The sequence below is a fragment of the Syzygium oleosum genome, unplaced genomic scaffold (genome assembly GCF_021117445.2).
Source record: "Syzygium oleosum isolate NSW1041296 unplaced genomic scaffold, Sole_v2.1 Sole_v2.01, whole genome shotgun sequence".
NCBI classification, from domain to species: Eukaryota; Viridiplantae; Streptophyta; class Magnoliopsida; order Myrtales; family Myrtaceae; genus Syzygium; species Syzygium oleosum.
Genome location: NW_026607485.1, coordinates 21,566,272 through 21,638,360, shown reverse-complemented (window position 1 = coordinate 21,638,360; position 72,089 = coordinate 21,566,272). Strand labels below are relative to the sequence as shown.

Below are 72,089 nucleotides of genomic sequence, written 5' to 3'. Positions count from 1 at the left end.
ATTTACACTAACACAATATTGACAATATTCAAAATTTGAATTTTGATAGTAAAATCGAGTGTGAGTTGATAACTTATAAAATCAAACTACGCATTAGTAAATTCGATTTAAGTTTGTTCCAACAATGTGAATGCTTTTGTAGGTTCGCTATTCACCGTTTAAAGAACAGCATTTGAATCATGCATTTGTTCCAACAATGTGATGCGGGAGTATCGTCTCGATACATACGGAACCAGATATTCTAAAGATCGGAGACTTGATTACACTAGTCATCTAACTAGTGCCCTTTTAGTACCTAAACTTGATCGCTCACTAACTAATGTACCAGGGCAACCTATCGAGAAGCCTTAAGCTCATCCTAACCATGCTAAAAATGGAAAATAATAACCCATGTATTAAAGGTGCACAACCAAATAATCGGGATGAAAATAAAAACCAACGACCTAGTATTATCTCTAAAAAATAAAAGGCAATCAAAAGCCCTATGGTAAAGCCCTAATGGCTTGTTTAATTTTTTGACACAATTTTCAAAGGTTCTCACATTTTTTCTATTTTTTATACTAAGTCTAGAATGAAGTTCACACTAAAATCTAATGAAATTAACCCAAAAACTAATGTCTAAACCTTTCCTAATTTTTTCTGAATATTTCAGAATTTTTCACAATTTTTTTTAATTTTTTTAATTAATAATAATAAAATGACTCTGGACCGGGTCCTCTGACCCGGTCCGATTCGGCGCTCCTACCCGCCCGATAAGCCTCCTTTTTTTCTAGGGTTAATACCACGAAAAACCCCAAACTATTACACATGTGACAAATTTAACCCGAATTATTTTTTTACCACAAAAAATCTCAAACTGGTACACGTGTGATAATTTTACACCGAACTAATTTTTTTACCACCAAAAATCTTAAATTGGTATACTTGTGACAATTTTACTCAGAACTAAGTTTTTTGACTACCAAAAACCCCAAACCGGTACACCTGTGATAAATTTACCCTCCGTTAGTTTCCGTTAAAATTTACCGTCAAATTGCTAAGTTTGATGACACGTGGTAGTTGACGAGTGTACCAGTTTGGGATTTTACCCCTCTGTATGTCACAAGTTTATAAATTTGTGATTTTTTGTGATATTAATACAATTTAATAGAAGGTAAATTTGTTACAGATGTATCAATTTGGATTTTTGATGGTAAAAAAATTAGTTCGAGGTAAAATTGTCACAGGTATACCAGTTTGGGATTTTTGGCGATCAAAAAAATAGTTCAGGGTAAATTTGTCACATGTATACCAGTTTAGGGTTTTTGTGGTCAAAAAATTAGTTCGGGGTAAAATTGTTACAGGTGTACCAATTTGAGGTTTTTCGTGGTATTAACCTTTTTTTCTATTTCTTTTTTAATTTTTTATTCATTTTTCCTATTTTCCCTCTTTTTTCCTTTTCTATTTTTTCTTCTGGACATCTTCTTCTCCATGGGCTCACCGAGAACTCCTTCTTCACGCCTTTACCGAGACTACGCCAGGAACCTCACCGCCCTCTGAACGCCGGCTTGCGCGACCAATGCCGACAACCGCCATCGATTCTACACCCTCGCAGCTGGCCAACGAACCGTCGACTAACCCCGACCATGAAAATAAGTCGACGAGCAAAAACTCGATTTCCCGGCCCCCAAACTCATAGCCACCAGAGTAACATTAAACCTAAGCAACCAAACATACACGACATGGAATAGAAGATAACGAACTTACGGTGGCGGCCTCGAACCGCAGGCATCACCATTGACGAAAAGCTTTCCGGCGGGTGGGAGGTGCACACATGGCTGACTCGAACCGGAGTTAATATGCCACAAAATCACATGAAAGGAAAAAATAACTTGGAGTCAGTGACAATATTAGAACAAACCATGCATAAATCGAAGCTCTAGAGCATTGGTTTTCATAGTTTACATCCCGGGCCTCTGTTGAGCATTTTGTCAAACAGGTGGTAGGTGAGTTCAAACGAAGACTTTAGGCCGAGATTCAGGGTGTTTTTCGGCTCAAATGCGACGTGCAGAGACTTAATCGATTATATTGAACCACAACCTTGTCTCGATTTGCATTGAAACGACCAAAAAACGCAAGACCAGATTCGAAGTTTTAGGCTCAAAGAGCTTCATTGGAGCATTTCAACAAACAGGTGTGAGGCGCCTAAAAATAGGGGTTTTTAAGCCGATTTCAGCGGGATTCAAAGGTTGTTTCTTGATAAAGATTACTCAAGAACACTTCTTAGAGATGAAAAAACGTTTTCCTCATTTTGTGGTGCCGGGCAAGCACTGAATGGGCTCGGTGTGCCCGGCACCCTAGAGGCAGAGCAAGGGGGGTCAAAACAGAGAATAAAAGAAAGGCCCACCTGGTTCGCGACTAGCCGGGGGCAACGCGGTGGCCGAGGGCTCGTCGACGGCACCTCGGGGTCTCCTTCAGGCGGATGGGACCCTCTACTCTCAGGTTTCTCTCCTAAACTCTCCCGGTCTCTCCTTTGGCAGAGAGTTCCCCCTTTTCCGCGTGGACTGCACAACCCTCCATTTTAGGCCTTGGGGCCGTAAAGCTTTTCTCCATTTGCTTTCTTGTTTTCCCTGTTTTGCTTTCTTTTTGCTTACTCATGAAAACATGCGGACCCCCTTTTCTTGTCCTTTCTCGCCTGTTTCTTTATTTGTGCAAGTGTCGAAGGAGAGAGAAACAGACCCCCTTGTGTTAGTCCGTGGAGAAGAAAGAAAAGGGCTTCATTCATCATTTTTTTTTGTCTTTTTCCTTCCTTCACTCCTCTCATCTTTCTCTGTTTTTCTCCGAATTGTGGCCGAACTGCCTTTTTCTTTTTGTGTGTATAAGGTGTACGAGAGACCCCTTTGTTTGTCTTTTGTGGTCGGTGCATGTGCATGACGCGTGACTTATGTATATATAAGTCCTAAATTCTATTAATGCGGTACAGATGCTAAATGTAATGCAAATTCAAATAATGTGAATGATATTTTTGTTTAGGGGTCACATCAGTCCCTAATTTTTTATGCAACAAATTACTAAATGGGACGCCAAAATTTAGGTGTCAACAACTGCCAATAGGCACGGATAGTGAGAAGTTTGGTAAATGATCTTTAAATTGTGAAGGCTCGTACTTGGTCACGGATATTTTGACTGGCAATGCTTATCGATTGATGGATATTGATGGCAAAGAAATGTCGCAATCAATTAATGGAAAATATTTAAAAAATTATTCTCCGACCATATGGGAAGTCAAAGAAATCGAAAATGATCTATGAAGTGAAATAGATGCTGAGACATCAAAGGAAATTGTTCTATTCACAGGAACCAAAATTACATCAACAGGAAGTTCGACAAAGAAAGGAAGCGCATCAGCTCCACAAAAAATCACATGACAAGCATAACAACACTAGATGGTCACTCCGGACCAATGTGCTACCTAAATCTGACGACAAAGTCAGACAGGCGACCCTCCAAATATATGTTTTCTTCGGTGGCTCGGTGATAAGCGGACGAACCAGCTTGCATTGAGGAATAGCTTTCATCACTTTCCCTCTCAAACTTCAAGAAAGTAGCAAAGTTAGCTTCCACCTGTTCTTCTATGTGTTTCACCAACTCCTTAGAGGATCAGATGTCCTCTTCCATGACGGCCATTAGTTGAAGTATCCCCTCCTTTTCTAGTTCGTCGTCCACCCTATCTCGAGTTGTCTGACTCTTGTTCAAACGCTCGCCTACCAAAGTTAGTTGTGTTGCGAAATTCAAATTGGCATCAGTATAAATATTACAAACAATATAGAACTATAAAGAAACGAAATTGTAATAACAAAGTTGGAATCGATACAAATGAATACCGAGGCCTGTGTTTGACACAGTGTCCTTAAAACAGATTCGTTCCCTCCAATACGTGACCGAGGTTTCGCGAACGTCTGTCTCCCAGGATACAACGGTTGATAGCGAAGAAGAGAGCACGGCACTTCCAAGCTTCCGGCGAACTTGAACAAACTCGAAATGAACACTACCGAAAAACAAGTGCAAATGCGAGAGAGAGTGTTTAACCGTGAGGAAGAATGATTTCGATTAAAAGGAACAGAGGGGAGAGCAATTCGGGAATAATAACGGCCGATTAAATCTGTCGTTACAAAATCAATACGAATAACGGACGATTAAATCTGCCGTTACAAAATCAATACGAATAACGGACAATTAAATCTGCCGTTATAAGATCAATACGAATAACGGCCGATTAAATCTGCCGTTATAAGATCAATACGAATAACGAACGATTAATTCTGTCGCACGTTATGAAATTCGTAACTGTTTGAGTTGAAAGGAAAAATAAATCAGAAGGCAAAATTGGGCTCGTCGCGAGGCCCACTTTTCGGTCCTGCAATCGTGTACGCGGGATGTGCGCTCGCGCCCAAGTTTCAGCTTGTCGGGCGTCGGATTTGCACCCCCCCTGCGCCTGCGCGCGAGGCAGAGAGTTTGTGCTATGATAGTTACCACTTCAAATAAGTGTAACTGTATATAAAGCACTCCATAGCCTTCTTTCTTTTCCGATGTGGGACTAGTGTTTTTCCACATCCCACTTCCAACTCAAGGGTGTTCTTTGAGCATCAATTTCTCATTCATTCACCCATCAATTTATCCCATATTTCCAACAATCCCCCACATGAATGAAAATTGTTTTAGTTTTGACTCTGTGATAGTGTTCAACAATTGAAACCTGCATAAGATAGGTAGGTATTACCCTTTGAACCTTCCCTTGTGAAAGTATATTTACTTTACTAGTTGTCCAAGAGACATGATGTCCTTGAACTGTCCAGCTTTCTTATGTAAATGAACCATACACTTCACACAGGAATCATCTAAACGTTTGTTCAGTTCTCATAGTTATGTTCGTTTTGGCCATGAACATCAACCTGGTTCTGCAAGAGTTTCTAAAGAATTTAGCCCTAATAATTCTCCTTTGAAGCGGCCCCACTTCTCTCTTATATAGGTGATTACTTAATTTTGAGTAATTTGTTTACTCCACTTAAGAATCATTAAAGCAAAAATGCTATCCTTTCCTTTACAATATCACTGTTATTTTATATAGGAATGGTTTTAAGGATAACCCCCACAGTGACATCACTTAGTTTATATAATTAGGTTGTCCCTTTGAACCTAGATCTTGGGATCTCCAGTCAACTAGGTTGGGTTTCCTTTATATCAACTTATTCTTTCATGGGCTTCAGTCCCATTCCTCTTGTCGATTTCTCAACTAACTCTCTGTTTAACCCTTTGGTTAGCGGATCCGCAATATTATCCCTTGACTTTACGTAGTCAATTGAGATAATTCCTGTTGAGAGTAGTTGTCTAATGGTATTATGTCTACGACGTATGTGTCTAGACTTTCCATTATACATATTACTCTGTGCTCTTCCAATCGCAGATTGACTATCACAATGTATACTTATTGGTGGCACAGGTTTTTGCCATTTTGGAATATCCTCTAAGAAATGGCGTAGCCATTCAGCCTCTTCACCACTTTTATCTAATGCTATAAATTCAGATTCCATTGTGGATCGGCTATACGATTTGTTTACGGGATTTCCAAGATACATGCTCCCGCTAGTGTGAATACATATCCACTAGTAGATTTTGAGTCTTTTATATCGAGATATCCAGGTTCGCATCACTATATCCTTCCAGAACAGCTGGGTATCTGGTATAATGCATGCCATAATTCCGAGTATATCGTAAGTACCTGAATACTCTCACTATTGCTTTCCAATGGTCAACACTAGGATTGCTTGTGTATCTACTTAATTTACCAACCGTATAGGCAATGTCTGGTCTAGTACAACTCATTAAGTACATTAGACTTCCAACAACTCTAGAGTACTCTACTTGAGAAATACCCTCTCCTCTATTCTTGGAAAGATGAAGACTATTGTCTAATGGTGTTCTAGCAATACCAGAATCATTCATGTTGAATTTTTCAAGAATCTTGTCCACATAGTGTGATCGGTTTAAAATAAGACCTTCTCGATGTTCTTGTGATTTTAATTCCTAAAATCATATCAGTAGGTCCCATATCTTTCATGTCAAATCTTGAATTCAACATATACTTGGTAGATTTGATCATTTTATCATCACTACCAACAATTAATATGTCATCTACGTAAAGACACAAAATGACATAGCCATTTGTTGTCTCTTTAATGTAGACACATTTATCACATTCATTGATCTTAAAACCATTGGTAACCATTGCATTATCAAACTTTTCATGCCACTGTTTTGGTGCTTGTTTTAGGCCATACAATGATTTCACCAATTTACAGACTTTTCTTTCTTGTCCTGGAACTATAAAACCCTCAGGTTGTTCCATGTAGATTTCTTCATCCAAATCACCATTTAGGAAAGCTGTTTTTACATCCATTTGATGTACTTCTAGATTTCGCAATGCTGCAATTGCAATTATCATCCTAATGGAGGTTATTCTCGTCACAGGAGAATAAGTATCAAAGTAATCTAAGCCTTCTCGTTGTTTGTATCCTTTGATCACAAGTCTGGCTTTGTACTTATCAATGGAGCCATCTGCTTTCATTTTCCTTTTAAAAATCCATTTGGACTTTAAAGGCTTACAACCAGGAGGAAGATTCACTAGCACCCAAGTATGATTCTGCAAAATAGAATCAACTTCACTTTTTATTGCTTCTTTCCAAAGAGGTCCCTCAGAAGAATTTACAGCTTCTGCATAATTTAATGGTTCCTTTTCTAACAAATAAGTTAGAAAATCATTTCCAAAAGATTTTTCCACTCTTGCTCTTTTGCTACGTCTCGGTTCTAGTTCATGATCTGAGTCATGAATTTCATGAGCCGAATCGTGACTTTCTTCATTCATAGTTTCATTCTTTCGTTTAGATGAACTTGATCCATCATTGGATTTACAAGGAAATACATTTTCAAAGAATGATGCATTCCTAGATTCCATGATCGTATTCTTGTGTATATCTGGAATTTTAGATTCATGCACAAGAAATCGATATGCATTACTGTTATGTGCATAGCCTATAAAGATACAGTCCACTGTTTTAGGACCTATCTTTGTCTTCTTTGGTGTTGGAACCGCCACTTTTGCAAGACACCCCCACACTCGCAAGTGTTTGTAGGATGGTCTCCTACCTTTCCATAACTCATAAGGGGTTTTATCCTCTTTCTTTCGAGGTACCTTATTTAAAAGGTAATTGCTTGACAATATAGCTTCTCCCCACATATTTTGAGGCAAACCTGAATTTAGTAATACGCGTTCATCATTTCTTTCAATGTGCGATTTTTACGTTCAGCAACACCATTTGATTGAGGAGAGTAAGGCGCAGTTATTTCATGTATAATTCCGTGTTGTGCACAGAATTCACCAATTGGTACTTCATACTCGCCACCTCTATCACTTCTCAATCTTTTAATTTTCTTATTGAGTTGATTTTCAACTTCATTCTTATAGAGAACAAATTTCTCTAAGGCTTCGTCTTTGCTTTTAAGCAAATACACATAGCAGTATTTGGTGTTATCATCGATAAAAGTAATAAAATATTTATTACCACCTCTCGTTTGAATGAATTTCAAATCGCAAACATCACTATGAATTAATTCAAGGGGTTCAGTGTTTCTTTCAATTGTTTGAAATGATGATCTCGTTAATTTTGCCTCAACACAAATTTCACATTTATGTTTTGAATCAATTTGAAATGAAGGTATATGTTCCAAGTTAATTAATCTACGCAATGTATCATAATTAACGTGACCTAGTCTACCATGCCATAAATTGGAAGACTCAAGCAAATAAACGGAAGACTTATTATCTTTATTGATAATTGTCATTACATTGAGCTTAAAAAGCCCATCAGTTACATATCCCTTCCCCACATACATTCCGGATTTAGATAAAATAACTTTATCTGACTCAAATACCATACGAAATCCATGCTTGTTCAACAGAGACACAGAAACCAGGTTCTTTCGGATTTCTAGCACATAAAGAACATTGTTTAGAGTCAGCTCTTTTCCTGAGGTTATCTTCAGCAACACCTTCCCTTGGCCTTCGACAGCAGAAGAGGCAGAGTTTCCCATAAAAACCTTTTCCCCATTAATTGGTTCAAGATTTTTGAACAAGTCCTTATTGGAGCATATGTGCCTAGTAGCACCAGTGTCAATCCACCATTCCTTCGGATTGGACCCAACTAAGTTTACTTCAGAAACCATTGCAGAAAAGTTTATGTTTGACACATCTTGAGCGATGCCACTCACCATATTTGTCTCATAATTCTTCTTCTTCGGAAGTCTGCATTCCATAGATCTATGCCCCATTTTACCACAGTTGAAGCATTTTCCTTGAAACTTGTTCTTGGAAACTCCTCCTTTTGGTCCCAACTTTGGCTTGGCAATATTCTTGTTTCTGTGGCCTTGCCTAAGTTCCACAACATTTGCCTTAGCTGTAGTAGGATTGAACCCTTTGCGTTCAAATCCTCTATTGTCTTCTTCAATTCGAAGTCTAACAATCAGCTCTTCCAGGTTCATTTCCTTTCGCTTATGCTTGAGATAGTTCTTGAAATCCTTCCACCCAGGAGGTAGCTTTTCAATAATAGCAGCCACTTGGAAGGTTTCACTCAAGATCATTCCCTCAGCCAGAATTTCATGCAAGATCACTTGAATTTCTTGCACTTGACTGATCACAGTTTTAAAGTCCACCATCTTATAATCAAGGAATCGACCGACAACAAATTTCTTTGCTCCGGCATCCTCTGTTTTATATTTCCGATCCAAGGCTTCCCATAACTCCTTTGCCGTCGTTTTTGCACAATAGACATTGTACAATGAGTCATGTAAGCCATTCATGACATAGTTCCGAGGAAGTCAGAGTGCTTCCATGCTTCAACAGCATTGAAGACTTGCTTATCCGTTTCTCCATTGGATAACTTAGGAGCTTCCTCAGTCAAGAATCTCGCAAGATTCAAAGTTGTCAAATAAAACAACATCTTTTACTGCCACCTTTTGAAGTTCGATCCGTCGAACTGTTCAGGTTTCTCACCATGATGGACAGAAACCGCAGAAGGAATAGAGGATGAGCCAGACAGTTGGACAGCTGAGGCATAGGCCGAGTTTTTGGTGATGTCGTTAGCAGCCACATCGACACCATCGTTTCCAGCAGCCACATCGACGACTTCTTTACCAGTAGCCATTTGAATTTGTAAAAGCACGAATCTGTTTTAAGATTGTTGCGAAATTCAAATTGGCATCAGTATAAATATTACAAACAATATAGAACTATAAAGAAACGAAATTGTAATAACAAAGTTGGAATCGATACAAATGAATACCGAGGCCTGTGTTTGACACAGTGTCCTTAAAACAGATTCGTTCCCTCCAATACGTGACCGAGGTTTCGCGAACGTCTGTCTCCCAGGATACAACGGTTGATAGCGAAGAAGAGAGCACGGCACTTCCAAGCTTCCGGCGAACTTGAACAAACTCGAAATGAACACTACCGAAAAACAGTGCAAATGCAGAGAGAGTGTTTAACCAGAGGAAGAATGATTTCGATTAAAAGGAACAGAGGGGAGAGCAATTCGGGAATAATAACGGCCGATTAAATCTGTCGTTACAAAATCAATACGAATAACGGCCGATGCCGTTACAAAATCAATACGAATAACGGACAATTAAATCTGCCGTTACAAAATCAATACGAATAACGGCCGATTAAATCTGCCGTTATAAGATCAATACGAATAACGAACGATTAATTCTGTCGCACGTTATGAAATTCGTAACTGTTTGAGTTGAAAGGAAAAATAAATCAGAAGGCAAAATTGGGCTCGTCGCGAGGCCCACTTTTCGGTCCTGCAATCGTGCCCAAGTTTCAGCTTGTCGGGCGTCGGATTTGCACCCCCCTGCGCGCGAGGCAGAGAGTTTGTGCTATGATAGTTACCACTTCAAATAAGTGTAACTGTATATAAAGCACTTCATAGCCTTCTTTCTTTTCCGATGTGGGACTAGTGTTTTTCCACGTCCCACTTCCAACTCAAGGGTGTTCTTTGAGCATCAATTTCTCATTCATTCACCCATCAATTTATCCCATATTTCCAACAAGTTGTTCACTCGTCCTTTCTTTCGATCGGGTCAACGTGGAGAGCGTTTCGTAGTCTGCCTCTTGAATCCTGCGCTGGCCTATATAAACTTTCTCCACATGTTCGGTCTTCTCCTTTTATTCCAGTAAGTACCCTACAGTTCTAGATAGAAGTTGATTTTGGTTTTGTTCTCCAACAAGGATTGGAGACTGTGGTCGAAGGTAAGGGAGAATTCCTCGAAATCCACTCTGAATGGATGGGCCAGTGGAATGTTACGCGACTCCCCACTGTTCATGAAGATGAGGATCTTTGCCAGGATTTTTGGTTGAGTGGTTATGTAAGCATAAGAAAAGCTAAGCCTGGAGATTAACTCTTTCCAAAGAACAATGAAATCCTTGCTGAAGGGATCAGTGTAAAGAAGAGAGGAAGAAGAGGTTCGAACCATGGTTGAAACGCAAGTGCCTAGGAAAGAAAGACAGGAGTTTTAAGAATGAATGAAGAAAAGATTATCGAAAATAAGTGTAGTCCTCTTATCAGGAACACCGTTTATAGAGAGAGACCCAGCGGAAACTGAAACAACGTGCTATACTATTTGGACATATGTATGTTAGTGGGCATGATAAATGATAACAGAGCTGAATCAGCGGTACCAGAAACAGCAAAGGCTCTCAATAAAATCGAATTCGACAGGATTAAAAGACAAATAGCAACACCTCAGGAACGACTCAATCTTAGCCCGGCGCCAGGTTCGTCCCATCTCATCTTGTAATCTTAGGTACCATTGGAAAAATTGCTCATCAAAGATGGGAAGGAGTTGAATCGATGATTGGAAAGAGACTAGGAGTAGATACAAGAGAAGCTCCCGTTGATTGGGAGTATTTCCGTATAAAGCCAAGGAAAATAGTCTATGAACATAGGTGAAGGAGGGACTGATTTGAAGCAAGAACCCAAAATGGTATGATGCTAAACAAGATCATAGACAAAGATAGACAACTAACGTTTTCATAATATTGAATGTCGTCGAGGCGTTTCAAGTACATGGCTATTTCATCGGAATTGCTCTCGTGACGAAATATCTTTCACTGAAAGTCATTCTTCGATTCTTAAGTGAAAGAGAACGAGTTATGTGGCAATTTTGGACAACAAATATCTAGGCGAATTATGGAATCAACAATTTCACATCGATCGAGACTATACAAATGGGAACCGAGTCGAGATTTAATTGACAAAAAGGCTCAAAAAGTACAACAGGTACAAATGTAAACTAGTTATGCCGACATTTAATTAATGATAGGACCTGACTACACCAAGATATCACGTTGGAATTTAATCACGACGTAACATCCAAGAAAAAGATACACATTGGAATTGAATCGACGATGCGAATATAGAAGCTACAACTAGGGGGGCTGTTGTTGGATAGCCGATTGTATTTATAGAGAAGGTTATCAACCGATCCTCGATGATATTCTGTATTTTTCAAGTAACTTCCATCGATCGTATTTATACTCCTTTATTTCCGCAAGCTTTACTTGCCCACGTTTTTTAATAACTGTCTTTATCATGTGTTGACAGCTTTGTAGTCATTAATGATCATTCCATGATTGGGTCACTAAATAGTAACCATTCCCTCTTTAGTGTGCATCCTCAATGCTAACCGTCTTGATGATTTTAAGTTTTGAATGGTATTTGAAGTACTTTTAATGAAAATTTATCGTCGGCGCACATATTGGCGGCTACCAACTGTCTGTTATCGTATTTTGACAACTGGACATGTGACATTAAAGAATATCATCATCAATCGCCACGTGTTAACTCCCGTACCCGTCGATAGATTAATATGTGCAAGATGGTGCTCAAGTGCTATGCACATAACTAGATCATTTTTTGGTGTCATCTCTCGAAGAAAATACCTCATTCGCGCGCGTTTTCTTGCGGATAATCCTGACATGTGTCTTGTCTTCTCAAGCTTTGTGCTCCGTGTGCAGCCAGTCAGATCATGATCTCCTGTAGCGTTCCGACATGTTGCCCTAATTACTTATGGATAGCAAATTATCACGATTACAGATCATATGGATTGTCATCTTTGATTTCGCTGTTTATCTCGGGCAAGTGTGTATACGCAAAGATCCAATCTTTATACATCTTTTGTCTTCTTCCTTAAACCCTAACGTTCTTTTGGCCTAAAACCCATGAGTTCTTCCTCTGTTCTTTGCTTCACTATTCCTCGTGGCGTCCAATACTCCTCAATACTCTTCGGCAAGTTATATCACCAATTTTGATGATCTGCAAAGCAGTGAAAACTCTAGTAATTGTTGTTTCCGCCTTCTAAATATAGTTGACGGATCCTGAGACCCTTGTCCTCGGTCCCTGTTTACTTAATCATCAACAAATCCCAACTTCTCTCAAGCCTTGCTTTCCCAAAAAACGCGACGAGCTACTTCCCATTCAAAGGCCTTCCATCATAAACATTTGGACTACAATACATTCTTGATTCCACGATTTTCCTTCTTTTGAAGCGAAATTCTATAGGTGGTATTTACGGATGAAGAATGATAAATGGGTACAACTTGCCTGGAAAAGAGCTGATATAATGACTACTTTGGAGGTTAGCATGTTATCTTACGACTTAAACTTAGGGTTTCTGGGCGCCGCCATTAGTTTTTTTTTTTTTGATAACCCAGGGAACCCCCGCACGGCCGACAGCCGGGGAGTAAACCCTGGGGGCGACACGTGCTAGCCACCACACACGTGCCACCGGTTAAGTCACCCTGCGGCGCCCGGGATTCGAACACTCAACCTTTTGCGAGAGGAAGAGTGCGCGCTCCAGCAGCGCCACCCAGGCGGGTGGTACGCCGCCATTAGTTTCTGGCCTCCGTCGACCAACTATTTCTGTTTTCCCTGAGATCCTATGTCAATCACTCTTTTAGATATCTATGCCATAGCTTGTTTTTCTCCCAATGGCATATCTGTAAAAGACATGGGCTCCCTTGAGGTCCCCTACGTTCTTGATAATGCCCTTGCTCATGGCAGATTCCTTGATCGATTTTTTCACACTTCTGGTCCAATTGATTCTAACGAGCACACATCTTTCTTGCTTTATTGGGTTTCCAAGTATATCATTTTTAATCCGTCACTCAAAGTGTTTAGGGATTTTCTTCATATTGCCTCTAACGTTGCAGCAGATAAGTCAATTGCTTTGGGTCCACTTATTATTGCTACATTGTATAGAGGTTTCGCTCATGCATCTTTAGCTATGAGGTCCGAAGAAGACATTATCCTGTTTGGTCCATTCTAGCTTTTGCAATCTTAGATGGTTTTGTATTTCTCGTCCCTTTCCAATCGCGAGCCTCGTGTTTTTCACCATCATGCTCTACCAGCATTTCGATCACCTACTCCTCTTTCTCTTGGGTGTTAGTTGCTGAGTCATTCTCCTCTGAATGTCCCTAAGGACATTTTCTCTTTCGCATTTCATCTTCGAGCACTTCTGGAGATCAATTTAGAAAGTGTTGAATTTTTCCCTTACGATGCCAATGAGTTCAATTACCTCTCCGATTTTTCTGCTCGAGATGATTCTTATGATTTCTGAGTATGTGTACTCACTCCAGTCGACGTTCCCATGAGATTGTCCAAAAAAGGAAGATTTTATCACGGTTTTGAAATATATTCCCCGCAGTATTGTGCTTGGCAATTTGGTTTGTGGCAAGTTGTGCCTATGTCAACTTGCGTGGCATTGGTTGTTCTAATTTATGTATTCATTAGGAGTCACCACTAGCCATTATTGAGGTTCGGCTAGAAACCCTAATCAAGACGTGGGAGTGACGTCTCGATGCACGCACAACTAGAGATTCTTATAAACGGGGACTTGATTACACTATGTATTCAACTAATGCTCTTTCGGTACCTAAATTTGATCGTTTGTTCACTAAAGTGACCATGCAGTCTTTTTACCAATTATGAGTCCATGTGTTTTCATCCACTAAGTGTCCATGCGATGTTTTCATTGAAACCCTAATGATTTAACCTAACCATTCTAAAAAGGGAAAATAACAATTAATGTATTGAAAATCCGCAATCAAGTAAAATTGAAATGAAAGTGCACATACATCGACCTATCATTGTCTTCTAAACATAAAGCATTTAAAAACTTATGTGTTGACACCTAAATTTTGGCGACCCACTTAGGTATATATTGCATAGAAAAATTAGGGGTCGATCCCGACCCCTAGCAAAAGTAATAATTAAACTGCATATAGATTTTAGGATCATTTATAGTAATAGCTCATATAGTTGCATCTGCATTAGACCGACGGCAGATGGACTTAAGTGAATGATTTTGAGCTTAATTGAATTAAATGGACTCAACCCAAAGATTAAATGTATGTCCAAGCCCATTGAATACGTATATGGCCAAAATTTGTATTATAGAGCCAGTTAGAATAATTGAATTATCGAATTATTAAATAATATACTTGGAAGATAATTCATATTATTCTACAAATATTCAGTTAGAGGAAATAATCAGAAAATCACCTAAATTGAGTATCAGAATTAGGAAATAATATATCTTGGCTCTTGCAAGATAACTCTGGCTAACTCTTATAAATAGATATGTTAGGATTCACAATTGAAGGAGAGGCCACACATATCGAAACACGGCCACAGAAGTGAGAGAGAGAGAGCTTCAAATTATCCACGGCACATTGAGAGAGAGAAAGTCGTGGAAGTTGAGAACAATAGAGAGAGAAGGAGCCTCGGCCGAGACCATCACTCAGCTGCGGTCATCTTAGTCTCCGATGATGAGCTTCTACAACAACAATTTCATTATCGACGGCCATCAATCACCACAGCTGCGAGTCGAGTCTGCTGTTCCACCGTGAAACCTGCTGCCGTTGCCGAGCCTCTTCGATGATTGACATTGTGGCTGTTTATTTGCCCCACACCAGTCCACGACACTCCTGTGATCCAATTCGGTATTACTGGTGCAAAACCGGCAAGCTTCAAGTGCGCATCACAGCTTTCCCAGTGTAACCATCATGTCCCATAGCCTTGGCGTGAAGTCCAGCTCAGTCTATAACAAACCATCCTCAGTCCCACGAATTCCAGTCTCAGCCAGGACAGAAAGATTTCGGAACATCCAGGAGGCTCCAAGAGGTGATTGTGGAATTATTCCATGGCTTAGTCAGAGCAAAAGTCAAATTTTGAATGGAGATTCCTGGTGGGCTGATTCGGTGGAAAGAAGGGAACAAAGGCCAAAATGTGTTATTAGCGTTTTCCTGCAGTCCTTCATTGCGCGTCCAAGGTTTGTCGACCACACTAGAGAAACTCTCGCTCTTGCGCTTAATTTTCCCTTTGTAGGTTTAGCAAACCAAAGCTATTACTTTTCACGCCGGCAGCCTTTCCTCGGCCAATCACCAGGCCTTGCACCGTGAGCCACTATTGAAGATATAATTGAAGATTTGGAGGATATTGATTGTGATTAGATTATAGACTAATTGATTCGGTCCTTAATTAATTACGTAGAATAGGAAATTGAAATCCCATATATTTTCTTTCCTGTTTTTATGTTTCATCATTACTTGTATACGGGATATAGAAAAAAAAGTTCTTCCAATTTCTTCATTTTTTGACATGGTATCAAAGCTATCTTTTTTGGCCTAGCTTCCGAAAAAATTCTTCTGGAATTGCCTCCGGTCTTGTCTTCTGAATTGTTGTTGTAGCCCTACAATAGCAAAACAATTCAGTACCTCGATAGAAATTCATATTCTAGGATACCATGGAGAACTTGCAAAACACAAACTCCGATGGGAACTCACCACGAGCTCAAATCACGGATTAGAATGATCCGACTATAATAGAAGAGACTCCTGCTCAACATCCAGTAGGATCCACACCTCCTTCAGTCCAGATTCCCGGCCCGGTCCAGTGGCTACTAGTCCAATGGTTTCTGGTTCAAGGCCAATGGGCCGCAGGACCAATCAAGCGTGGCTTCAATATGGTCCGCCCGGAGAGGAACGAGTTCAGGGTTTTGGAATTCAACCCAACTGAGGAGGAACCATTCACTTTGCTTCTAGAACCGACCCGAATAATGGATCCGACTGGACAAATACGGGTCACAGACCCGAATTTACTCAATCGGGTACAATGACGAATCCCTACAAGGTTTTCCAACCCGGTTACCAACCTGGCTATCTACCCTTCGGAATTGCAACTAGTGGCGGCCGCTTGAGCCCGGCGACCCTCTATACACGTTGTCGGCCGACGAACTTGAGCTTCGGCTGATCAACCTTCAGCTCGTCGGACCAAACAACTACAATGCCTAGGCTGGAGACTTCCGGCAAGCGCTAGTCACAAAAGACAAAGATGGTTTCATCGATGGAGCTGTCCACTTTCTAAACGAAGAACGGCTACAGCGTCATTGGCGGAGGTGCAATCAATTGATTCGCACTTGGATTGGGAATTGTTTGGCTCCCGACATCTCTGCCGGGCTCTCACCAACAAAGGACTCAAAGATAATGTGGGAAAACATACGCGAGATGTATGGGAGGTTCGACCATGCAAAATTATTCACACTTACTAAGGCCTTCTCGAAGTTGAAGTAAGGGAACGTCTCGGTCACCGCTTGCTTCAACCGACTCTCGGCCCTTTAGAATGAGCTCAAGGCCGCTGAGGAACGACTGGAGTGACCCGAGGCCACTCTCCGACAATACCAAGCAATTAAAGAAAGGGAAAAGGTGACTCGATTTCTACTCATATTAAATGAGACGTACTCACCTTTCCCATCACAAATTCTGGCGATGTAGCCGATGCCGCCGCTCGGCCGAATCTATCAATTGGCCGTCCAAGAGGACAGCCAGCGATTGGCCGCAGCAGAACACGGACGGAACAAAGGCGTCACCCTCGCAGCTCCGACGAAGCCCCTGGGTCAAAGCCTTGGAAGCTTTGGGAGCGTTGCTATTCCAGAGCATCATGCGGTGCTCGTTTAGATGGAGGACCAGAATAACCCTAAAGGGTTTTCTCGGATGAACAGCCAAAATGCAAGATCTAGATCCAACGGCCATAATTTCATCGACCAGTCTTCCGAATCCAATGGCTTATATCAAGCCACATTAGCGCTGGTTTATAAACCATCCAATGGCTCGCGAGTCACCACGTCATCACAAAAAAATGGTGGACAAAATTTCAAAACAAAAGGTAAATTTTGTGAATATTACAAACGTCCACATCATACTGTTGACACATACTGAAAATTACATGGAAAGCCCAATGACAAAGAAAAGAAAGAAAGAGAATTTTCTGCTTACCAGGTTTCGGCACAAGGGACCGAAAAAATGCATCAGACACTCAAGATCAATACGAGAATATCATGAAAGCTCTGGGCCAATTAAGAACTACTAACAAGATTGGGAGTTTTTTAGGTACTTCTTTCTAAAAAAGGAATTCAATTTCAGTTGATGCATGGATAATTGATTTGGGTGCCAGTGACCATATAATTTGCAGTGATAAATTTCTTTCTTGTAAAAAGGCCCATCCTTCCGTTTCTATTCGTCTTCCAAATGGAAACACCACCTATGTCAGTAAAGTTGGTACTGTCCATCTCACCCCAAATATTACACTCAAGAATGTTCTTTATATCCCTAATTTTGAGTTCAATCTCATTTATGTGTCCAAAATTTGTGAAGATAATTCTTGTGATGTCATATTCAATTCCCAAAATTGCTTCTTTCTGAACCTTTCGACTGGCAAACTAATGGGCTTGGGTAGTGTCGCACAAGGATTATATTTTTGGAAAGATTTTGATTTGTTGAATAAGAGCATCTCTTGTAATGCCACTATTAGCAATAAAACTCTTATTTCTCATCAACGTCTGGGCCACAGTGCTCGTTTTCCTTATCCAAAGTATCCAATCTGCCCTTTGGCTAAACAATCATGAACACCGTTCCCAATCAGTACATCTCGAGCTACTAGTGCTTTTTCTTTAATACATATTGATATCTGGGGTCCATACCATACTCCACATCGTGATGGATCCCATTTTTTTCTCACTATTGTCGATGATTATACTCGCGCCACTTGGGTATTTCTTATGCAATCCAAGGGACAAACATTTTCTCATATATTGAAATTTCTCTCCTTAGTCAAGAATCAGTTTAATAAAACTGTCAAGAGAATTCATACTGATAATGGATGCAGGTTTTTCACCGGTGAGTGCAATTCTTTTCTATCCTCTCAAGGGATACTTCATGAAAGCTCATGCACCTACACTCCCCAACAGAATGAGATTGTTGAGTGGAAACATCAATACCTCTTGAAAGTAGCTCAAACTCTGAAATACCAAGCTTCTATTCCTGAAATTTTTTGGGGCGATTGTGTGGTCACGGCAGCCTCATTGATTAATCGCATGCCAACTCGAATTCTTGATTGTCGAACTCCTTTTGAGATGCTTTTTGGCAAACAACCTCAAATTGACCATCTAAGAGTTTTTGGATGTTTATGTTATATTACAACTATGGGCCCTCAGAATAAATTGGATCCCCGTGCTCTTAAATGTGTTTTTATGAGATATTCCTCTCTACAGGAAGGTTATCAAGTTATGGAGATATTTTTAGAACATTTCTTCATAAGCCGAGATGTTATCTTCCACGAAGATGTGTTTCCATTCCGTGAGATGGGATCTCAATCTCAATCATCCATCTCATCATTCAGCAACAGGTCCTTCTTATCAGAAAGTGATTTAGGGCCTGTTTCGCAACGTGCCAAATAGTGAAAATTTCTGTTCTTTTGTTCCTAGAATCAGTTTGGGAACAGAAATCTGTTTGTTAAATTTTTCGTGCCCGGGCACAATTTTGCAAAAAATTGTTCCCAGAATTAGTTTTGGAACAAAATTAAGAAGTAAAAAAAAGTAGTTTTTTTTTATTCTGGAACAATTTTTCCATTTCTGATTCTTCTTGGTTTTCTTTTTTTTTCTTGGTTTGTGATTCTTCTTCTTCCCGGCTTGCCGCCCGCCTGCCTCCGGCCCGCCGGCCACCGGCCATAGGCTAGGGCCGGCGAGGGTCCCCCTCACCGCCTGGAAGAGAACGGCTCGTGGCCGCGATGGCGAGGCCTCGCCTGGGTGGCGGCGGCGGCGAGGTCGGCCTTGCCATGGTTGGGCGAAGCTCGACCTCGCCCAAATCTGGTGACGGCAAAGTCGGCATCGCCAGATCTGGGTGAGGTCGAGCCTCGCCCAGCCAAGGCGAAGCCGACCTCACCGTCGCCACCCAGCGACGGACCTAGGTGGCGAGGGCGAGATCGGCCTCGCCTTGGCTGGGCAAGGCTCGACCTCGCCCAGATCTGGCATCGTCGCCACCGGTGAGGTCAAGCCTCGCCCAGCCAAGGCGAGGCCAACCTTGCCGTCGCCATCGGCGAGGCCGCGACGCCCTCGCCGGCCATGGCCAAGGAAGGAAAGGAAAAAAAAAAAGAAACAAATATTAAAAAATTCAAAATATTATTAAAATATTATTAATAAAAAGAAATTTTGTGTAGCTACCAAACGCATTTTTATTCTTTTTCTATTCTAAGAATAGAAATTTTGGGCAGTTACCAAATGCCTTCAAATGCTTAGAAATTATTCCCGGGCACGGAATAAAAAAGAATCATTTCTGAGCAGAATCTATTCTCGAGCACAGAATGATTGCCATGCGCAGCCTTATTCATAACTCCTCAAAGTGTTCTTATTACACCACAGCTAGTTCTGTCAACAACTCTGGATTCTTTAAAGAAAACTATTCGATCCCCAGTGATATCATCTCAGGAGAATCATTCATCATCATCGGAGGATAACCCATCTATTTCACCAGTGGCATCGCCACCACCACCTATTGAAGGATCTTCTCAAACAGCTCCCGGACAAATGATTACTGAATATCCTCAGTGTTCTGGACGTACCACCCGTCCTCCCATGTGGACCAAGGATTATATTTGTCCTACATTGGATTCTCTAGGTACACACTATCCAGTATCCTCTAATGTTTTGTTTAGCCAATTATCTCCAGAACATATGTATTGCATAAGTTGTATTTCTGAGGAAAAAGAACCATCCTCTTATATAGAAGAAGCATCTGATCCTCGTTGGGAATATGCTATGGAGACTAAGTTACATGCACTTATAAAGAACCATACTTGGGGCATTGTTCCTTTTATTGGGAAAACCTCCTAATAGATTTTGATGTTGACAAATTAGCCATGAGTTTTTTATAAGTCTGACAAATGCTTTTAAAGTATTCTAAGTCCAGGAAGTTATATTCTGGAAGTCCAGACTTTATGTGAATCAGAAGGAGAAGTTCAGATTCTGCACTGTAAAGAACAAAGTTCAGACTTTGTATACGGCAGTTGAAGAACTTCAGTTTATTGGAATCAAAAGATTTAGATTTTACGGAACAAATCATTTTGACTCAAGTTCTGAATGCGAGATAAGAATGATACTTTATCCAAACGTTGTCGCAAACTCAAAACGTATACAACGGCTTGTAATTTAGCTTGGATTTCACAAATGGATAGTATTGATTGATTCGATCTTAAAAGACTATTTTGCATGGAATATTTATATAACGAAATATCTTTATTTGATTGACAATCAACCTTACGACAAGTTTTCTTCATATATAGAGAAGCTCTGCTTATGGAAACCAAAGTTCTGGTTGTATGGGCGACCAGATTTAGCGAGATTCAAACTTTGTCACTCAACGGCTACTCAATCCTTTTTTATACAAATCTGTCCAAGATGAAGATTGGAAGATGATCCTCTGAAGATTGCCCAATGCCTAGTTTGGAAATAGAGGAGTATAAAAGGAGACGTTTTGAAGAGCAGAAGATAAAACGATATCTAGAATCATTTATTCCAAAGTCTGAGCATACTCTGACCAGTGTGATTTGTCTTTCTTGAGCCGAAATTTGTGATCTGGAGAAAACGATTGTGAGAGTGATTGAGTGAGAAAGAGTGACATATTTTTGTCAGAAAGTTATCACTCAGAATTTGTAATCTCTTGATTGATCATCTAGTGAAATCCAGCCAAACCACTATAAGTATTGTGTGCAATTTTTCTCATCCCTTAAACTCATTTTATTTATTGCATTGCACATTTACTTATTTGCTATTCAAAGATTGTTCAAAATCTGAACGATGTTCAGACTTTACCTTTGATCAATTATTTCCGCTTTAAATTGATCAAGAATTATTTCAAATCACCTATTTACCCCCCCTCTAGGTGATCCTTGCTAGTCATCTCACCTTTACCCCCACGTCGTAAACCATTGGGTGCAAATGGGTATACAAAATCAAATATAAAGTGGATGGCACTGTTGAACGATACAAGGCTCGCTTAGTGGCTAAAGGATTCACACAACAAGAAGATTTTGATTATCATGAAACATTTTCTCCAATGGCCAAGGAGGTAACCATTCGCTCCTTTATATCAATTGCTGCATTTCGTAATTGGCAATTGCACCAAATGGATGTTCATAATGCATTTCTACATGGGGATTTGGATGAAGAAATATATATGGAACTTCCACAGGGCTTACGTAGAGAGGGGGAGTCTCGAGTATGTCGTCTCTGTAAATCTCTTTATGGGCTTAAACAGGCTTCTCGGCAATGGTATGCCAAATTTACTAATGTGCCCATAGAAGCAAGCTTCCAGCACTCCAAACATGACTATGCCTTGTTTACCAGGACTAGAGGTACATCATCGATTTATTTATCGATATATGTTGATGATATACTTATCATGGGAAATGATGAATATGCTATTGAAAAGTTCGAAAAATATCTCCATTCTACATTTCAAATCAAAGATCTAGGACCTCCCAAATATTTTCTTGGCATTGAGATCGCTCGGTCCAACAAAGGTATCAACCTTAGTCAGCGAAAATTCATCTTGGAGATTGTTTCTAAAGCAGGATGTAAACCAACTGTCATACCTATTGAGCAGAATACTAAAGTGACAACACAAGAGTATGATATGGGTTCATCTTCTTCTATCGAGGATCCATTACTTAAGGATCCATTGGGATATCAACGACTTGTTGGGAAACTGATATATCTCATTATGACAAGACCTGACTTATGTTATGCAGTGCAAATACTCAGTCAATTCATGTGTAGTCCGAAACAGTCTCATAAGAACGCAACACTGAAGTGGTAAAATATTTGAAGGGATGCCCAGGACTTGGTATAATTTTGTCTCGTGACTGCAACATGAAGATGATAGCTTATTGTGATACAGACTATGCTACTTGCTCGATGACCAAGAGATCCATCACTAGTTTTTGCATCAAATTGGGAAAGTCCTTATTTTCGTGGAAAACGAAAAAACAGTCAACTATATCATTGTCATCTGCTAAATCTGAGTATCGAGCCACGACGAAAACTGTTTGTGAAATAGTCTAGATACGAGGCCTACTCTCGGACCTTGGAGTAGAGGTTAATGGACCAAGCGAGTTGTTTTGTGATAATGATGCTGCACTCAAGCTAGCAACGAGTCCAATTTTTCACGAAAGAATGAAGCATATAGAGGTCGATTGTCACTTCACTCGAGATAAGATCCAAGAAGGGATACTCGTCTTAAAAGGAATCGGAACTATGGAGCAACTTGCAGACATTGTCACTAAGGCATTTTATCAAAAACAACATTCATATCTACTGAGCAAGCTAGGAGTTCTTGACATATACAGATTGTCAACTTGAGGGGGAGTATTGAAGATATGATTGAAGATTTGGAGGATATTGACTGTGATTAGATTGTAGGCTAATTGATTCAGTCCTTAATTAATTGCGTAGAATAGGAAATTGAAATCCCATGTTTAAATGTACTTGTATTCTGGAAATAGAAGAAAAAGTTCTTCCATTTTCTTCATTTACTGACAGCCACAAATCCGAAAGTCCCTCGTCACGAGCCTAAATTTGGTAACGATTCTATCCGATTTGATTTAAATTACTCAATTGTTATTTATGGATAGATTGTGTTATCTAATTGATTGGATCAAGATTTAAGCATTATCCAATTAGGGCATTATTGGGTAGAGTCAATTTAATCATTAATTTGATCTGTAAAGATTTCTGATCATTTTTTTAATTACTTTAACTTATATTGGATGTTGTGCCTAAGATTGCGATAATCTTTAATTTTACCCGTAAGACAATGGGTTATTTTCTAAATTATCGTAATCTTTTATTTAAATTCTTCGTGGATGTCGCGTGCGGAATAAGTAAGATTCTATCTCTAATTTAGATAAACTTCCATGTCTTAAAATATCAAAAATAAAAAATAATATTATGTGCGTGTCATATAGATTAATTGCATTATGCTTACATCATCACTGCCATGTCATTTCCACGTGTCACGTATGTCATGTTGCATGTCATCTCGCTACGTCATTCACGTATGCTATGTCGCATGTCATATTGTCACGTCATTCATGACTTGTCATGTTATCGCTTGCATGTCATCAATTTTGCTCGTCCTTAGAAATTGCATGTTAGGTCATTTAAATAAGAATTGCGTGTCATGTTAGTATAGGCATGCTTTGTACATAATCGCATTAGAGTAAGTGCATTACATGCATTGCATATAGGTTAGTCCTCATTTAAATAAGAGAAAACCTTAAAAAGATTTTAGTGGAATTGCATGTTAATTAGAATCATATTTAGGATGATAATGTGATTTTATAGCTAACATTGCATATGTTTTCGTTACTTCGAGGTAAGTGCACCCTCCTTATCTTGCAATTTATTCATTGCTTTGAATATTAGGTGTTTCATTACTGGTTGTGCACCTGCATGATCACCTCACATGTTAGTGGATGGATTTAAAATCTATCTAAGCTACCTGCTAAACATTTTTGAATAAAAGAGAAAATGTACCGAAAGGGCGTTAGAGTAATCTAGCGTAATCAAGTTCCCAAACTCATAATTTCTGGTTTGTAAGAGTAAAGTAAATCTCCAAATACTTTACTTGGGTTTCTAATTGATCCACCAAAAAATAGATTAGTGGTTACTCCAAATTAAAATGATATTGCATGTTAAAAACTTAAACCTAAGTTGCGAATTGGTATAGGCTTAGAAGAGCCTGAACTAAGTTTAGTCTTAATAATCCATTAACCGAACCCCTAGGTGATGCACCTAAGGTAAGGTCGCGACATTATGGTAAAGCCTTAAAGGCTTATTCAATTTTGGGTTCAATTTTTGTTTAAATCTAAAATGTTTATTAAAAGCCCTAAACTAGGTGAATTCTAATTCCTTTTTAGCTTTTCCCACACTTTTTAATTTTTATAAATTTTGTAAATTTTTTATTTTTTTATTGAAAAATGGATTTTGGACCGGGTCAGGGAAACCGGTCCGATTCATTGGTTTGATTCGAACTCTAGAAGTCCGGGTTGGGTTTGGATTCGGACTAGTCTCTAAGACCCGGTCCGAATATAATAATGGACTAATGAGGCTCAAGCCCAATTTCTAATTTTGTTCTTCAATTCACTTAAGCTCATCCAAACACATCAATATTCAGCCCATTTACTCGGCCCATCCTTCAGCCCACAACACTCAAGTCTGACCCGGTTCTATTGATTGGATCCGACCCGACTCTTATTATATCCAGATTTTAATTTCTTTTCTAATTTTTTATTTCCTTTTTATTTTCTTTTTCTATTTCTATTTTTCTTTTTTCTTTTTTCTTTTTTTTTTCTTTTTCCTGCACATCTTCCTCCCGAGACTCCTTCACCGAGAGCATTTCCTCATGCCTTCAAGCTTGCCGGGACTTCTTTCGAGCTCGCCGGAACAAAACTTCTCCGGCCATCGGCTACCAACATTGACTTACCTTTGCTGTCATCATTCACGGCCATCAACAGATCGTCGGCCACCATGGTCATCATTTATTCTGGCCACAAAACTAACGTCAACGACAAATTTCCAACATCAACTAAAAATCACTAAATCAACGGCAAACAATTCAACAAAAACGCATTACACATATGCATAGTAAGGAGTATGAGAAGCTAACTGTGATGGCCTCTTACCGTGGCCTTCACCAGCGAGGGAGTAGTGTCTTCGGCGGAGCTCTCATCAATGGTCGACTCATGATAAGCGAATGCCATATGTTGACATTAAAATTTTGGCCAATCATTTAGCAATAAATTGCATAGAAATTTGGGGGTTATTATCTAAACAAAAATATTAAAATTGCATGACATAGAGGAGCATTTATCACATAGCTTAATTATTACATTTGCATTGGACCGGCAACAGATAAATTTAAATGGATGGCTCTGAACTTAATGAAATTGGACGAAGCCCGCGGTGAAGAAAATTATTGGCCAAGCCCATTATCCTTCGGGTAGTCGAAATTCATAAAAGCTTGATTTACTTGACTAAAATTCAAGGTAGTGAGGCCTTATTAAGTTCCCGGTCAGAAGAAGTATGACTGGAGCCCATATTGCAATAAGAAAATTTAAAAAAAATCGAGAGGGAGATATTCTTGGTCAAAAGAAGACAATTCAGGAGGATTCGTAGCAGCACAAAAGTGTGGAAGAGAAAGAACAAAATAGGCAATCAAGATTATCTTATTATTTCTCTTTGATATTTAGAATCCCACTTTTATTGCGTACAGAAATTATTTCTCTGTCACTATATAGCAACGGACCCATGTGAAAGCACTTGTCTCCTAAAACGTGTCTCTCGTGGATGCTCATGGTGTATTCCATGTAACTTGTCCCCAAGCAGAATTCCTTTAGCTGACTAGATCCTCCGGACGTATAAGTTAAACCGTGAATCGAACCATAACGAAAGAGGCCCGTACGTAGCTGGAAGTTGACATTTTGGTGGGGTTTTAGTGACGGTTGGCCAAACTCTAGCAGACCTCCTGGTGGTTAGTTTGCCATAACATTGATATGATCGACAATGCAAAGTTGGACTAGACATACCCACAACCGGAATATTCCGTGGCATGGTGTGGAGTTCTTATTGCTACACCCGGGTGAAGTAGTTATGCTAATGTACTCTTTATCAATATATATATAGAAATTGCACGATTTATTCTTCCGCGTATTTTTATCTTGGACGATGGTGCATAGGCAAAATCGGTGGCCTCAAACTTAACATCCTTTCGCGGTGATCTATAATTTGTCGATTCTGAAATGGACAAACAAAAACAAAAGAGAGAAAAAGGGTACGGCGACTAAACTCGTCGGAGGTGGGTTAGAATGTTGGAGGTAGTGCAGGTGCTTTTGATTTTCGTATGAAAGATTTCAAGAAGTACTTGACATGTGTCTATGCACAAGTGGGTCACATTATCCTCCTTCAAGATATTCGATAGAGAGACGAAAATTGACTTTATGTCAATTGGTGCACGTGAAGATCACAATGCTCACATATCTCCAAAGTCCTTCTGCCAACAACATAATAGGTCGATATCTACATATAATTAGAATTTCGATGAAATGACACTACTTTGTTTGAGTTGATCCGTTATATGGATTAACGTTTAATTAGGGAAATCTCATACTTATGAGGTTAATTTGGTGGTTAAATATGTAGGTTCGATGTGACAGATAGAATGTATATTTATATCACAACTTCTCTCACTCAGAGTAAAACACAACCACGGAGCTAGAGCGGTCAAGCAGGGGCTCCGTCTCTCTTTAGCCCTCGCAACTTATAATAAATAAACCCAAAAGAATAATTATTTAAACTTCTTTAGTGCTAGGAATTATCTTCTGGCCAATTTCTTAAATTTCATGTTAAGCTGTCACGATTCTTTTTTACGTCTGCAGGTTTAAACTAGTTTTATTATTTATTAGTATGACAAATTAAATTCCTTATTTATTTTTTGTGATTGACGATAGATAGGAGACATTTGTTTCTTAACATAATCATTTCTAATTTACACAAAGAAAGACTAACAAATTCTGACGAAATTCAGGTTTTAACTAACCGAAACCACTAACATTGTAAGTTTTGTCAACGATACTATGTACTAATTAAACTCAATAATAAATAAATATTATTTTATCTCACATTTTATATCATTCTATGTAAAAGCAAATATTAGTCAAATATTAGAGTACATATAGATTATGCTCCCCCTTTCAGTAGGATATTGGCTTTGTCACGGTTTAGAGGCCATGCCCGTCATGTATGGATGAAACTTCAACCAATCCACATGAACAGGATGGTTTACGTAACATCTATCGAGATTAATGGAAACGAAAAATTTGAATATATCATGATAAAAATAATTGGATAGATCTAGACAAAAACCATATGGATGCTTACTTTTCTAAAGAATAGGCTTGAAATGATTAGCAGCACAAGTGGAGGTTCCTCAAGTTTAGTCATTAGACGTGAGGAAATGTCAGGTTGAAATGCATTACTAACAAAGGATCTTATAAGCAAAACTTAAGCCATATTTGGTCTCTCACAATTGCACGGGTCGACGATGGACACGAAAATTCATTATATGTGGAGAATGCCACAATTAAAATGCATTTTCTCAAGTTATTTGTGTGGATACTTTTTAGGGCCACACTTAAATTTTCGAATTCCTGAGATGCATTTTCCTCCATATTTATTAGGAATTGTATTTTCGTATCATAAATTTCGACCTGACAACTAATTCGAGAAAAACCTTTGGATTTAATACAAGAAAACGATTTGTCCGCATTTTACATGTAAGTGGAACTTTATGCCCAAAACCTCACGATTCAAGGTCCTACCTTCCAAAACTCCGCCATCCGAGGGGAGTAGCTGAAAAGTCTTTTTCTCTCGCTCTCTCTTGTCCTCTCTATCATCTTCTTCAACCATCAGTCATGGAGAACGGTTTGAGCTAATCTCACCCTCCCCTCCCTCTCTTATTGATTTTTTTTAGTTTTCTTGTTCTTTTTTTATTTTTTCTTCTCTCCTGATCTAGAACTTGATCCGGGAGAGTTAGATCTAAGAGTTTTAACTCTCCCGATCTGGTTCTAAATGTAGGAGTTATCCTCTCTCGATCTAGATAAGAGATTTCAATAAATATGTTTCTAGGGATTCGATACCCCTATGCTCTGTTCGTGTACAGGTCCTCTGTCTCCAATTTCAATGGTGATCGCAGGACCTCTCAGCGTCTCGCTGAACTACAAAGATTTGCTCTTCCAATTTTTTTTATCTATGTTTGTTCAACTTATTTTGGTTGTCTCCGTATGACAATGGTGTAGAGAAAGCCGAATCTAGAAGCACACCGCAAACTGGCAACGTTGAAGTAATTGGAGAATAAATTTCCGGTGTGTGTTCATCACTGACAATAATACGAGATCCAGTGATCAGCTATCGAATGTTTTGCTTGACAGATCCATTGTTATGGAATGAGTGTGTGCTTAATCTTGTCGGTGCTCTATCGATCCTCCTTGTTTAACGGATTTGGCTTTGTTTTGTAGTATTCTAGGCTTTATTCTGCTTCGATTTACTTTGTTATGAAATTTATGTACTTTTTATGTATTCTTTTGAGTAATAAATATAATTTTATTTCGACAAAAAAGAAGTCCTACCTTCCTAAAAGGACAAAGAGGTCCTTTGTAAATAATCTCTTGTAGATAAGGGGACCAATGACATCACCGCGAACATCATTGTAATCGTCATCGTTCGTTCTTAGCCACTCCATCACCTCTATCTTTCAGCACCCATCAAAATGTTGACGGGAGAGTTACCCAAAAAGTTCTAAACCTATTCCAATTGAGCCAATTGAATTCATCTGGCCAATTGTGGCCGAAAATCGCTGACATGGACCCATGTGAAAGCACTTGTCTCCTAAAACGTGTCTCTCGTGGATGCTAATGATGTATTCCATGTAACTTGTCCCGAAGCAGAATTCCTTTAGCTGATTAGATCCTACGAACGTATAAATTAAACCAAGAATCGACGATGGACGTGAAAATTCATTTGGAGAATGCCACAATGAAAATGCATTTTCTCAAGTTATTTGAAAATTCATCTTCAGAATGTCGAATACTGATCAACGACTCTTAAATTATAAACATCAAACTCATCAGACTACATAATTCAGATTAGTGCCAAACTAAGCCACAATGCATACATTTTTAACGAAGTATGATGGGTCTCTCGACTTCTAACTTCTATCAAAAAAAAATTTGGAGCCTTCGAAATTTTAGTTTAATTCTAAACTTTGTAAACACATAAGTTTTATATGTACGTTCAATTAGAATTTTTTTTTTATGATTATCGATACGTCTGGACACTTTTCTGGGGCCACACATAAATTTTGCTATTCCCGAACTATATTTTCGTCCATGTTTATGAGGAATTATCTTTTAAGCCCGAAGCCTCGCGATTCAAGGTCCTGCCTTCCTAGATAGGACAAGGAGGTCCTTAGCAAAGACTACTCTCCAGTAGATAAGGGAACCGATGACATCACTGCGAAATCATTGTTTGTGATGGTCATTGTTCGTTCTTAGTCACTCCAGAAGACCGAAGAGTCGCGACGCGATAGATTGCCTCACTCTTTCGGCACCCGTCAAAGATATGGACAAAGAACGCGTTTATCATCTCTTGACTCACAGAGTCACGTTGGAAGACAAGTGCTTTCACATGGGTCTGTTGCTACATTGGGATGTCATGTGGTCCTTGTAAATTAATATAAATAAGTACACAAAAGATTAAAAAAAAAAAAAACAAAGGTATTGTTCGGACAACTTTGTTGTCTCAACCTGAGACAGACCTCCATTGCCTAAAGAAAGCTCAATATACAAAATCAAAAGCGAGGATGGATAATGTTACAAAAGTATCGCAGCCCTAATCTTATCTGAACGTTGAACATAATCCAACATTGTAAAATTGAAAAGGGGTAGGAAACGTGCAGCACGATACGATTTCTGACAGTGATTACTTTCTAGATGCTATGTTCTTTCCTTAGCAATTACAACCAAGTATCATCTTGCTCGTGAAAAGCAACACCCTCGAGAGTAACATGTCGATCAGAGAGAGCTTTCGGGTGTGGGGGTGAACTTAGCTTTTGGCTTTTGACTTTATCTTTAATATTTCGAATCCGACTTTGATATGTATATTTAATTCGTTATATCTTTAAAAACCAGCACATATCGGCATTCATGGTCATCGACTATACGTCTGTTCAATTAAGAATACGTTTTGTACGGGAACATATTTGTGTTAAGGGTGTATTAAGCTGGGACCCAACTATGTTTCTTTTCCTATTAATCGGTGTTATTCTCCTTTGCATGCATGCATTGGATGCTGCACGGTTGGCTATATAAAGAGACGGACGCAAGAGAAAAGAAACATGCACCTCACTCATCTTCTTCTTCTTCTTCGTCCTGCTTATTAAGCCTTACTTGGTCTCTTGTTTTCCTTCCTTCCATCCTTGGAGGATAACATGGCGAAGCGGGCATTGTCCAACCCCTCCCGCGGCAGCGACACGGTGAGTATCGTGGCCACTTCGGCCATCATCAACTTCGTCAACAACTACCAGTTCATAGACCGGATTGTGGGAGAGCATTTTTATGATTCCTCTGTTGAAGAAAAGTGCAATGTGAATGACCTCCTTGGCATCGTCAACAACATCCTCTCGGGCGTCATCCCGCTCGTCGATAAGGACAGTGGCAACAAAAAGGTATTGAATAGGGACCGGTATCATTTCTGAACACAACAAACGTCATTCCTAAGACACTGGTTATGTGCATATGTAGGATCAATTGAACCAAATCCATAAAACAAAATTTGGCTTGTTGATTATATGAGATTTTGTAGGATTACTATCAACTGTTCTAAAAGTATAAGCTATTAAATGAAGACGTGATTTAATATTTAATTATTCGAACACTCCTCCTCCCACTTAGTCTAGTCTTTTTGCCTAGTACTAAGTGAGGACACATCTAATTAGGGAGGCAAATGGGGCCTGGAAATATTTGAACTCAGGACCTCCTGTTTTGATACCATATGAGATTTTATAGGACCACTTCTAACTGTTCTAAAAGTTTAAGCTGTTAGATGAATGTGTGGTTTAATATATAATTATTCTATCAGATCAAGTAATAAAAAGGCTAGTGTAGGTCTAAGGAATGATTTGTGTAGAAGTTGCACCAATTGTTTGAGATTTTATTATTGCAGGTTCCTACAGATGACCTGCAAACCATTATTCCCAGCAACATTTCGCATTTGATTAACTGGATCTGCTGCCAGGTTTGTTGTTACTATTAATTCTTGTAACATGGGGTATTCGGATGTTTACGACCCGATTAATTTTCTACGGATACATGCAAACCGGCCCGTTTACATTCATCAAGTGAGGCTCCATTCGCATGATAGGTGTGCGTGGCCCCAACGTTAATATAAGTGGGCAATCATGGTCCGTTTGATTTAAAAATATTTTTCCTAAAAATAATCATTTGTATAGCTTGAAATAATTGATCAATTAAAAATATTTTCATTTTCGATAATAATGCATATCTAAATATTTTGGTGAACGGTGAAAATATTTTTCGTTCATTTATTTTTATAAGTAATTCAAGCGATCATTTCTTGAAAAATATTTTTCACGAAACAAATGCATTCTTATAGATAAAAATTGAGTAGCCTTTTAAAAATAACTTATTTTTAACTATTTATGATCCAAATCCCAGGGTTTTGTTTTTAATAAAGAAAGATGCCACTAAGACAGTAGTATGCACAAATGAATTTTAACGTATTTAGTTTTGTGTAACATTTGAGTCATATCACGTTATAAAGCTAATCATATTATTTCTGAATTCCTCGTCAAAATCAAGAAATTAATATATATATATATATATATATATAACAATTCCAAAATAATGATCTATGCTGAATTATTTATACGTCTTTATATATTTGGGATGCTTTTATTTGATTTCAGAAGTTAAAAAAGTCAAAACCTCCTCCTCCTCCTCTTCTTCAGATGACATGTGAGGCTGCGCGCAGCAAAAATGTAGAGACGAGGTTGCTGCAGATCTTCTCGAAGTTATCAAGCTATCGATGGACCACCCAAGTCCTGCTGGTCCTCGCGGCCTTCGCTCTGCAATACGGCGACTTCTGGTTCATCTCCGAAGCTCCCTCCGACGGCCGGAACGCCCTGTCCACTTGCCTCCTGAAGGGCCTGAGCTCGCTCAAGAAGAAGCTCATATCCGACGAGAACAAGGCGGCGGCGATGATTCCTCTCAACAAGGTAGTCAACGACCTCTTGGAGTTGACCACTCACTTGGTTCGTCTCTCCAAGCTGGTGATACAGAACCGCGGGAAGCACGTGCCTGAATTGGCAACAGCATTTCGAACAATACCCAGGTGGAGCTGCGAGACCATCGTCGCCATTCTGGCCGCCGGGAACTATTTCGCCCGGCTTATCAATGATGATAAGTACGATCTGCGCTTCGTGGTTTATTTCGCGGATACTGCATGAGCACGCCATGTGTTTTTCTCGTAATGCCCCGAGAGGAAATGCACCTTTTTGTTCGCCTGTTCTGTCTTTGTTATAAGACCCTTTAGATTTTGAAAAATGGGGTAGCATGACACTCGCATTCGAATCATGCAACTGTTCATATGCACTTGCTCTGCTATATACCTTGTGTATAACTGTGTGTTTTCCTGGTACTGCATGGTTATGCATAAGAATACGGGGTTCTGGTTTTTGGTGTAGTGATTTACGGTCACAGAAATGATCTCAGGTTGGCAGAATCAGAACTGGATATTATTGCGTTGAGCGTGTCGGACACGAAGAGTGACGTTCTCAGAGCGGTCAAGAGTTGCGAGAGGAAAATAGGTAGCCCAGTTCATAGATAGTTGATTTAGTGCGTTGATTTTCTTCTCTTCTATGGTTTAATGTCCATTTCATTGATGTTAGGCCAGATGGAGGAGTATCAGAAGTACGTGAAAAAGGTCGAAGCTCCTGTGGACATCGTGGACTTTCTGATTTCACTGCTTACTGCGAAGGATTCCTCGCAGGATCCAATTGTTACTGGTCCCAATGACACACCGGTTTGCCCTCTGCAGAATCTATAATTTTTGCCCCTTCTTCAATCTATTTTCTAGGAAATCCATACAGCAGAAGCAACAATTATGCAGAGGGGAACACATTATATTCCTTTAGGCCTTACTTTTTGTAGTTTATCCATTTTTCAGGAAGGCAGGAAGCCAAGAAATTCTCCATTTATCATTTGCTTGTATAGATATGTCATAGAAGAAGGAGAGAATATGCCTAATTTTTCTGATGTGTCCAGACTGGTCACCCAGTTTAACACTATTTTTGGTATGTAATAGTTAACTGGCAGAGCATACCTGATATCCTACGAGAGTACCAGATGGAGACCAAAAGAGAAAAATTCAACTAATGCATAAATATGTCTTTGTTAAATTTTGGGAAGTATCAAACTCATTCATTATTCTGGATCTTTGATTGCTTCTGCTTATGTTGCTAACCGGCTTATACACTTCCCTTCTTTTCTTGACTGGACATCTGCAGGTCAAGTTTGAGTTGTTCAGGAAGAAGAGTGTATTGCTGATTATATCGGACCAAAACATCTCTAGGGATGACATTGAGACTCTTAGAATTATTCATGATGATGAAACTAAGCGCTTTCGAATAAGCCCCGAGGACGACCCAAAAGCTGTTTCTATCCAGATTCAAACCGAGAAGGAGACGCTCTATGAGCTTGTTTGGATCCCTATTGTGGATGCGAGGCCGGAGAATTTGGAACCACTGCCAAAATTCAATTCTCTGATGCCATGGGCTTATAGGGTAGACCCACAGAAAATGAATGAGTGGGCCGCTACATATATCAAGGAAGAGTGGCGTTTCAAGCGAGAAACCATGGTTGTGGTGTTGGACTCGCTTGGTTTGGTGGAGAACACAGATGCCATGCCCATGCTACGGATATGGGGGACAGACGCTTTCCCTTACACAGGGAATGAAAGTACCCATCCGTGGAGGGGGCCATGTAATTGGGTTCAGCTTGTATTAAAACGGGTAGTCCAGCAGGGGACATTGGATGCGGTAAACACACTCGTCTTTCTAAATTTATCGACTAGTTTTGGTTGGGGGCGCGCACAGTTTTCATGTGCAAATTTGCCTTCATGCTTTGAAGTTGATTCAGTAAATTCACACCTAACATTTGTCATGTTAATACAGATTAAGGATGAGTACATATTGTTTTGGGGAGGACCTGCTGCTGCTGTGGAGGCAGCAGGTGCTGTCGGTGGCGGAATTCCTAACCTTAGGGCAGTTCTAATTGAGGACATGAAGCACTTCCGCATCCTCTTGAGGAGTTGCTTGATTTGTAGGTTGCAAGCTCTGCAAATTCAGAAATTTGAAAGCAGCCCATTGCGCGATCCCATAGTATACCAGATGAGTGAAGCCTACAAAGCCTGTCGAAAAGACGTGGTTGCAATACTCGCCAAAGGGCCTGAGCTGCTGTTGGAGCATGTAGGCCTTTTGAGTGATTTAAAATTGGTGAGGGATGAGGTTGCCAAGGATGGATTGACAGCTCCTGCAAAAGGTTTCGAGAAGAAGTATAAAGACGCTCAAGGACAGTCCATATGCCTGCACGTCTGCGTCCCACATTATACCAGTCTCGGGGATTTCACTGCCCTGATTGTAGCCGATTCATGAGGCACGATCTTAGCCTCACGTGTTGCCATTCCGATCCTGATTGAAGGGGGCTTGCGACGCGTGAAGCCCTTAGCCAACGCTAACGCTAAATAAAAAAGCTTCAGTTCGGAGCATGTTCGGTTGTGGAGTGTGCAAGGCGTGGCAGAGTGTTTACATTTTTCTGTGCGTTTTCGGTTTGTTAACATATTAGCCTCTTTGTTCGCAAGAGAGCTAACTTCTGTTTACTTTCATATGCTTGTAATGCGCTTGTGCTTCGGGCGATAAGAGCCTCTCAGGGCCTTTTGTTGCCATTTTATCGAATAAACAAAGAGATTGACGAGGTTTGTTTGCGTTATCTTGGAGCAAGATTCTTGTTCCTAAGTCCTTCTGTTTCCCTTCGTCTGGTACTGTCTCCATATTATCATATGTTAGCCAAGGAACTAATCTATGCTATTCTAGTCTCTTAAAAATGCCGAAGTTGGGATTCCCATGTTTAAAGAAAATAGTTTTGTTCCGCTCATGCATAAATTGACGGATCAATCAAGCTTCTTCAAACCAAGATACTTCGAGGATTGAAATCACAAAACTAACTTTTTAAAGTAGGTAATTTCATGCAATAACACAAACTTTAGAGAGTTCCTCAGAATCTCATTTAAATCCGTAAAAACATTTGAATTGTTGAGTTCTCCTGATGTTACATATGAAAGTACAAATGATTTTCGTGTTCGACTTAAATATGTCGTCATAGACCAGCATATATCTCTTTAGGTAAGAACTAGCTAGACAAGTTGGGCCATTTAGCAAACAGGCAAGTTGGGCCTGGGGTAAAAGACAGAGACTCCGCATAGCCCACCATAGTACTACTCCTTTCTCAAGTGAACTTCTGGTCGATTTGTGTTTCAGGCATTCGCTACTTTATGTAAAACGACTTGTAAGCTTTAGATACACTGATAAGCCTATAGTGACATTCTCGACAACTTTCGACTCGCAGATTCCGAGCAAACGAAGCAGTTATGACTCAAACTAAATATTGTATAATAGATCTGCAGCTTTTTGGGTAATATCCAAAGGCCTCGTTTGGTTTCCATGAATAAGGAATCATCAAATGAATTCTCGTTCCAGTGAATATCGCCCATTAGAATAAGGATTCCTTTTCAATTGTTTGGATGAATTTGGCCTTCTAGGAAGGAATATTAGTCCAGCAGATGACGACCGCTGTCGAAAGAGAATGTTTGGGACTGACATGTGTCATTTTTCTACAGGGGGAACCCTCTTTTTCTTTCCAAAACAACTTTAATGGTTTTTACTTTTCACTTGATAAGTTAAGTCTATTATTCTATTATGTTATGTCCACATTCTTTGGGAATTATTGATTATCTTGTGTGAATATGGATAAAGTTACATAACTTGTAATGTGCTCACGGAATGTTTTTATAGTTAAAGCTGTAAAAGTAGCAAAGTATAGTTATGTGCTTAGTACCTACCTTTACAATTATGTCCTTAGTAATCATTAGCTCATATAGTTATTTCAATATGGCAAAATCTACAATTACATTCGATAAAAGAATTCGTAGTAGTCATTGGCTCTCGATGTAAAAGATGTTTCGACCGAAAAAACAAAACTGTGAAGAAAGAAATGCTCGATCAATGATAATTGAGATTGGTGTGTCTTATAGGAAAGATTAAAACATTGCATATAATACACTCGACATCTTGGATATCATAATAGTTATGACCTCGATGTTGTTTGAGAGTTTACATCTACTGTGAATATCATGGTAAATACAACCTTCCGAAGCCATTATCTCAACTTAAGAGTGTACCACTATAGGATATAAAAGGGAAAATTACTCAATCGGTCCGAAATTGATTCAACAAATGCAAATGTAGTCCTAAATTTTTCAATTTTGCCAATTTAGTTCTAAACATTTGTGCGAAATTTCAACATAGTCATTTTGGCTAATTTTCGCCAGAAATCGCTAACGTAGCGTCGTGCCCCGACGAAAATTGATCGAAATGACTGCATTGAAATTTCGCATAAAGGTTTAGGACTCAATTGGTAAAATTGGATAATTTATGACTGAATTGACACATGTACAATATGTTTAGGACTAATTGAATGATTTTCCTAGATATATATTTAATATGATGATGTAAAAAGGACTCGATGGAAGGGTAATTGGCAAATTTAACTGAAATGACTGTTGAAATTTCGTACAAAGATTTATGACTCAATTGGTAAAATTAGATAATTTAGGATTGTATTGGCATCCGTACAATATCTTTAGGACTGAATGGACAATTTTCCCGAATAAATAATTAATATGATGTAAAATTACTTCAATGCAAGGGTATTTAAAAGAACATATGAAAGTGTGCAAGTAAGTAAAATTGACAATTAATAATGAGATAAAATTTTGCAAAATTTACATATGTCGATTACTTTAAGTATTGTTTAGTAACTTCTTATGATACCCACGAAAGTGCGCATGGGATTTTCCTTCTAGCTAATTTCTATACCTAGTATAGTAAAACTTATTCACCCCTTTCATTTTACAAACAAAAGGGGTGAATACCCTAAAAAATCCCAAACTTTAGGTCAAGTCCCAAATCTGCTCCAAACTTTTTTTTGTCTCGGAAAAAACCCCAAACTTTACGTTCAGTCTCAAATCTGCTCCAAACTTTGTTTTATGTATAAAAAATCAGCAAATTTCAATTTATTTTCAAAAATATACCCCTGGGATCCAGTCCCAACTTGACATGGTACTTCCACATCATAACAAATCCACATCAGCAAAGTAATGGGGCGATAAGTACAGACCAACGTCGCATTTCCACTTCAATAACAAATCAAACCAAATAAAAACTATTGAAATTCTCCAAAATAAAATCATTCTAGGATATGAAAGTTAGGGACGATAACAAATTTACCCAAAAAACTTTTTTTAATTTAAAAAAAAACCTAATTTTTAGGTTCAGTCCAAATTTGCTCCGAACATTTCTTTGTCTAAAACAAAAACCCCATTACTCTGTTGATGTGAATTTGTTATCGATATGGAAGTATCGCGTGAAGTTGGGACTGGATCATCGAGGTATATTTTTTAAAATAAATTAAATGTTGGTGATTTGTTTTTTACACAAAACAAAATTCGGGACAGATTCGGGACTGGACTTAAAGTTTATGATTTTTTCTGAGACAAAAAAAAGTTCATGGCAGATTTGGGACTTAACCCAAAGCTGGGGATTTTTTAGGGAATTAAGCCCAAACAAAAGTATCAAACTTAACCAATGAAGTAATGCCAATAAAAATGTTAATGGGAAAAAGCGCCGAAGACCAAAAGGACATTAGATTAGAAGAAATAACATGTAGATAAAATGTTAAATGTAAAAAATTATAAGAAACCATTAAACAGGGAAACATTGAGAAAATAAAAGGAAGAAGATAATAGATGTGAAAAATGATTTAAAAAACCCAAACTTTGTATTCGTAAGTAGAATGATACAATTTCTTTTAAGAAAAAGTTACCCTCTTGTCTCCAAATTGTGAGAAATAGCTATTTAACTTATCACCATGTCAACAAAAAATGATTGGACTTTATATCACTTACATATATAATAGTACTATATTTTCCATATGTTATGTGTAATATATCAATATGTTATTTATATCTAACTTGCCCCCTCCCTTCCTAAAAAATTCAATCCATAGTTATCAATGTCATCACTCCCCGATTAGAATCTTAGAATCCAATAATCTATGGAGTGAATCTATGGTATAATAATCACAAGTGAATCTACAGATTCACCACTAAATTTATTGATTTGATAGGTATGTCTTGATATGATTTTTATATTCTGCCTACTAAATTGTGTACTCTTAATATCCTGATAGTTTCTTCACTTATATCTTAAAATTTATAGATTAGTATAACGTGAATGAAATGGCATATAAACTTCATCATGATGCTTTTTAAGAAAGATAATGTCTTGCAATATCTTTTTCTACGCTTGATATGTACTTGAAATTACAATATCTTTACCTTTTAGATCATGAATATTTCAATGCTAGATTGTCCTTGAGATATATTCACGTAATATCTAATGATGCAAAACAAGATCAGAGAAGTATTCATCGTACAAAAAGATCCTATTATTTATTTTAGAGAATCCAATCTAAAAATTTAAATTGATAGATAGATGAATGCTACATGAATACAAGGCCCACTGAAACCCCATAAATTCCACTAAATTACCCTAAATTTCACTCACCATCCCACCTCAAAATGTCCAAGATTTACTATTTTTTTTCCTTTTATTAAGATGTCCAAGAAATATTTGTAATAACTTGGGTTGATATTTCAGTCATCATGCTGACTTTTCCAGAAAAAAATAAAGCTAGTAAACCCTTGAAAGTTGCTAGGTGTATTACCATGTTAGTGGACATGGATTTGACACATAAACATAGCTAATAAATAAAGGAGAAGGCACATGATTCTGATGAGAATTGATGTTCTCAATTGCCCCACCATTATGTCTTTGCTTCTTTGTGTGAATGGCCCTTCGTTGAATCATAGCATTGTGGGAAAGAATGCCTTCTTGTCTAAGCTAATGAATAGTGTGCGTGACTCTCGTGGACACAAAAATAAAAAATCTTTGGTGTAAAATTTACTGCATGTTAAGTCCCTGCTAATGTTTCTACTTCCTACAACATGATTTCATTTAAGTATCTGTTGAAATGGAGAAAATTACCAAATTAGTCTTAAACCCATTGTACGGATGTTAATTTATTTCTAAACTTTTTAATTTTATCAATTTAGTTATGAACCCTTGCACGAAATTCCAATATCGTTATTTTAATCAATTTTCGCCAGAACTCGCTGATATGGTGGTCTAGTCATCGCCAGTCATCTTAGGTGGCATACCGCCACATCGGCGATTTCCTGAAAAAATTGACCATAAGAACTACATTAAAATTCCACGCAAAGATTTAAGATTAAATTGGCAAAATCGAAAAATTTTACAACTAAATTGGCATCTGAATAGTAGGTTTAGGAGTGATTTGACGATTTTCCCATTGATATGTGATGCTAAGAAGGGGCACGAATTGCCCCATCTACTTTCTTACCGAGCAAGAAGATATATCAAGTAAACTGTTTATACCCTTATGATGTATTAAATATAACATTACCCAACCATTTAATGCCAAAATACTTTGATTGACTAGTGTTAGTACATAACCATTAGATAGCACATCTTTTTCATTAGAAGAGCGCATATACCTAACCACCACTTTTTTTTTTGCTAGAATACCTAACCACCACTTAGACCATTAGCGATCTGCACTCCAAAAGGAACGAAAAATCACAAAGCAAAAAAACAAAAGAAGGGAGCAGGTAATGCACAGTGACGTGATGTATAGGGAGTAGAGTAAGGATGATTCTTACTTACCGACTGCATTTACTCCTCCTAGAAATTATTTTCTTTACCAATTGAGTATTGGGTCCGGTATCTATATATATTTTAATAGCTTTGGATTGGTTTCTACTCATCTATTGTCGGCGTAAGAAATAACTCACTCCCTCGCCTCTGAACGGTCACCGGCCGGAACCCTAGATTTCGTGGATGTCGATGTACCTACACATCTCCAATTGACCATCATCCCCACTCCAAATTGGCCAAATGTGTGACCCGTAGTCCTTACCGAGCGGGACATCGCATAAAACAAAAATCATCCGAAGTCCAAGGACCACCTAAATTGCACACGTGAATTACTGCCTCTCTGCATTACTTTTCCTACTCCATTTCCTTTTTCTGTGGAGAAAATCTTTCGTCTTATCAAATCTTGAATTGGACGAGCACCACATATTTGGAACGAACGATTCACCGCGTTATTTGTACAAAATCTTCAATTCGATCCCACCGGAACATTAATCCACATAGAAGGGTCCATGGCACGTCCAATATATGTATGTCTTGTCAGACAGACGTTGAAGGAGAGGACAATGTAATGACCCGGTCCGATGAGGGCGGGGAGTGGTCGCCGGGTTCAAGAACCTGGACAAGGAGCGGCTCCTGGCAGGCTTCTAAGATGGCAAGAGGGGCATCTCTCTGTCCCACATCGCTTAGGGGGGAGTCCTGGGATTGCTTATAAGGCCTGGGTGGCCTATCCTGTGCAACACGTTTTAAAGCCGTGAGGGTCAGTGGGCGCAAAGCGGACAATATTACACAGTGTAGACCCGGGGTGTTACAAGTGGTATCAGAGCCGACTCCCGACCGCGTGTGGGGCCACAGCGAGGACGCTGTGCTCGAAGGAGGGGAGAATGTAACGACCCGGTCCAACGAGGGCGGGGAGTGGTCGCCGGGGTTCAAGGACCTAGACAAGGAGCGGCTCCTAGCATGCTTCTAAGATGGCAAGGGGGCATCTCTCTGTCCCACATCGCTTAGGGGGGAGTCCTGGCGTTGCTTATAAGGCCTGGGTGGCCTATCCTATGTAACGCGTTTTAAAGCCGTGAGGGTTAGTAGGCCCAAAGCGGACAATATTACACAGTGTAGACCCGGGGTGTTACATACAACGTCAAAAAGAATTTATCATTTGGAGATTTTTGTACCCTCGATGGAGTTAATATAACAATCAAAGTATGAACACATCACCATGTGATTTTTTTACCCTCGTTTGCCGGGAAATACTACAAAATGTGAATCATTTTCTTCTTTTTGGTTAACAAATATTTTGTGGAAAATCAAATTTTAGATACGATATTTCTTGAAGCATTATTGTTAGAATATTTAAAAATGACGCATTAGCTTAAATTTTTAGAATGACCGGCAGTGGTACCACAAAATTTTATATGATCTCGAATTAAATGCAGAGTTCGTATTTCTTTCCAGGTCTCTTATTTACCTCCTTTTCTAGCTATTAGTCTTGGTTCAACGTCCAGCGGGAAGTGCTAGAATATGTAAATATTAAATCACATATTCATTTCCTTTTTCATGCACATATTCATTCACTAAATTAAATTTTTAGAATAATTAGCAGTTGCTCCGACGAGGTTGTACAAATATCAAAGTCAATTCACACATACGTTGAGATCACCCGATATAAATCAATCAATTTCGTGTATCCAAATCTTAAAATCTCAACTGTACTGAATTTTCGTATTTTCTTCAGAGTGAAATGATTTCTTTTAGTAAGAAACGTGGCGCGTTTCGTTGACATTCGTCATGCATTTCCATAAATGTCTTTGTCTCCATCTCCGACAAAACACCATCGGTGCTGTCGTCGTCCTTCCTTCCTTTTAGGGCTTCGTCGCTTAGCTTCAATCACGCCACATCGTGTCTTCTCTTTTGGGACCACGTGGTCGAATGGCCATGTGCGCAAACTCTCAGCCACGCATTTCTTATCTTCGGTACGCTATCATCAGTCAATGTCAGGCTCCCCTTGAAGTACGTGTTGCTTTTTTTTTCTTTTTTTATCCTTTTCTTTTGCTATCAATTTCTGCTTTTCCTACTTTTCTTTTCATACATTTTAATAAGTTTGCTTCTATTTCTTCTTTTTGTTTTCTAGAAATACACATTCGAAACCAACATCAATTTTCTGTTTCTTTCGGAGTGAGCATTTAGAAATAATTGAGATGTAAAAAATAATAATAAATAAAGAACAAGAAAGAATAGACAATTTCCAACATACGCCGTAAAAACTAAGATCGTACAATATAAAGGCAAATTTTTGGATCCTACATTGCTGTAATTGATAGTTAAGAGAAATAACATAGCAAATTCTTTTACATGGAGATGATTCTTTTACGTAATTCTTGCTTCATGAAATGTATGGATATATTGTATAAAACGTACGAATATGTAATTGTAACTAACAAGTGATAGCGGCATAAATTAGGGTTGGACCACTTTAAATTGAAGTTAGAACTTCCCATTTGCTCAGCTCGAATACCTCAATTATGACGTGGAATAATTCTGCACAGTGCTTAGAATAATATCACATGCATTATGGTACACTGTTGAAAACTGGAATGGCTGGTCTTCAATGACGAATAAAGGGCGCTTCCGAGGGGAATTTATGGAGTCAAGACCAGAAAAAGTGAATGAAAAAGAGAGTCATAGGAACCCTTTGACATCATAAAAGCCGATTGTTATGGTCCGGCGGTGTCATGTGCACGTATTAATGTGCACCGTTGGCCTACACTTTTCTTTATCTTTTGGATCAGTAAAAATGGCAAAGAGAGACAGATCCTTGCAGTCATTTTCTATCGGCATTATCATGAGAATCTTGCACCTATTACAGAATATACAGTTTAATTCATAACCGGTCGACTTATTCGTGATTGTACAAGTCGGTTAATGCAACTTCACAAACGTGGTAGAAATTAAAAAATTTCTTCATGCGAGGCAGCAAATACCCAAAAGACGAATTAGCTAGAAATTAACTTAAGACATTAATCAAATTCAAGATTTCATTTAAGACAGCGTGACGATATCATCATTGGATATCACCCTAGATGGTGATTCGCTCTAATTTCAAGTCACGGGAGTTGGCATCCTTATCGGCAAATAAAAAAACATAAAGTACAAAAGCTGGCATCCTCATTTGCACACTACCGACCCTCCATGGGATTCATGCTCTAGGAAGAAAAGCGATTTTGCTCATGATCAGTGTGATGTTACTTGATTTTTCTGTGATTGGATGGGTCATGGACTCATGCTGTTTTTAATGAACACTCGTGGTAAACGTGTGCAATTTACAGCGGGGAACAAAGGGAAAAATAGCGGGTTTGCATTTTGAAACCCACCAAAAGCCTATCACTATAATCAGGTATATCTTAAATTTTTTTTATGACATCAAAAATCTCAAATCTATAATCGGGTGGAACATTTATCTTACTTCAATTTTTCGTCAATGAGTACCATTAAAAATTTACCTTTATAGACGGCGGAAGGCAAACTGTGTTGACAATAGCGCTTCATCGTTTTGGCTAAAAAATCATTTCGACTGAACTTTGATGGACGGTAAAAGTGTTATGCGGGTCAAAGTTTGGAGTTCTTAATATCACGAGAAAAAGTTTAGGGTAAATATGTTACAGTGAGTATAGTTATATATATTGTTTATGTCACAAAAAAATTTTATGATAAATGTGTTACAGTGAAAATAGTTTGGGGTTTTCTTTTATGATTTTTTCCCTTTATTGTAATAAGTTTGCTTCTATTTCTTTTCTTTTTTTTCCGGGAACCCTTCTTCTTTTTTTCTAGAAATACACATTCGAAACCCACATCAATTTTCTGCTTCTTTCGGAGTGAGCATTTAGAAATAATTGAGATGCAAAATAATAATAATAATAATAATAATAATAAAGGACAAGAAATAATACATCATTTCCAACGTACGCCGTAAAAACTAAGGTCCTATGATATAAAGGCAAATTTTTGGATCCTGCATTACTGTAACTGGTGATGAAGAGCAATAACATATTCATGTCGATCCTTCAAAGAATCAAAGGCGGATAATGTGAGTTTGCCATTACATTACATGAAGATGATTCTTTTACGTACATATTTTTTTAGATATATCATGTGAAATGAACGATCATGTGATAATAACTAACAAGCAATAATGGTATAAATTAGGGTTGGACCACTTTAAATTGAAGTTAGAAATTCCCATGTGCTCAGATCTAATAGTTCAATTATTACATGGAATAATTATGAACAGTGCTCACAATAATATCACATGCATTACGGCACACCATTGAAAACTGAAAAGGCTGCTTTTGGATGATGAATAAAGGGTGATGGAATCAAAACAAGAAAAAGTGAATGAAAAAGTGAGTGGTGAGAACACTTTGGCATCACAAAAGCCGATCGTTATGGTCCGGCGATGTCATGCGCAAGTATAAATGCATACTGTTCGCCTACACTTTTTGTTGTCTTTTGGTTCAGCGAAAAATGGTAAGGTGAGGCAATCGGTGCAGTTATTTTCTGTAAACATTATCATAAGGGTCTCGTCTCGCACCTGTAAGACTACATTCAATTTGATCCGTAACTAGTCGATCCATTTGTGGTTGTACAAGTCAATCATTGCAACTGCACGAGCATGGCAGAAATCAAAAGTCTATTCATGAACATAGCAAATACTTAAAAGGTGAAGTAGTTAGAAATTAACTTAAGACATGACTCGAATTCGAGATTTCAATTAAGATAGCTTGACACTATCATCATTAAATATCACGCTCGATGATTATTCGCTCTAATTTCAAGTCACGTGAATTGGCATCCTTGTCGGAAAACTAAAAAAAAAAGAAAAGCTGGCATCCTTATTTGCACAAGAACTGACCCTCCAAAGGATTGATGCTCTAGAAAGAATTAGAAAGGTGAATTTGCTCATGATCAGTGGGATGTTACTTCATTCTTTAGTGATTGGATGGGTCATGCTGTGTTTAATGAACACTCGTGTTAAACGTGTGCAATTTACAGCGGGGAAAAAGGGGAAGAAAAATGGGTCTGCATTTGTAGCCTTACTTTATATCGAGTAGGAATTTGAGACCTACAAAATTGGAATTAAGTGGGACTATTTTAGCACTATAATAAAATTCATCAAAATGTGTCTTTGCACTATTAAGTAAGTAAATAAATTGAACATGACTTTTATGGTGCATATGAATACATCCGTACATATAAATATAATATATTGTTTACAAATGAACGATCTTGTGATAATCCTTAGTTTTGTAGTTAAATCACATTTATTAGTAGTTCTTCACCCCTTTTAGGAATAAAAATATAAATTCTAGCAATATGCAAACTAGCTAAGATATTATCATTGTTTGAATAAGCTGAAAAACAAAAATGACTGAATATACTTCATGTTACAATGGATTGTTGGAAGATGACTACCGTCAAAGATGTTAATATCGCATTAATCTTGAGCTAAGAAGAAGATATCTAGTCCAAATGGAGCACATAATTTGGGAAAAATTACCAATTTAGTCATAAACTTATTGTACAAATATTAATTCAGTCTTAAATTTTTCAATTTTGCCAATGTAATTGTAAACCTTTGCACGATAATCCAATGTAATCCTTCTGATTAATTGCTGCCATATATTGTTAACATGAAGCAATTAACAATTTGTCCATGTTAACATGCCACGTAGGACGGCTAATGATGACTAGATCCCCATGTCAGAAATTTACGGCGAAAATTATTTGAAATGATTATATTGAAATTTTACACAAAGGTTTAAAACTATATTGATATAATTTAAAAAGTTTAAGTTGCATTGGCATATGTACATTAGATTTTAGATTGATTGGGTAATTTTCCCATACTTAGTCCATTCGTAAGTGTACGAGCTAGTCATTTCAATACTACCGGCATGATAGAAATCAGAAAGTCTCTTCGTATGGAATAGTAAATACCCAACGAATAAGTTGGTTCCTTATCGGCAATCCCCAAAAAAAAAAAACAAAGCTGGCATCTTATTTGCACGCTAATTAACTCTCCGACAACAAACCCAATTGGGGATCCATGTTCTAGAAAGAAAGGTGATTTTGCTCATGATCAGTGTGATGCTACTCGTCTCTTTAATGATTGGATGGGTCATGCTGTTTTTAACGAATCCTCGTGGAAAACGTGTGCAATTTACAGCGAAGGATAAAGGGAAAGAAAAACGGGCCTGCATCGTAGCCTTGCTTTCGTCTATAGTAGTAACTTTCTCAGGTAGAAATTTTGGGATTTTTTTTTGGTCGGTAAATTTTGGGATTCAGTGGCACTGTTTTAGCACTATACTGAGAGAGAGCAAATTAAATATTTCACGATATTTTCCCACGTGGATTTCATAAAAAAAAAGTGTCTTGACACTATATTTATCGACTCTTCTCATAATGTGTTCAGTCATGATTTTGGAAATTGGATATTCCCTCATCCAATGTACTCAATTAGTATCATAATGGGATTTCTATGTTTACGAATAAACGATCTTGTGAAAATCCTTAGCTTTGAAGTTAAATCACATTTATTAGTAATTTTTCACCCTATTTAGGAATGAAGATGTAAAACTCTTGCAATATGCGAACTAGCTAAGATATTACCATTATTTGAATAAGCTGAAAAAAACTGTCTCAATGTGATGACTAACGTTAAACATGTTTAAATCGAATAAATCTTAAGCGAAGAAGAAGATATCTAGTCCATAAAGAGCACAAACAAATGTATTAAAAATGAAAGAGAAAAATGAAAATGATAAAGTTCAATGAATTATTGGAAAAATAAGGAATATATACATCTAAAAGAGCTTTCTGAGGAAATTATGGATCATTTCGTGTCCCTCAAATTAACCACTCAGAGCGATTAGTGATCGTGATTTTAGTGGATCAATATAATGGAATGAGCAAGAGCAATCACCATCCATTTTGCAGCAAATAAATTATTTTGCGCGACAACTTACATGAAAATAGAGTCAACGCAAAGTGACCCGTGATAGAACGCAAAGTAAGTGGGGCAAAATCAAAGCAGAGTAGGTGCAAAGTGAGCTGTAAAGGTTCCCAAATTCATGAAGAAACTGCAATTATACCAACTTATGTTGCAACAAAGAGCTAGGTACATAAATAAAGTTGGCATAGAAGTTACTAGCAAAATCGCACACACGTTAGTTGTATCAAAAAATTGACGTTTAAAAGACATTGCAAAGTCGCCTTGTTACAGCATATTTTAAAACTTTTCACTATTATGAGAATTTGTTGACTCTATATAAGAAAAGTTATTTACAGACATATGTGTGTGCGGAAAGAGATCAATATTTCAAGATTTGGACTTTTCTTTTTGTAATATTGTTATGAGACAAAAAAGATTCAAATTTAAACATAAAAAAACGCAAAGAGATAAGACAAACTTACAAATTTATGCATTTATCCTAGATAGCATGGTCATAAAATGATCAATTGAGAATATTTTGAGAAAGAAAAATAAAAAGTGCGATCCCTTAAAAGTAGGATGTTCCCTTTAACTTGATACAATAGTATAGATATAATGGCATAGATGTTATGAAAATTACCTTGGACAATGCTAAATAAACAATAATGGAAAAGTTGAAGAAAGAGAGAATTTGGAAAATAATAAGAACAGGAAGAAAAAAAAAAATGGTCCATTAAAATAGTGACAAATATCATTCCCGGACGCGACAAAGTCCTTTTCTTGTACAGATCTTCAATTTGTAAAATGCTTAAACCTTTCTTATGAGCTTTATAACTTTGTAAGTATCAAAAATAATTCATAGGATACTTGAGATTTTCAATGACAGGAAATCCCATCACTAAATATACCTGGTAGAGTAAAGTATATCACTGACTTCAGCAAAGGTTGATTCAAATGAGAGGCAAAATCCTATATATGTATGGTTAACCAGAAGATGTGATTATTTGCGTTTGATGGTGGGCACACTCGTATAACAATCCATTCCCTATTAGCAAATATTTGTGTTGAACACTATTTTTTATTTCCCCTCCCGAAAGCCCGTGAAACACCTATAATTCTCGAGAATTGATTAACTGTAGGCAAAGAGCTGCACAAGGTCAGCTGCAGCTGGAATCGGATTACATCATGTAAAGGAAGTATGAACTATAGATCATCAAAAAGGAAGTGTTGTCTATAATTACAAGTTAAGAAGATGGGAAGAAAATTGTGCAAGATGATATGAAATTAGATATTGTTAACACCAAAAAACGTTCGAGTTCTCGACCGACAACTTAGACTAGGAGAGGTCGAGCAAAACATGGCAAAAGTAAAAGTTTGCCAAGTGTTGGGAGGTCTTGGTCGATAAATATGATCAGTTGACAAGACAACTAAGTAAATGCGGACAGCAAAAACAAAGGCTGTTGTGTTGTAATCGTCAGGAAGTGGAGCCACAAGCAGCAGAAGTAACGGTTGATTTCGAGCACGAAAGAGCGGAGAAGTAATGCATGTTGAACTAGTGGATTTACTTGGTAACTATGAGTCATGAAGAATCTGTTTACTTTTGTTGTAATCGTTGTTAATTGCCGATAATGGTATAAATAGTTGAATCGTAATTAATAAATGAAGACCAATTTGTTCAATTTTATTTTCATATTATCTTTACATTTTAGTACTCTTTTACATGGCTGATCATGATTGCCTTTAGGAATTGTGTTGATTATCCCGTGAGCCCCACAATTGACTCCGATTGCCCTTGCGAGAGAAAATGGACGGAGATGGTTGAGGAAGAATCCATGGATTGATTTCGCAAATTTCGATGACAACATTTAGAAATAAAAAATAAAAAAATTCAGAAATTATATTATGAGATGGGTGTAAGTTTACGGATATGGAGAGAATATGCTTTTTACTTTTGAAAAAATACAATTGAAAATCCTAATTTTGCCCGACATCAATATCCCAAACTTTTGTTTCGCATCACCAATACTCCAAAACTTGTGCTAGTGCGATATACACCCTCTGTCTACTATAAAAAAAAAAAAACCCTAATGTTTTCCAACCGTGACATTAATGCTCAAAACTTTTTATTTGCATCACGAATATTCCAAATTTATCCTCATATTACCATCAAAAATCCTAAATTATGGCAACTGTGAGACCAATACTCTAAACTTTTTATTTGTGTCACCAATATCCTAAATTTGTACCAATGACCCAAAAATACCTTCCGTCACAATTTTGTTCAAGACAACCATTAAAAATTCAACATAACAAGTTGCATGGATAGCACCATGCAAACGGAGTTGACATAGAGTTGACGTGGCTTTAGTCTAGTCCAAAGTAATGTCGGAATCCATTAGGACTTCATATTTTAACATAACCACTTGTCAAAGTATAAGTTTTTCTATAAAAAAATGGACCTCCATGATAACAAATAATCTCTTCAGCGATTTTTAGAGCCCTCAAAGTGATATAATCCATGAAATGACGTTGCTTTGGAATAGACTAAAGCCACGTCAGCTGCATTTGCCTACCGTTGTTCACGGAAGCCACCCTGTCAAATTTATAAAGCCCGTTTTGAACGAAACTGTGATAGAGTGTATTTTGTCAACTTATACAAGTTTGGAATTTTTGGTAACATAAAAAAGTTTGAGGTGTTGGTGTGCAGTGATAAAAAAAAAAAGACGTTTGACGTTTAGGGGTTATAATAGACATAGTTTAGGATTTTTAGTAACACAAAAAAATATTTTGGGTATTAGTGTCACAGTAAGCATTTTTAATGTTATTAATCATTTACTTTTTACTTTCGTAAATGTTGGTACTCTATTTATAATCATGAAGTATCTAAAAAGTAAAAGTATTTAGATAATCGTGCGTAAAATAATATATAAGTTTTTGATGATTTCTCAAAATACGTTTTTAATGTTAAAATTTTATAAGAATTATAAGGACAGATCTATTTACAATATGAGCAATAGTAGATATGTTAATTCACAAAATGGATATACCAAAATAAAGTCAAAGATCTCAGATGGGCGTTTAAATTATTAATTGGCGAGATTCAAATACTCGAAAATTCAACAATAATACGACCCGTCAATTTTATAAATAAGTCATTTGAAGTTTGTATATCTCTCTCCATTGAAACAGGTGCAATAATAAAATGATTCCAAAAGATTCGAGGATAAACTCTCTCGGACCACAAAGATAACATCACCAGTTTCACCCACTCTGTCGTCCCCACCGCCGTCCATCAAAGATTTCACGAGCCTCCTCGTCTCCATCCTCCACTCCCAACCGCTATAAATGAGTGCCCAAGCAAAGCACTTTCACAAACAGCTCCACACAAAACCCTAGCTTTTCTCCCCTGCGTTCTTCCCTCTTCCATCGACATGGCGGGCCGGCTCATCTCGGTGGTCTTCGGCAGCCCTCAGCGAGCCAAGCAGCCCGACCAGGGACTCCTCAACAGCCTGCTCCCGGTCTTCGACGACGACAAGTTCATGAAGGAGATGGTCGACACTCATGCCCCCGACGAGGGCGACGTCGACGTTCGGGCCCTCTTCGCCCTCGTCGAGAACACCCTCAAAGGCTCGACCGCCATTGTCGACAATGTTATTAACGTGAACAAGGTAAACAAATGTCGCTCGTCGGGTCGGGTCACGTTGTATAAAATGCCGAATAAGAAAATTGGCCCCGTCGCGAATTAATTGAAATCGGTCACGTTTTCCATTATATAATCAGCTCACGGAGTTTTGTTTTTTTTTTTTTTATATAAGTAATTATTTACCAAGAGAAGAACAAACATCAAAGCGAGTTTGATGTTCTTTTAAAATATCGTGATTTAATTGAATTAAAAATATAATTTAACCTGACTCAGTGTCTGTCTCCACATGCCCTGTCCTTATCCTAATGAGTTGAGTCACTGTTTGCTTGGGGAAATTACGTCCCAATCTGGATAATTTTTATAACTTTTCAAAAAACATTTGAAATTTGTTTTTTTTTCTTTTTTTTCTTTTTCTCCGCTAGTCGATGGGTCTCGGCGATGGCCGATAACTCCCCGGGGGCCGACCATGAGCGAGACTCGAGCTCACTAGATCCCGACGAGCTGGAGTTGCTCGCCCTTGCCATATTCGACGAGACCGAGCCTCCCCTGAGGTTTGAATTGGCCGGAAGGACTAAATTAATAAATTGTCAAAAGATTTTAGGATTCAATTGCCACAATTGAAAAGTTTACGACTGAATTGACGGAAGTGTAATAGATTTAGAATTTTTTGGTAATTTTCTCGCGTTTTCTTTGGGCAATGTTTTTGTCTAGTTTTTGTTGGAGGAAATTATCTCCGATCAAACATTTAATTGGCGAGTTATGAATACGTAAATTTAACCGAAGATAAATTCATGATATTTATGTTTTTAATCTACCGATTGACTTAGGCATGGTTAAAAAAAAAAAGATCTCAAGCATATGGAGAAAATATGGCCGGCCTTTTTTTTTTATCCCGAAATCTATACACTCTATCATCAATTGTTTTTTATGTTGTCTTAAATGCCTTTTTTTTAGCTTGCCTGAGTTCACGAGATAGTACGATTTTTATTCCAGTGGGAACATCTCAAATATTTTAAAAATACATAAATACGAAGATGTAAAATCGTACATAATTTTTCTTATAACTTTCAAAACTTGAAATATTTTTTTTTCCATTTTGAAATTCTTTGGTGGATAAGCTAGAAAATAGGAAAAAGTGCACTGTTCTTCTTGATGTATAGAGTAAAACAGCAAATGGAATATCAAGTACAAGATCCTTGTTACGAGGGATGAGCGGTTTTCAGTCCGATCTGATTCAATCCAAGAATCGGAAACCAGACCGGGAGGACCGATTTTCAATTTCTTGGATTGGGGACCAAACCAACAAGTTTTGGGATCGTGGACCGAACTTGATCATCTGTCCAATCCGATTTCAATGGGACTAATTACTTATTGGTAAAGGTAAAAGGGAATTGAGAAAATTAAATTAGGCTTTTTATTTTTTTCAAAAATTTTAAAAAGTAAATAAATATATATATGAAAAAATTAGAAAAATATATATTTACCGGTCCGATCCGATTCGGTTCCCACCTTAGAATTGGGAACCGGACCACCTGAAAATCGGTTCCATTTTTAAAAACTAGAAATTGGACAGATATTCCGGAGAACCGGATCAAATCGGTCGATTCAATCCGATCCCAATTTACACTGTCCATCTTGCTCCTCCTTACTTCTTATGGAAAGAAAACGTACAGGAGGTTTAGGTGGGTGGATCGCCTGTGATTTTGACAGGTGAATAATAAATCCAAAGGCCTACTTCTATGCTACACCTGAACATTTTATCGTGCTATGTGGGGCTAACCCACAATAACTGCAGTAGCACCTAACCCACTTTGAATTTGTGCAGGCAAGCTCGGCACCAGGTGCGACCACGGAATTTAAGCCTGCGAAGGAGGGTTTCACTCCCCCTCTATCAACAATTAGTGAAGTTACTTGCCAGGTAACATGTAGTGAAAATGTTAATCACTTCTATTTTTTTCTCCGAAATTAGAATTACGTCCTCAAAAGAACTGTGATGAACTTGATCTATATAGTCGATCTTTAGATTTACAATAAGCTAACCACTTGGTTTAGAACCTAAAAAAAAAAGGGAATTTTAATCAAAGCATTGGCTTATATGATTTTTAAATTTTCAGGTTAAATGTGGATATGATATTGGAAAATTTAGGTGGGCCTAACAGGAATCTGTCCTTTGCCTATTATTATGCATATGTGCCCACAACTTTTTCGTACGGGACTCTTAGCCCCAAAGAGCTACTTTTGGGCAGTGTTCCAGTATCTTCGATTTGAAAAACAGTGATTTTTTTTTATTATCATCATAGCGAACGGAATGAGAAGTATAGAGAATTATTAATCGTGAAAACATTCTTCATCGACTCATTAGTCTAATTGTTAAAAACAATTAAAATTAGGAAAATGCTTTTACCAATTTCTCATTTTTTGTGAAACAAACGGGGTCATTTTTCGAGAATGAGGGAACCCATGTTTATCAATTAATGGTCATTAGATTAAGTAGATTAAGGTTAAAATCTCATGTGGTGTGTTAGGCATAACCAGTATGCACCATTGAATTATAAATAGGTGAAATTTCTACCAAATTCCCGCGGGCTTTATTGAAAATCCAGCGTGATTAATTAGATGTAAACTTATCTACTAGATAGTGAATATCCACACTATTTGGCACAAATTAAAGTACCATGATCAACTTCAAAAGTTTCTAATATTTATCAAACACATTCACAATCATTTTGGCAGATTACGTGCAAAGCCTTGGACACCAAGAATGTGCGGGAAACGATGTCCTCGATCTTCCACGAGCTATCGAGCTACTCATTGGTCGCTAAGGCTGTGGTCACACTGTCATCCTTGGCGCTGTACTATGGCGACTACTGGCGGCTCGCTCAGGTCGAGCCCTCGGACAAGCTTGCAGAGTCCATGGCGGTATTGAAGGGGTTACCTGCAATCACGAAGCCGCTTGAGCCGCAGAAGATCCAAGTGTTTGGAGTGCTCAACGACTTGATCAAGACCACGCTTGAAATGACTCAGTGCATCATGGAGTTCGACCACGATAGCAAGGATGTTCCGGAGTTGGCCAAGGTCATCGACATTGCTTCCAGCGTTTATCAGATCATCATCACCGTCCTCGGTTGCTCGATCCAGTTCACTGCCCTTATTACAACTACCACGGTCGACGAGTATGGTTTTTATGCTTTTGCCACAAGCTCTTTGTCGAATTTAGTGAACTCATCTTCCTAATAAATGGTCATCTAATTTCTTGATCTTAGGTCGAAGGGACGAGATCTGCCCGCATTCGTTCGCAAAGTGAACATAATTCACCACAACATCAAGAGGCAGCTGGAGGATTTTAAGCAAAAAAAGGGTGAGCCACAAGATTCGCAATTAAATCAAATAGGATCAGAGAACTTCGATTTTGAATACTCATGAAAACAGACTGACGAATCTGATAGAAGAATGTTTATTAATCCAGAGGAGATTAGAGAGTACCAGAGGCTACAGCGGCTGTTTACGGCGCCTACGGACAATGTGGAGCTCATCAAGGCGCTGTTCCATACCAAGGACGATCCTCAGCCGCTTTACATTGGCTCCAAGAAGACCACGGTTAGCCATTAATAACATCTAATTGAACACCTAGCACCCACTTCGATTTCATCAGGAATGCTTTTGTTTCCAATTTAAGGAGTGAGATTGATCATATCTGGTTTACATGCGAGTCGGCAGGATAAGATCGAATACCTCAGGAGGAAGAATGTGTTGCTGCTCATCTCTGACCTGAAGCTATCCTCTCATGACCTCTCAATCCTCGTGAAGATCTACAACGAGCCCAAGTTCCGCGAGAATCACGAGATCCTGTGGATCCCGGTCGTGGACCAAGACAGCGAGGACATGCCCAATGTTTTCGAGAACCTGCAGTCCCAGATACCATGGTGCTCGACACACTACCCGACGCTGATAAACAAGGTGGCCATCAGGATCATCAAGGAGAAGTGGCACTTCAGGAACGAGCCCATCGTGGTGGTGTTGGATCCACAAGGGAAGGTTGAGTCCCAGAACGCAATGAGCATGATAAGGATGTGGGGGTTTAATGCATTTCCTTTCACCGATGGTGTGGTGGCGACCCTTTGGAGCAGGCGCAACATCAGCTGGTTCGAGCTCCTTGTGAACGACTCCATAGCCCCTAAAGTGCAGGATGCGGTAAGTGAACTGGGACTAGCATGATGAATTTCAATGTCTGTGTCACAAGAGCGTCATCCAAATAACCCAAAAGAACAACTTAAACTGCTCAAAATTGATGTCGAATCCGAGTTAAGTCACGTTCATGGCATTCAAATGTGCATTCTCTTAGGTGTAACTTTCTATCATGATTGTTTTGTATCAACTTATTGTACCAGAAATCAACCACCAAATATTATGCTATTGGAGAATTACCGCATCTCAATTTGGAAGGATAAGAAGATAGTTTACATGAATGAATTACATCATGATTTTGTTATTTCCATCAATCAGATCAAATCGGAGAAGCTCATTTTCTTGTACGGAGGCGAAGACACAAAGGAGGTGCACGATGTAGAAGTGCACTTGAAGAAGATTACCGATGACGGGAACTCCATTGTGGCCTACAACGTTGGGAAGATTCAGCTCTTCTGGACTCGCCTCGAAAGCTGCATGTTCTCCATGTTGCAGGGGAAAGCGAACATCCTCGACCCACTGCTTCAAGACATCCTCAAGCTCTACACCAACTTCAAGAAGGACGGCGGGTTCGCGCTCCTCACGAAGGGGACCCGTGTCGTGATCAACACACCCTTGGCCTCCTCGTCAAAGGTGCTGGCCCAGTACGATACTTGGAAGAAGCAAGTGAATGTGGATGGCAAGACCTTTGATGTCGCGCTCAAGGAGCACCACGACAAGGTGGTGGCTCCCCAGACGTGCCACCACTTCTACATCCCGAATATGGTCGGGTACGTGCCCGAGAATGTGAAATGCCCGGTTTGCCCCCGGGTGATGAAGAACATTGTGAAGTTTGAGTGCTGCCATGGTGCACATTAGTGTGCATCACTAGCTTGAAGGTTTGAAGCCTTTCATGTCAATAATGTGGCTCAATAGGTCAACAGGCACGGTGGATTGGAGAGAGTAGCAGCTTTCGATATATGTATTGAAGATGTTGTTTGCCACAAAGTGTGTGTTGCAATGCAACAAACTATATGTAATCTTGTTTCTGGTGATCTCTTTTCATGTACTGTGAGAATGTGTAATTTGCGTATGCTTAATTATGAGTAAGTTATGTATGAATGAGCTACATATGAATGTGTTACGTATTTCCTTGTTAAAATATCTCACATCCCTTATCTACTAAATTTTTAACTTTTTATATAAATACGACATCCCTCCATCTATTAGTTTAAGTTTTTGGGTTGTATATTCTAACATGGTATCAAAACTAGGTCTGCCCTAGTTTATTTTGCTTGTCCGCTTCCCGTTCGTCAAATTACACGTGTTTTTTTCTAATCCATCTAGCACGTGAGAACGGTTTTACAGTATCTCATATCGCTTGTCCACGGGATTTATACGCACTTTATATACATGCAGCCTTCTTCCACGGATTAACTTAAGTTGTTGAGTTGAACATTCTAACACTTTTACAACCTCGGATACCGAGTTGGTTCAAGTCCATGACTCTTAATCACGAGACAAATAGAGGCGCATGGGGGGTCACGGTTTTTTTTTTTTTGGTCGAAAGGGGGGTCACGGTTGTTAGCATCAAAATATGGCCTCAATGAACAATGAGTCCAAAGATAGGTTCAGGTCCCTAGACACTTGATTACGAAGCAAATGGAGAGACAGAGGCCGCACCGGATGGTACGTTTGGCAGCGTTGGCGATTGGGCCTCAACGCAACAACGGGTGGGGTGAAGATGGTTGGTTCTCTCTCTCTCTCCATTTGCAACCCTGATAGCGGTCGCGACATCACGTCCATGACATTTGATCACGAAGCAAATAGGGAGACAGAGGCTACAAGGGGTGGCACGGTTGGCAGCGGCAACAATAGGGCCTCAATTCAACAACGGGTGGGGTGAAGACAGCTGGTGGGCGGTAACCACGGCCATGAACGAAGGTTGAGGAGCTGCTGGTGGGCGGAAGGAGGAAGCAAAAGGGAAGAAAAGGAAAAAGAACAAAAGAACAAAGAAATGGGCAAAATGAGGAAACTTTAGGTTGTGTTAGAATAGTATAAAATTTTTTTGGTCGGAAGAATAGTATAAAATTGATTGTTGAAGATTTGAGCACATTGGTTGCTAAGCTATAGATTTAGTTTTTAGTATTATTCAAAGAATGCCTTGATTTATGATGGGTGTAAGAAGAAAAATGAAAACGAATCGGTGAAGCATGATCCATGGAAGGCGCTTCAAGAAGACTGAAGACAAAAAGCTACTAGCATTTAATGAAGAGAAACTTGTGCAACATGAAGACAAAGAAGGCTAGCAAAGCTCATTGAAGAGTTCTCCACACCCGTCTTCAAGTTCCAATATTTGGTATCAAAGCTAAAAATGGCATCCACCAGTTTCGTTCAATTGCAACTTCCAAAAGTTGAAAGGAAGGAATTTCTACAACTAGTCCGTCCATATGAAGGTTCTCTTCAGATAGCAAGAATTTTGGAATCTGGTGGAAAACGGCTATAAGAAAGTGGCCAATGCTAAAGCGTTTGAGGCCTTAAGAAAGGAAGAGAAAGATTCTTTGGTGCAATCTCAAAAGAAAGATTAGAAAGCATTATATGCGATCTTTTGAACCATGGAAGAAAAGATATTTAAAAAAACATCGAGTGCAGAGACTGCGATTGTAGCTTGGGATGTTTTGCAAAAATCCTACAAAGGCGATGATTGTGTCCGATGTGTGCTGCTTCAAACACTTCGAGGTGATTTTGATGAATTACTTTGAATCAATCTCCGCATATTTTGATCGTGTGCAAACCATCATTAACCAATTGAGGTTTTTGATTGAAAAATTTGACTACGTCATTGCACCGATCGAGGAAGGGCAAGATATGTGAACCCTAACATTGGAGCGGTTGATGGGTTCATTGTGCTCGCATGAACAAAGAATGAATCAAAAGTCCATTGGTTCAAATCCTGAGCAAGCATTGCAGAGTCGGGTTGCTCCAACAAGTCGAGGAGGCCACCAAGGCAGTTGAGGTCGCGGAGGAGGCCAAGGTAGAGGTTGAAATTCAAATTTCATCGGAAAATATAAAACACGTGACAAATCAAAAGTCAAGTGTTTTAAGTGCAATGGACATTACAAATCTGAATGCTAGGCAAAGGCGACGTACGAGCAGGCGAAACACGCGCATGCCACCGATGTTGAAGAATACATGGTGCTAGCATGTAAGAAGGATGACTCGAGCACCGTAGACATCAACATATGGCACCTAGATACGGTTACAGCAATCATATATCCGGCCAAAAGGAGTTATTCTCGCAGTTGGACAAAACGAGTCGTGGTGAAGTCAACTTCGCAAAAAATAAAATTCCCATGATGGGCAAAGTAACATCAACATCAAGTCAAAAGATGGTACTAATATTACTATTGCATATGTTTACTTTGGGCTAGGATTTTTTTTAGAATTTGCCTAGTTTTGGGCAATTTCCGAAAAAGGCCACAAGGTCTATATTGAAAATGGAGTTTGCACCGTCAGAGGTGTCAACAATAAGTTTATCATGACAGATGATGAAGAACCAGATGTTTCCCTTGACTCTTCAAACGAAGAATCTCTTAAGTTTTCAAACAATGATGAAAGAAAACAATTGGTTGTGGCATCTTTGATTCGGGCATCTAAATTTTCACGGACTAAAATACTGGTCCAAAAGAGATGGTGGCATGCCTTTGATTGACTCTCCAAATCGTTCATGCGAACGATGTCTCGTCGGGAAACAACATCAAGACTTTTTTCCAATTGAAAAAGCGAGAGGAGCAAAACAACCATTGGAGTCGGTACATACAAACATATGTGGCACTATTGAGGTGGAATCATTCGAACAAAAAATATACATGCTAATTTTCGTGGATGATTTTACTAGAAATACTTGGATATATATCTTGAGAGAAAAATCTGAAGCTTTTGACAAGTTTATAGAAATTAAAGTCTATGTTGAAAAACATAGTGGATTTAATTTGAAGACGATGAGATCAGATAGAAGGACTGAATTTACCTCAAATGAATTTAAAAATTATTGTAAAATTCATGAAATGAAACGTCAGTTGTTTAAAAAAGAAATTCTGAGATTGAGATCCACATTCAAACTTATTTTATGAACAGTAGAGATATCAAATTCCCCATTGGAGAGTTAGCATGGTGTTCCAATTTGGACGGACAAATTTTACATCCACATCACTATCACTTTGCACCAGGTCGAATTCCAGCCTTTCAACCCTTATCTTCTATAGAGTGATCTTCTATATATTCTAAGGAAACTCTTGGACACATAATTTTCATGTCGGGATTTCTTATTCACATACGACCATTTTGTGAACGCATGCATCATGTATAGCTGTAATATCATCAGGATGGTTTATTAAGCAGTCATGACTTGATTACTTCACAGGCCGATAATCATAGGTCTCATTCACTATTTAATCCTCCGTGTCAGAAAACTTTGTTAGTCTATGAGGAATGGGTGCGCAACGCCAGTCTTATGCCTCACGCGCATTGTGTTGGGGCAAGCATAGACGGGTTCACCCATTGGGGATGGTACGTGGATTGATCAATAATATGGATTAACGTTACCACTTTGTTTGAGTTGATCAGTAATATGGATTAATGTTGATGCGATGATTGGGGAGATCTCTTACTAACGAGGTTAATTTGGTGGTTGAATGCATAGTTTGGTTGCGGCATAGAGATTCTGTATTTAAATCACAACGTATACCAATGAAAGTAATATTTGAGGTAGCCATATTCCAAAATACTTATTATTTAAACTTCTTTAGAGCTGGGAATGATGTTCACGCCAATTTCTGAAATTTCCTGTTAAGTTATGACCAATCCTTTTTAACGTTTTCAAGTTTTCACTTATATTAATGATTTATTCTTATGTCAAATTAAATTTTTGTGATTAATGATAAATGGGAAGCATTTGTTTCTTGACACTAATCATTTCAAATTTACACAAGTAAGGACTCACGGTCTCTGATGAAATTCAGGTTTTAACTAATCGAAATACTAAAGTTATAAATTTCGGTGTCTTTAACAAAGATAAAACTTCACATAATGAACTTAAAATACTCCACTTAAAATACTTTCAACGGTACTCTTCATTATTTTAATCTCAATAAAAAATAAAAGAAATATTTTATAACGTCATATTTGTATCAATCTATTATGCGATTGTTTTTTATACGAGTAACAAAAACAAACATTAATCAAACATTTAAGGAGAGTACATATAGATTTTCGCTCCCCCTTCAACACGATACTGGCTCTGTCACTATTTAGAGGTCTTGCCCATCATTTCATGGGTGAAACTTCAATCGATGCACATAAACATGACGATTTATGTATGTTTTTGTAGATTAATCGAATCGAAATTTTTTGAATATATCATCATAAAGAAAAATTATAAAGATCATAAAAAATCCATATGGATGATTCCTTTTTTTGAAAGAATATGCATGAAATGATTAGCAAAATTTGAGTTTCCTCACGTGTAATCATTTGATGTAAGGACATGTAAGGTTAAAATGCATTACTGATCAATGTTCTTATAAGCAAAAGTTATGCCATAATGACTGATAAGGAAAATTCATTATATGTTATGAATGTCACAATCAAAATGCATTTTCTCAAGTTATTTGAAAATTCATCTAAGGAATGTTGAGTAATGATGGATGATTCTTAAATTATAAACACCAAACTCATTAGACTAAATAATTCAGATTAGTGCCAAACTAAGGCACAACACATACATTTTCCACAAAGCATGACGGGTCCCTTGACTTCTAACTTTTAGACTTCACTTTTTTTTATAGCACTCAACTCCTGAATTCTCATTTTGAGTTCAAAATACATTATATTCTTCGAGAAGACAATATCGGTAGATATGCTTGTCAATATGGGAGTAGCGAAACGATTGAATACAACGTTCTATTTATAACCTTCTAAAGAATTATCTCATGTTTTATTTAGCGATAAAGTTGGGATTGTAAACTTTAGACTTTAATTTATTTAGTTTGTACCATTGAGTTTACATCGAAAGATTTTAAACATATAAATTTGGAAAGGTTCGATAAATTAGGAATTTATTTTATGATTTTCAATGTGTTTGTGGACAATTTGTTGGGCCATCAAATCACATTAAATTCGAATTCACGATTATTGTCCTAAGAAGTGACAAGTGGTCCACTGCGAATGATCTCCAATGGATAAGGGGAACCAATGACCCCTCTCTCTTTTTTAGCACGTGTTGAGATAATGACGAGGAGACATGCATTCATTATCTGTTTCGGCTCGTGACTCAAAGTTGTGGTATTTTGGGGTCCACAAAGGCAATGGAGGTGTCTTCTCGTCTCAGGTTCACACAGCAAATTTGTTCGAACATTTCTTTTTTCGTGTCTGTTTTTTATGTATGTATTTGTATGTATTTGCCAGGATAAACTATACCCCGTAAACTTGTACAGCACGTTGAAGCCAAACACCGTAGTTCAGTCACTGTCATGGCACATCACAATATAGAAACAGATCCATGTATATATGTATGAGCATAATCTTCAGCATGTACGAAAAGAATCTGTAGCATTGGGGCAATGCAACGTTGGACGACAAACCCATAAACGAAATATCTGGTGACAGGGTACGGAGTTCCTATGGTTACCCCTAAGAGAGGTACTAACGCTAATTGCACACTCTCATCCTTGTCAATACCTTTTGTTTCATCGAAATGTGTCGACAAAATACTTATCGAAATAGGAATCGACAAGTAAAGTGTCCTTCGTTGGTTTTTAGAAATGAATCGTAAATGACTAGGAAATTAAAAGCATCGAGACTACTAATAATTATTGTCGGCAATGTAAAAGGTACTGGAATGTAATGATAATCCGAAAGTAAATATGAACAATTGGGCGTTATTTGATTAAGTAACAATCCTTTATATAAATTATAATGCGGGTAGCTATAACTCACAGTTGATAGTTACAATTGGTTACCAAAACTCCGCTAGTTGATGGTTACATCTACTCTACCGCTCATCGGTTTCTATCGACTATAATTCTTGGCATTTTTTGGTTTATGTCTTAACAAAAAATCACAAATCGGTACATCTATCTTTCCTTTGCATTTCGTCTTATATTCCATTAAAATGCATTGTGTCAACACGTGGCGGACGACTACAAAATGGATTTGACATGAAGAATAAGAATTCGGTATAAAAAAAAGCCACTAGTTATGTGTCTATATATATATATATATATATATATATATATATATATATATATATATATATATGGGCTGTGTACTAATTTGGGATGTTTAATAGTATTTACTATAAAAAGAAAGTAATAGTAGAGTTTTCTCATGACGATAAACAATGAAGTTTCATGATAAAATTCGATAAAAGAAAATCGATACGTATTTTACTAATAAAGTAGAAAGATATTGTCTCCGATCTTAGAGATTTTTGTGGGTGCCTATCAGTTTGTATCGGGCCCAGTTTTATCCACCTATCGAGGCAATAGAATAGAAAGCCTTAGATTTCTCCTTGGTCCCCTCCAACGTCTCTTCATTTATCCAGATTACACGTGTCTCCGTTCTGGTAGCTCGTTCTCAGTCCATTGCAATCATCAAAGCTGGTTCCCCCATCAACGTTAAAAGAGTAACTTACGTAATACTTCGTATCCGTTTATTTTACGAAAAATATATTATTTTTAAAAAATACTTTTTAAGAAGTTATTTTTAAAGAAAATAAGTTTATTTTTTGATATTTGGCTAAAACCTAAAAAAATCTTGAAAAGTATTTTCAGTTGTTTGATAAGAAAAATCTGACGGTGAAAATTATCAAAAAATTTTGTATTTTTTAAATTATTTGTTATTTTAAATTATTTTTATTAAGAAAAGAAAATACATGAATGTTTTCCTTCTTAGAAAGAAAAAGAAAAGAAAAAGAAGAAGAAAAGAAAGAAAAAGAAAAGAAAAGAAAAGAAAAAATATTAACAAATTCAAGATAAGCACTTAGATTAGAAAATTCACTTTCCTCATTTTATACATGAATGTTTTACTTGACCGGAAAGTGTTTTCAGTTGACTTATCATTTTCGGCGAATCAAACGGATGAAAATCCAGAAAACGAATTCCCGAAAAATACTTTCCCTCAAACAAACACACCCTTCATTTCCATTTGAAACAGGACAACATAAGATGTGTTTGAGAATTCAATGCATTTTTCATCCGTTTTGTGCTGACACCAATTGATGGATATATCGCTCGAATTATTACTTCATTCACTGTTAATAACCTCTGAGATTATGTCCGTCCGTCTGATGAGCAAAATCTCAAAAACGGGTCTATTTGAGAACCCATCAAGTTGAAAGATTTAGATATGTGGTATCATTCAGAGTAACATAAATTTTTTTTGCATATATACTAATATACAAGCATACTCTCTCCATGTACGAAAAGAATGCGTAAGTTGGGACAATGCAAAGTCGGACTCAACAAACCCATAAACGGAATACTTTGTGGTATGGTATGAAGTTCCCATGAATACACCTTAGAGGGAGTAGTTGCGGTGATCGCACACTCTGATCCTTATTAATAATAGACGTGTTTTTTTTTATATACACACTAGTGCAACAGAGTACTATTCACGTGTACAAAAAGGACACGTTGGTAATTGAGAGAGGGAGAAAGTAGAGTCCATCGGAGAAAATGAGGAATTTCATGGCTGATTCAAAAGGAACAGTTAATATCATCTGTTTTGCTGAATTTAATAAAACACCTTTTGAAATATGGATAGATGAGTAAATCAATAAAAGTTTTTGGACAGAAAACGTAATTTGAAGGGCAAAAGAACACTACAAGTACCATAACTTGTGTACGGCGCTCACTTTGGCGCCATAAGTTTTTTTTGGATCACTTTAGTGCTAAAATTTTTGAAAAACGATCACTTAAGTGTTAAAATTTTTGAAAAACGATCACTTAAGTGCCAACTCCGGTGCCATACACAATTTTTCGCGGAAATCCGACGTGGCATTTTTTTATTAATTTCGAAGCGACGTGGCTCGCCGGAGATTGGCACTTAAGTGATCGTTTTCAAAAATTTTAGCACTTAAATGATCGTTTTTAAAAAATTTTAGCACTTAAGTGATCGTTTTTCAAAAATTTTAGCACTGAAGTGATCCAAAAAAAACTTATGACACTTAAGTGATCGTTTTTCCTCCGACTTGGCACCAAAGTGATCCGAAAAAAAGTTATGGCACTAAAGTGATCTCCGTACACAAGTTATGGCACTTATAGTGTCCTTTTGCCTAATTTGAAGTACTAAAATAGCTATGCAAAAAGTACTGGAATGTGAGGCTAAACTGGAAGTAAAGATGAACAACGGGGTGTTTTTTGATTGATTGGTAGTCCTTTACAAAGAGTCCAACGCGAGTTTCATAACTCACAATCGACGGTTACAAGAAGTTATCAAGACTCCACTACTCGCTAGTTACGTGAACGATTACATGATTCTGTTACTCAACGGTTACATCGACTCTACTACTTGACTGTTAAATCGATTCCATTACCTTGACAGTTATATCGACTCCACTATTTGACGGTTATATCGCTTTCACTACCTTGACGATTTTTGTCGACCAAACTATCAGCTACAATACTTGGACATTTTTTTATGTCAACATATATCCTCTTTTAAAAGAATAATTTATCAATTATTCATTACTTTTAAGTTAGCTAATCAAGAGTCATCATATACCCCCTTATCATCGGTAAATTTGATTTTTTGCTACCCAATTGTCTCCTGAATTATTTTTAGGGACAATTAATTGTGTTATGGCTCAATTAATGGTGTCACTTGCAATTTGTTTACTAAATCTTCTTTTCTTGAAATTACTTGGCCTTCAGTTAATTTAATTAGGCCATTCTTTCAAAACTAAGCTGATGATTTTGTCTGATTTTTTTAATGTTGAATGACAAACTTGAGTGTCTTTAGTCTTAGCCATTGTTGTTTTCTTTTTTTTGGCAACCTTTAAGGCTGGACAAACATAAGACTTGTCGAGCACTACTTTTGCCATTGCCATTACAATATTTTTATGTTGATCAGATTCATCAATCAACTCATGTCTTTCCATTAATATGCGTTTTGTGTATTGTCTTCATGTTACTCTTTATCTCTTTCTTTAAGTAGTTGCTCATACTTAGACACTTTCATCGTCAATTGGAATAAATCAACAAAATCTTGGCCTTCGATTCTTTCTCTTATGTTGAATTTCAACCCATATAAGCCCAATTGTTGAACTCTCTCTCTAAGAGTGAAGTGAGGCATCTATTTCGAACCTTCTTAAATCGAACAAAAAATTGATTGATTGATGCATTGTTGTATTGATAGAGCCTAGCCAAGTCAACGACCGACACCTTAAGTATCTTCTATAAAATTTAGAATGAAATTGCCTTTTTATCTCTGCCTAATTATACATAAAGACAAAGGAAACAACCTAAGCCTTAAGAACTCATTTGTTCCTATTTCCGGGCTAAAAGTCGGCCAATATATTCGATGGTCGATTGTTCTTCTTTGCCAATAAAGATGGGAAAATCAAGGATTTCAAAGCATCTAGGAGAAGGGTAATTGTCGACCCATTTAGGATAAAGTTTCCTATACGCAAGTCTAACAACACCCCTATCAAAACATAAGTATTGTCTAACTTTTTTAGCAAACTGTGCTGGGGTTAATTGAGGATTTGGTTGGTCATCTTGCCCCCCTAGATGGTGATGTTGGTACTGCCGGATTATCCATATTAATATTAATCGGGAATTAGGCGTAGAAGGAATATTCACATTGAATGGTACCTATGGAATCACCAGCCTTACATTACCAATATTTGGTGTTTGACCAATGTATCGGCCAGTTTGGTTTGCCTAATTATTATTATCGATTTGGTTAATTTGACAAGCATTAATTTGATTATTTCCATTGTTCTGGCCTTGATTAGAAGATTTAGGGATTTGCATAATTCTTATGGGAGTTTGACTATTCTAACAAACATTATTAGCATCTATAATGGAGAGAGACTAGAAACTTACCATGTTACCACTAGATATGCTTGTAGCAATTGGTTGAACAATCCTTGTCTTGATAGGGCATCATTTACAATATTAGTGACGATTGGCTTGATTGCGTCTGACATGTGAATAATGACAATGTAGTTGGCCATATTATTTTGCCGCTCTTCTGACATTCTTCTCATAGTAGACACCATGTTGGAATTTGGAGCAACATATATTAATTGATCATTAATGAAACTCCTCAGAAGATCAACTTCCTCATGTCGGTTATCTTTAGCCACTCTTATCTTTTGCCACTCTCCTAGCAACTAAAGTCTCAGATTGCATGATAGCCTCATTACCTATTTGTGGTAATGGATTTTTGTTGCTACAAGCACTATCAAACTTTTATTTATTTCTGGCTCTTGCTATCGTAGTTCTTGGAACAAACAAAATGTGTCCTACCGAGCATGCCAAAAAGATGTTTTTCGCCGAAAAGTGTCAACGAAATACCTTTCGAAACATGGATCGATAAGTAAATTGATAAAGAATTTGAATAGGCTTTTGTTGATTCTTGGACAGGAAATGTCAATGAGAAATTAAAAGTAATGAGAATGGGAACTGTCATTGTCAGCCATGTAAAAGTACTAGAATGTAAAGACAAATTGGAAGTACATACGAATAACCGTGTATTCTTTGATTAATTGGCGGTCTTTACAAAGAGTACAATGCAGGTATTTATAGCCAACAATTGACAGTTATAAGCAATTAATAAGACTCCACTACTCAACAGTTACATTGTCTTTACTACTCAATGACCACATTGACTTTATGACTCAATGGTTACATTGGCTCCACTACTTGACTGTTACATGGACTTTACTACTTTGACGGTTTATGTAATGACTTAGTTTGACGAGGGCGGGGAGTGGTCGTTGGAGCCAGAGGGCCTGGACAAGTAGCAAATCCTAACAGGCTTCTAGGATGGCAAATGGGGCATGAATGAACCAAACCGTGTATTAGATAAGGAGAGAGCGATCTTGAGATATATCTGTGAAAAATTGGAATTAACTCACAATGGTACCTTTTGATGTAACTCCAAAGTTAAGCGAGCCTAGGCTAGAGCATTACTAGGATGGGTGACCTCTTGGGAAAGTGTCTGTCTGTACGCCAAATGACAAAACCATAAGTCTTGGTATGGGATGGGCCAAAACGAACAATACCTCGAGTGAGTTAATCTAGGGATATCACAGTTTATATCGACCAAACTGTCGACTACAACACTTGGATTTTTTTTGATGTCAACACTTTCAAAATTTTGAAGCTAATATTCCACGACAACTTATCCCAAATTGTTTTTCATCTTAACAAAATATCAGAAATTGGTACTCTCTGAACATATTTATTCGAAATTGACTTTCTTCTCATAAAAATCTGAAACTGTAACTCCATAACACATTTATCCTAAATTTAATTTTCGTATAACAAAAGATCCAAATTGATACCCTAACCCAAATCTATCCTCCGTTAGCATTCCTTTCTATATCCCATCAAAATGCATACGTGTCAATACAATGACATAAGACTACAAAACCGATTTGAAGTGGAGAATGACAAATTGGACATAAAAAATCCACATGTGTTATATATATAGATATATATATATATATATATATATATATATAATGGTAGATATGGGTCGCATATTAGTTGAGATTTTTAATGGTATTAACTATGAAAAGAAAGTAAGAGTTGTGTTTTTCATGAGTATAAACAATGAAGTTTCATGATAAATTTCAATAAAAGAAAATCGATATGTATTCTTCTAATAAAGTAGAAAGATATTGTTTCGCATCTAAGAGATTTTTGTGGGTGCTTATCAGTTTGTATTTGAACACGTCCAATCGGGCCCAGTTTTATCCGCTATCGAGGCAATAAAATAGAAAGCCTTAGATTTCTCCCTGGTCCCTCCGACGTCTCTTTATTAACATCAAACCTGGCCCCCCTATCAACGTCGAAAGAGGAACACCATAATTTTTCATTTCAATTGGAAACACGACAACATAAGGTAATTATGAGAATTCACTACATTTTTTGCCCGTTTTGTGCTGACGTAATGGCTTGAGTATTTTGGTGACATCCCTTAGCATACTTTTCATGACACCAATTGAAGGTCTAGTATTATCAGATTCGATTTGGATGTGATGGATGTTTCGCTCAAATTGTAACTACATACACTAAGAATAATGTTTGAGACTATGTCTCTCGTCCGGTGAGTGAAATCACAGGAATGGATCCATTTTGTATGCTTTTATAAAAAAAAAATTAATCGAATCAAAAGATTTAAATATTTTGTATTATGAAAAAAAAAAATAACATAAAGGCCCATTTATTGCCTTTAGTCATGATTGTAGTTATGCCCTTGCTTTTTAATTTTATTTTTGCAATTTTGACCATTTCATACATCTTATGACACCAGTGCTAGATTGATGCGCTGTTTCTTTCATCGGTCAATAGCGAACTTACAAAAGCATTCGCATTCTTGCCTTTGGCAGGTAACTAAGAAATCATGTGATGATGGAGCCACCGTGCCAGCAAAACTGAGTTGATATAAAGTTAGGGACAAGATTTGATTTGATTCTTGAAAGTTGTCAACGAAAGGTGGGGTCAAGCCAATTGAGCGACCTCTTTCTCAATCTTTATCATTTAAAAATCGATCATGAATCATCGTGCTTGCGTATTCTTTTGGAAGGTCACTTCGTGTGTCGATTCCTTGCTTGTATCTATTTGATATGCATGAGACATCAAGTGAAATTTATGTAATAAGATGATCCAAATGTTCCAAACACCTCACTCTTCACAAACAAAAAGATGAGGTTCAAACCCATCCGTTTCCAAAAATTAAGGGTACAAGGGAAAGTGAATACGTGATACTAGCGATCCACCGGTGAAATTGCTGAATGAATGCTTGATTAGTGAAACTGAGTACATCATCGTAAGTTATTCATTCTATAAGTGAATATACTTGGTAAATGGAAAACTATTTAGCTGGTTAGGTGTTAAATAAATACCGAAAAGCATTCAAATTTAGGGGTGTCTACCAACTTATTTTAAATTCTTTACTTGGAGGAGTACAAATATACAAAATTAAATTGAATTTACCATGGTGTGGTTTGGAAAGAGAGAGAGAGAGAGTAAAGTGAAAGTTAAAGCACCTTGTCCTATCATCATCAAAAAAGACGATGCGAAATCAAAGCACCTTGTCCTATCAAACACGTGAGGGGTGTCTACCAACTTATTTTAAATTCTTTACTTCGAGGTGTACAAATATACAAAATTGAATTGAATTTACCATGGTGTGGTTTGGAAAGAAAGAGAGAGAGCAAAGTGAAAGTTAAAGCACCTTGTCCTATCATCATCAAAAAAGATGATGCGAAATCAAAGCACCTTGTCCTATCAAACACGGGAATCACGTCCTATATTTTCTCAACCAATCTCTTTTTTATTTTCCCTCTCATTTTATAACATATAAAAAGCCGGTAAGGTTTCCCAATGATTACTAAAAATTATTACCCTACGAAGTTATCTCGCGTTACCAAAAACTATTTGTCCGTCACTAAACAAATGCTAATAAATAGTATAAAAGTATCAGGTACAAACAGGGGCTAATGAATCGAAAAATAAGCATACACAAAGTTATAATATTCTATAATCAGCGTGCTACTCTTATGAACTCATGCGGTGTCTAACACGCTTCCTAATACATTGAGATTGATTTATCATAAATTTCAGATTTTGAACAAAATAATTACTTTTTTCACATAGAGATAATAATTAAAAAAAAACACCACACGGGATTGGCATCGTAATCGGTCAAGTCATACGAAATTATTTCCAACTGATGTGGAAAAAACCTTTGGCCCCATTTTCGAATGTAAAACACATTTCAATCTCAAAAGTCCTTGGTTCATCTAAGGTGGTGCCAAGTTCAACATTTGGCTTTATTTACATACAATCGCACCTTGTTAGGATTGTAGTGATGGGCTCGTCCTTTAGGACTTTATTGTTCAAATAATAGTACGTATCGAGCGTGCCACTCTTATGATAATGCTTGAAGATTTGTTGATATTGATAGTTTTACGTTCGTCTAAAACCATTTTTTTCAAACATTATCTTTTCTATCTCTCGTCTCCTTCCTTTCATCCGTGGCTATAAATAGAGCAAGCATATCGACTGCTGCCCTCACAACACCACCTCCGAACTCTTCCTCCTCTAGTTTTGCTCTCTCTTGTCACTCCAAAGCCTAGTAGACTCTCTCTTCTCTTTGCTTTTCTCTTTGAGATTCGAGAAAATGGCGAGCAGGACCCTCGGCCAAATTCTTCGGAGGGAGAGAAGCAAGGTCGACCAAAGCATGTTGAACAACCTGCTTGCCATTTTCGACGACGAGAAGTTCATGAAGGAGATGGTGGACGCTCACGCCCCTGACGAAGGAGACGTCGACGTCCAGTCTCTCTTCCTCCTCGTCGACAACACCCTCCGTGGAGCTACCGCCATCGCCGACTCCGTCGTCAACCCAAAGGTAAAAATTGAAATAATGCCATGTATTTTGTCCATGTGGGGGTGCGTGGTGCGAGAGAGATGCAGTCCAAAATAGTTTTACTGGGTAAAAGCTTAGCAATCTATCAAATGGGTACGTCTATGGTGTGAACCGTAGTGAATTTGACCATCTTTGGCAAATAAACCCCACGACTTCGTTTGATGGACCGAATATAACTCTAGATCGGATAATTTTTATCCAATTTGATATTTGAGGAAATGTAAAATCCGGATACAAAAAAATTCCCACCTAGGAGATGAGGTATAATGTGGATTTGTTCGGATATTGCATGACCAAGGCTATGAAGCCTTGCCGCCCGTCGCCGCGTCCATAAAGAATCGCTGACCACCGCACAAGGACTCCCACCATGACAGCCGATAGTCGTTGCCTCTGCCCCCAACCACCGCTGCAACCTCTGCTTTCCCCACCCAATCACCACCCGTGCCTCAGCTCTTGGCTGGCAGCTCGTCACCTTTGATTTCCACTCAGCAGGCTGCGATCGTCGTCGTCGAGCCTAAGCTCGGCCGACACTTTCGAGCCTTAGATCTCGAATCTGAAAGTAACCAAGCGTTGGATTGGGCCGAGCGCCGCCGGGCCAAAGATCCCGCAATCACGCTCAATCTGAGGTCAAGGTCGAGCGCTAAGCCAATAGGGAAGCGAGAGATTGGAGAGCCATCCGGGCAGCTGAGGTTGAGTGCGAAGGGGAAAAAGAGAGGCCCTCGCAGCATTTTCATTTTGCGGGGGTTGTGGCTGTCATCGCCGTGGTCCGTAGGACGCTGGCGTGGTGAACATAATATCAACGTTTACCAAACACTGTATTAGATATTATGAATTTCATTACATCTTTTTTTAATGTTTTTTTATCCTATTCAATAAAAAAGTCCGGACAGTCGGGCAATTAGCTCAATTGCCCGCGACAATAATGGACCTAGATTTTTGGCGGACCAAAATATTTAACACTGCCACGCACACTATGATGGAGACTATACAATTTACCAAATACAGAAGGGACTGACACGACATCTCTCTCTCGATCTCTCGACCCTGCTTTCTTTTTCTACTTGCTTTTGTCAGAACATGGACAAGATGAAAAGAAAGAGATAAAGCAATTGCTCTCTGATAAAAGCATTATCCATGTGAGGCACCAACAGGCATTATTGAGCGCTTGGATAAAAAGCACATTCTTTGTCGCACCCCGCTTGACCTTTTCTACTTGCTTTTTCTTTTTACATGTCCAAAGGACATTGACAAACGAGAGAGATAAAGCAAATTAATCTGAAAAAATGGATTAATTAGAATTAATCAGTAAAATTGAATAATATATGCCAAAAGTTTACTTTTCCTAATCAGGAAGCAATCCACTGGCAGTCAATTTTTGTGGTCTTAGATCGATCTATTCATGAGATTATCGATTTATCTATAAGTCAACGACACAATAGTTTGAT

General features: G+C 38.0%; 3 protein-coding genes and 1 long non-coding RNA gene across 5 annotated transcripts in view; 3 read left to right on the top strand and 1 right to left on the bottom strand.

Moving 5' to 3' along the window:
• Window positions 1-15,639: 15,639 nt before the first annotated feature.
• Window positions 15,640-17,045, bottom strand: LOC130140079 (uncharacterized). 2 transcript variants are annotated; one of them, XR_008818077.1, is made up of 3 exons: window positions 16,899-17,045; window positions 15,941-16,801; window positions 15,640-15,846 (listed from the first exon to the last, which is right to left on the bottom strand). It is a non-coding gene; the product is annotated as an uncharacterized LOC130140079 (long non-coding RNA). The 2 variants fall into 2 exon arrangements; XR_008818076.1 differs by lacking the exon at window positions 16,899-17,045 and having other exon boundaries at window positions 15,941-16,892.
• Window positions 17,046-30,448: 13,403 nt separating this feature from the next.
• LOC115692445 (protein SIEVE ELEMENT OCCLUSION B-like) lies at window positions 30,449-35,097 on the top strand. The gene is made up of 7 exons (XM_056311171.1): window positions 30,449-30,766; window positions 31,264-31,335; window positions 32,069-32,523; window positions 32,832-32,926; window positions 33,008-33,141; window positions 33,626-34,156; window positions 34,292-35,097. Exons 1-7 carry the CDS (start codon window positions 30,530-30,532, stop codon window positions 34,769-34,771), a joined length of 2,004 nt encoding a protein of 667 aa, XP_056167146.1. The 5' UTR covers window positions 30,449-30,529; the 3' UTR covers window positions 34,772-35,097.
• Window positions 35,098-50,530: 15,433 nt separating this feature from the next.
• Window positions 50,531-56,047, top strand: LOC115692442 (protein SIEVE ELEMENT OCCLUSION B-like). The gene is made up of 7 exons (XM_030619283.2): window positions 50,531-50,839; window positions 52,640-52,732; window positions 53,548-53,987; window positions 54,078-54,172; window positions 54,281-54,411; window positions 54,532-55,005; window positions 55,318-56,047. The coding sequence occupies exons 1-7, from the start codon at window positions 50,603-50,605 to the stop codon at window positions 55,855-55,857; spliced, it is 2,010 nt and encodes a 669-aa protein (XP_030475143.1). The 5' UTR covers window positions 50,531-50,602; the 3' UTR covers window positions 55,858-56,047.
• Window positions 56,048-70,280: 14,233 nt separating this feature from the next.
• The window catches only part of LOC115692443 (protein SIEVE ELEMENT OCCLUSION B-like), a 5,373-nt gene continuing 3,564 nt past the window's right edge, over window positions 70,281-72,089 (top strand). Inside the window, exon 1 of the mRNA XM_030619284.2 lies at window positions 70,281-70,626. Coding sequence (XP_030475144.1) covers window positions 70,399-70,626 — 228 coding nt within the window. The 5' untranslated portion in view covers window positions 70,281-70,398. The remainder of the gene's footprint in view (window positions 70,627-72,089) is intronic.

What these genes read in the sequence shown, in the direction of transcription:
- LOC115692445 (XM_056311171.1), top strand. Translation starts at nt 30,530, where the DNA reads ATGGCGAAGCGGGCATTGTCCAACCCCTCCCGCGGCAGCGACACGGTG. An exon ending in CGGCTTATCAATGATGATAA is followed by an intron (nt 32,524 to 32,831) that starts GTACGATCTGCG and finishes AAATGATCTCAG; the next exon opens with GTTGGCAGAATCAGAACTGG. An exon ending in GAGTTGCGAGAGGAAAATAG is followed by an intron (nt 32,927 to 33,007) that starts GTAGCCCAGTTC and finishes CATTGATGTTAG; the next exon opens with GCCAGATGGAGGAGTATCAG.
- LOC115692442 (XM_030619283.2), top strand. Translation starts at nt 50,603, where the DNA reads ATGGCGGGCCGGCTCATCTCGGTGGTCTTCGGCAGCCCTCAGCGAGCC. An exon ending in ACAACTACCACGGTCGACGA is followed by an intron (nt 53,988 to 54,077) that starts GTATGGTTTTTA and finishes TCTTGATCTTAG; the next exon opens with GTCGAAGGGACGAGATCTGC. An exon ending in GGATTTTAAGCAAAAAAAGG is followed by an intron (nt 54,173 to 54,280) that starts GTGAGCCACAAG and finishes TTATTAATCCAG; the next exon opens with AGGAGATTAGAGAGTACCAG.